At 29.2% G+C, this 58,698-nt stretch overlaps 11 protein-coding genes and 1 long non-coding RNA gene across 16 annotated transcripts; 4 read left to right on the top strand and 8 right to left on the bottom strand.

Moving 5' to 3' along the window:
- Positions 1-3,404: 3,404 nt before the first annotated feature.
- Positions 3,405-8,097, bottom strand: Blos2 (biogenesis of lysosome-related organelles complex 1 subunit 2). The gene is made up of 3 exons (XM_047060737.2): positions 7,768-8,097; positions 7,414-7,638; positions 3,405-4,062 (listed from the first exon to the last, which is right to left on the bottom strand). The coding sequence occupies exons 1-3, from the start codon at positions 7,967-7,969 to the stop codon at positions 4,001-4,003; spliced, it is 489 nt and encodes a 162-aa protein (XP_046916693.2). The 5' UTR covers positions 7,970-8,097; the 3' UTR covers positions 3,405-4,000.
- Positions 8,098-8,250: 153 nt separating this feature from the next.
- LOC124497128 (alpha-(1,6)-fucosyltransferase-like) lies at positions 8,251-10,698 on the bottom strand. Of its 2 annotated transcripts, XM_075732931.1 has the most exons (3): positions 10,510-10,513; positions 8,692-10,452; positions 8,251-8,520 (listed from the first exon to the last, which is right to left on the bottom strand). In XM_075732931.1, the coding sequence occupies exons 2-3, from the start codon at positions 10,171-10,173 to the stop codon at positions 8,251-8,253; spliced, it is 1,752 nt and encodes a 583-aa protein (XP_075589046.1). In that variant the 5' UTR covers positions 10,174-10,452; positions 10,510-10,513. The 2 variants fall into 2 exon arrangements, with proteins under 2 accessions (XP_075589046.1, XP_046916692.2); XM_047060736.2 differs by having other exon boundaries at positions 8,692-10,698.
- Positions 10,699-12,281: 1,583 nt separating this feature from the next.
- LOC142597680 (uncharacterized) lies at positions 12,282-15,309 on the bottom strand. The gene is made up of 2 exons (XM_075732725.1): positions 15,281-15,309; positions 12,282-13,404 (listed from the first exon to the last, which is right to left on the bottom strand). Exons 1-2 carry the CDS (start codon positions 15,307-15,309, stop codon positions 12,282-12,284), a joined length of 1,152 nt encoding a protein of 383 aa, XP_075588840.1.
- Positions 15,272-31,130, top strand: LOC124497303 (uncharacterized). 3 transcript variants are annotated; one of them, XM_075733043.1, is made up of 5 exons: positions 15,272-16,144; positions 25,836-26,942; positions 27,306-29,223; positions 29,308-29,508; positions 29,637-31,130. In XM_075733043.1, exons 2-5 carry the CDS (start codon positions 25,953-25,955, stop codon positions 29,945-29,947), a joined length of 3,420 nt encoding a protein of 1,139 aa, XP_075589158.1. In that variant the 5' UTR covers positions 15,272-16,144; positions 25,836-25,952; the 3' UTR covers positions 29,948-31,130. The 3 variants fall into 3 exon arrangements, with proteins under 3 accessions (XP_075589158.1, XP_075589160.1, XP_075589159.1); XM_075733045.1 differs by lacking the exon at positions 15,272-16,144 and adding an exon at positions 25,209-25,248; XM_075733044.1 differs by lacking the exon at positions 15,272-16,144 and adding an exon at positions 25,503-25,766.
- A 3,739-nt stretch (positions 31,131-34,869) lies between these two features.
- On the bottom strand, positions 34,870-37,683 carry LOC124497319 (RNA-binding protein squid). The gene is made up of 4 exons (XM_047060975.2): positions 37,156-37,683; positions 37,040-37,080; positions 36,689-36,969; positions 34,870-36,625 (listed from the first exon to the last, which is right to left on the bottom strand). Exons 1-4 carry the CDS (start codon positions 37,254-37,256, stop codon positions 36,137-36,139), a joined length of 912 nt encoding a protein of 303 aa, XP_046916931.2. The 5' UTR covers positions 37,257-37,683; the 3' UTR covers positions 34,870-36,136.
- Positions 37,684-38,120: 437 nt separating this feature from the next.
- beta3GalTII (beta-1,3-galactosyltransferase 6) lies at positions 38,121-39,596 on the top strand. The gene is given in 3 exon segments (XM_047060973.2): positions 38,121-38,379; positions 38,451-39,205; positions 39,207-39,596. Coding segments are annotated over 2 exon segments (1,023 nt in total). The 5' UTR covers positions 38,121-38,379; positions 38,451-38,491; the 3' UTR covers positions 39,516-39,596.
- On the bottom strand, positions 39,526-41,695 carry GrlHz (Gustatory receptor-like Holozoa). The gene is made up of 2 exons (XM_047060958.2): positions 40,165-41,695; positions 39,526-40,083 (listed from the first exon to the last, which is right to left on the bottom strand). Exons 1-2 carry the CDS (start codon positions 41,590-41,592, stop codon positions 39,616-39,618), a joined length of 1,896 nt encoding a protein of 631 aa, XP_046916914.2. The 5' UTR covers positions 41,593-41,695; the 3' UTR covers positions 39,526-39,615.
- Positions 41,696-41,779: 84 nt separating this feature from the next.
- Positions 41,780-43,113, bottom strand: LOC124497316 (uncharacterized). The gene is made up of 2 exons (XM_047060970.2): positions 42,154-43,113; positions 41,780-42,074 (listed from the first exon to the last, which is right to left on the bottom strand). The coding sequence occupies exons 1-2, from the start codon at positions 43,010-43,012 to the stop codon at positions 41,926-41,928; spliced, it is 1,008 nt and encodes a 335-aa protein (XP_046916926.2). The 5' UTR covers positions 43,013-43,113; the 3' UTR covers positions 41,780-41,925.
- Positions 43,114-43,437: 324 nt separating this feature from the next.
- Positions 43,438-45,604, top strand: LOC124497315 (acyl-CoA desaturase). The gene is made up of 3 exons (XM_047060969.2): positions 43,438-44,620; positions 44,696-44,917; positions 44,984-45,604. The coding sequence occupies exons 1-3, from the start codon at positions 44,288-44,290 to the stop codon at positions 45,530-45,532; spliced, it is 1,104 nt and encodes a 367-aa protein (XP_046916925.2). The 5' UTR covers positions 43,438-44,287; the 3' UTR covers positions 45,533-45,604.
- Positions 45,605-45,945: 341 nt separating this feature from the next.
- Positions 45,946-55,543, top strand: LOC124497299 (uncharacterized). The gene is made up of 3 exons (XM_047060950.2): positions 45,946-46,000; positions 51,853-54,290; positions 54,348-55,543. Exons 2-3 carry the CDS (start codon positions 52,445-52,447, stop codon positions 55,322-55,324), a joined length of 2,823 nt encoding a protein of 940 aa, XP_046916906.2. The 5' UTR covers positions 45,946-46,000; positions 51,853-52,444; the 3' UTR covers positions 55,325-55,543.
- On the bottom strand, positions 50,690-51,659 carry LOC142597715 (uncharacterized). The gene is made up of 2 exons (XR_012832351.1): positions 51,583-51,659; positions 50,690-51,503 (listed from the first exon to the last, which is right to left on the bottom strand). It is a non-coding gene; the product is annotated as an uncharacterized LOC142597715 (long non-coding RNA).
- Positions 55,325-58,008, bottom strand: LOC124496793 (uncharacterized). Of its 2 annotated transcripts, XM_075733041.1 has the most exons (4): positions 57,842-58,008; positions 56,638-57,745; positions 56,317-56,574; positions 55,325-56,245 (listed from the first exon to the last, which is right to left on the bottom strand). In XM_075733041.1, the coding sequence occupies exons 2-4, from the start codon at positions 57,595-57,597 to the stop codon at positions 55,508-55,510; spliced, it is 1,956 nt and encodes a 651-aa protein (XP_075589156.1). In that variant the 5' UTR covers positions 57,598-57,745; positions 57,842-58,008; the 3' UTR covers positions 55,325-55,507. The 2 variants fall into 2 exon arrangements, with proteins under 2 accessions (XP_075589156.1, XP_075589155.1); XM_075733040.1 differs by lacking the exon at positions 57,842-58,008 and having other exon boundaries at positions 56,638-57,816.
- Between the last annotated feature and the right edge of the window lie 690 nt (positions 58,009-58,698).

Below are 58,698 nucleotides of genomic sequence, written 5' to 3'. Positions count from 1 at the left end.
GACGACGACGACGACGACGACGATAATATCAATGAGCCAAAAAGAAAAGTAATGAGATATACAGTAAAACGCTGTCTAATATTTAATGCGATTTAAAAAAAAAACAATCCTCAACATTCTTGGAATTTAAGAATCGGAATCTTATCGTATATATACGGCACTGTGTAATCAACATGTTTTTTTTGCCAGATTTTATTTACAGGTTGCCCATGCGTCCATAGTGTACAACGAAATTAAAATCCAATAAAAATTTATTCAATTGGATCAATATCGATTTAAATTGAATTTTTAATACGAAAAAAATAAATAGGTATTTTTAGAAAACCTAAAAAATGAATGGAACAAATCATGATATATATATATATATATTAGTTGATGAAAATGAATTTTTGTACCAGATCATTATGATGATAAAGTAATCCAGTAACAAAACAACAACAAAAAAATTATCCAGACCATGTCTTGTAAGTTTGTGTTTGTGGTTTGATTTTTTTTTTTGGTTGGTTGTCTGGTATGTGTGTGTGTGCGTGTATGTGCCATATTGTCGGCAGATTGCCACAAAATCGCTCCCACTCATCACATATAATAACTTGTTGCCTGGCGCTGGTTTATTGATGCTTTCCACTTTATGCTGTTGTTGTTGTTTTATTGCATTTCAAAATGGTAAAAAAAATAATTTTAAAAAGGAAAAAAATTCAAGCATCGTCTGGTTGGTTACAACATGATATGAAAAATTTTTTCCACTCATTAAATGTCGAAAATATGATTTGTAGACCAAGACACACACAAGTAAATCATATAGTTGTCAATCTGATATGAAACTAGACAAAATTCTTTCAATTGAAACAACCTACTACCATCATCATCATCAAAAATTTTGTTTTTTTTTCGTCAAAGAATCAAATGGAATTATTATTTCGAAGAAGACAACAACAACAACATCAGGATCATTAAATTCTACTGGAATTCAATTCAATTTTTTCTTCCATTCAATTTCGTCCATTTTGCCATATGAATGAATGAATGAATGAATGAATGGTACCACAAATGACAATTAAAGATTCAGTTTATAAAGTATAATTATTCATTATTCTTGGTGATGATGAACACCATTTGATGCATGAAGAATTACCAATTAGAATTATGCAAATTTTTTGTTTTGTTGTTTTGTTTTTTTTGGCTAATTCTATTTTCGTTGTTTTTTTTTGTTTGTTTTTTTTTTTGAATGTCTAGAGAGTTTTTTTTTTGTTTTTGTTTTTGTTTTTGCATAAACTTTATTATCATCATCATCATCATCATCATCATAATGATGAATTGACAACAGTAAACATTATTAGTATTATATTATTATAGTGGTACATTTGAAAAAATTTTTTTTAAAGTTTCGAATGAATGATGAAATAACATATAACAATATATATTGAGCTAGAGCAGCAGCTATTAGTTTTAATTAGATCAAATTAATTTAATTAGATTTTATTTTTTTGAATGAAAATGAATTGTTTGTTTTTTGTAGCTGTTGTTGAATTTTATTCTGTTGTTATTGTGTTTTACCCAAACACACACACACACACACACACACACACACATTTACCAGAACCGGAATAAACTAGAAATCAGAATATTTTTCATTATAAATTGGTATATATATTCTATTTTTTCTGGTAAAATGATGAAAAACAAAATGAAAATGAAAATGAAGGAAATTTTATGAAAATGTTTGGTTGATATTGAAATCATGGTCGTCATAGAAGACGACCACCATGATGATGAATATTTATTCAAATGTGTATGAGTGTCTGTGTGTGCGTGTTTGAGAGCAAATTAAGATCATTTTAGCTATATATATGGGTTTTAATGATGATAATGTTCATTCATGGCCAACGATGATGATGATGACCATTATGTTTTTTTTTGTTGTTGTTGTTGTTTTTTTTTTTGAAAATTTTTATTATACTTTTGTTTTTGTTGTTTTTTTTCATTTGTTTTGTTTTGTTTTTTTTTTCTCTGTTTGATATCATTTTTTATGGGCAAAAAAAAAAAGTTCCAGAAGAGGGTATACGACGACCATGATGACAATTAATACATATATGTATCGAGAGAAAGAGCAAGAGAGAAAAGGAATTAAAAGGAACGTCGGCAGTAAAATCATCATCATCATCATCAATAAAATTCAAATTTTTTTTTGCTGTTCACAACAACAAACGGAAATGGAATCGATTTTTTTTTCGTTTTTTTTCGAAGAATTTCCATATTTATTCATGTTCATTTTTTTTTTGATGTGAATGAAAAAATTCTAGATCACGTTCATTCACATTCGAATGATGATGATGATCATGGTGATTATTCATTCAGATCTTTCTGTCTTTCAATATTTTGACATACCACATCGATCAAATTCGGTGCAACCATGATGATGATGATGATGATGGCAATAATATTGAGTCCATTTACCTATTCATCGAGAAAACAAACAGTAATAACAAACATTGGATGGATGAAAAAAAAACAGTATCAAATATTTACGACTATTTCCATTTTTGATTGATTGATTGATTACAATCACCGTTATAAATGATGACGATGGTGGTGATAATAAATTGAATTAGAATAATGACAATCAGAAGCAAAAAAACCACTGAATGAAACGATTGAACAAAGAACCTTGATCCCATCATCATCGTCATCATAAATCCAGAGTAAATAAAAATAACAGCATCAAATATATTTAGTGTGAAATACAAGAATTGAAAAGAAAAATGAATGAGAAAGAAAAAAAAAGAATCATTGAAACATTCACAAATTTTGTGTGTGTGTGTTTACGCGTGTGTGTTTGTACATTTCAATGAATATAAAATGAAAAAAAAATTTTTTTTTTTCGAAATGCAAATAAAAATTCCATTGATGTATGTAAATATTTACCATGATTTTTTTCTGAAAGAAAAAAAAATGATCATCTTGTAACACTAATAGATGATGATGGTGATGGTATAAAAAACACACGCAAACATTTATCGATTGATTGGATTTCCGAACAAAAAAAAATTGATTACCAGAAAAAAAGGTCCATATGCAGTGTATAATGAATGTGAATCAATTTGTGATTGAATTAGTGTGTGGAAATTTTTTTTACTTCATGACAGACATTACGTGGTAAAAGAGAGAGAGAGAGAGAAAAAAATGTAAACATTATTTATTATATTATTCCATGTTTTCTGTCAAGATTTTCTCTTTCTTATTGATGGCCAATTGTGTACCATGAGTAAATGAAAACAAAAATCCAAAATGGAAATTGGATGAACATTCTGATTTGTTTTATATTATGAATTTCCAATGATGATGATGATGATGTAATTAAATCGGCATTTGTGAATATAAACAACAACAACAACAACAAAAATTAATTAGCTAAAATTTTACATCATGATGATGATGCGGCTTTTTTTTAGGCAAGAGAGAGTGGGATTTCATTTAATTTTGAAAAAAAAATTTCAACAGAATAACTAAAATTCACACCATGATATTGACCTGAATGAATTTTCCAGAATCGAATGGAAAACAATTTTCTGATCATCACCATTCAAATTGGAATATATTCATTTAGTTATTATTAACAAGAAGAACATATAATCAAATGAAAATAAAATAAACAAAAAAGAATTTGAAATTTTTTTTTTGTTTTTGTTAATTTTACAATTACCATCAAATAAATATAAATCAAATTGATGGTGGCAAAAAAAAATTCCGGTAACAATGTACTACGATGATGATCCAAACGGGTTGAAATTCTTTTTTTTCTTCTTTTATTTTTGAATATTCTGCAAAAATCCAAATCCAATCATTTTGATGAATCATTTTTGTTTGTTTGTTGTCTACATAATGTGTCTGTATGGGTGTGCGTGTGATTCATCGATGAATTTTATCAACCATATGTCAATCACTTGATGATTGATTTGTTGATTCTTATTGTTGTTGCTGATTTAGCTAATTTTGATTATTGTTATTGTTGTTGATGAGGCTGATGATCGTTTAACCCTTTTTCCAATAATTTATATTGTTTCTCTACAAGAAACAAAAAAAAAATTCATCATTTGTTGTTATTATGTTCCAGACGATTTGTTCCGTCATTTTCATATTGCATTTGAAATGGTGGTGGTGATGGTGATGATGATGATGATGATGATGATGATGGTAAACGAACGAAGAAAGAAAAATGAAAATGTTGCAAAAAAAATGAAATATAAAAATGAAAATTATTATTAGTTATTTGGCCAGAAAACAAACAAACGAATGAATATAGAATGTGTATAGAAATAAATGGTAAACAATTATTTTCATGATAAATGAATGAATGAATAATTCGTATATAAATTGAACATGTATAAACAACACATTTATAATTCATCCAAAAAAAAAAATTCATATTTTCTCTCTCTCGCTCTGCGGTTATTTTATTCTAACAAAAAAAAGTGAATGAATTTGGAAAAAAAACTAAGTGTTAATCATCCGAAAATGTGCGTGTTTGTATATATGGTATATTCAAAAGCTAGAAAAAGAAAAACATTTTTTTTTTTTGGATTCGGCAATTGCAAACACACACACACACACACAGGAAAAAAAAGTAATTAATTATGACAAGACTACGGCAAAATGAGTGAATAAAAGACAAAAAAAAAATGAACAATGATTATTACCATTGAATGTTGCTTGTTTTCGTTATTATTTTTTTGGTTTGTTTTGAATAATGGTAAATTATGAACATCAACCATAAAATGATAATTTTTTTTTGTTTTGTTCACAGGTATAGTACCTATCATCATGCTATTCATTTGATTAATTGAAATTGGTCAGACACAAGTGAAAAAAAATGAATGAAAAAAACAAACAAAACAAACGACACGTACGACCGAAATTCTTGCGCAAGACTAGACAAGCACGAATGTGTAAATAATATTTTACCATCACCAAATTGTTTGTTTGTTTGTTTGTTTTGGAACCAAAATCAAATTCATCACCATTATTATGATTCAACAAATTGTTGAAAAATGGAATTTCCATTTCCGTATTTACCGAGAAAAAAAAAGAGTGACCCAATTTTTTTTTTGGTCATGTTAATTTCTATCTGTTTCGAAAAACCAAATCTGAATAAAAATCTGATTCAACTTAACTTGATTTGTCAAAGAGAAAAATTCAAATTCAAATGAATTTTTAATTTTGTTAAATTGAAAATTTTCTTTTTCACTATCAATCATTCAACCAGAATTATCGAACAGTGAGACGAGACTATGATGTCTTTTCTCAAAGTTTAAGAATCTCAAGTCCATTCGCATTTGAATATGGTGATGGTGATGGGCTAATGACATGCGAGAATAGAATTTTCATGAAAAAAAATAAAAAGAGAAAAAAAGTCAATAATTAAAGTTAAAGGGGGTGTGTGCGTGTGTGTGTGTGTGTATGATAATGTTGTTGTGGATAATGTCATCAATCAATTGGCAATGGCAACGTGAAAACCAAAACGTAATCGGGTTTCGTTTCGTTTTTTTTTTGCTTGTGTTGAAAATAAAAAATTATCCGGCTAATAACTTTGTTTCGTCTTCTTCTATGTGTAAAAGAAAATGTGATGAAGACAAACAACAACAACGACGACGACGACGACTACGATGATGATGACATCGTCTGAAACTCCTCATTTTTGATGGGCGTATCGAATAGATGTTTTTGGCATGCCGTGTAAGGTTTTTCTCTCTTAATTTTTCAAACACACACACACACAGAAGATTACGAAAGCGATGGATATGGATGTGTGTGTGTGTGTGTGTGTGTGTGTGTGAATATAATATCCATCCATCGACGACAATGCCAATAACTATGTCAAATAAGCTATACGATTCCTGTTTTAGTATGGTGTATGTGTGTGTATGTATTAACAATCATTGAAAATCTTTCAAAGATTTTCCTAAGAATATGAATGAAGAAAAAAAATAAATAAATAAATAAAAATAAACTCAGCTATCACCGCCGTTGCCATCACCATCATCATCATCATAATCAACACATAAAGAATCGTCACCTCCATGCCTCTCTCTCTCTATCTCCTAAGAATATTCTCATCACTAACCTCCCAACTATTTCGCCTTCAGCCCTTAAAGCCTCCTTCTCTCTTTTCTCATCATTCATTCAAGATTCAAATTCAAATTTGTTTTTGCTCCCCAATGATTCCCCCCTTTGACGCAATTGTTTTTTTTTATTCTTTTTAGAATAAAAAAAAAACAAAAATAGCTAATGTAGCGCTGCTGTTGTTTCTGGAGAGAGGAGGGGGATTGGGAAGAAAAAAACTTTTTGAATCCATATCACTCATTCGTTCACTCAATCTATCTTATTTACTCGAAAAATTTTGTGGCATCAATTACACACACACACACACACACCATACGCGGTTATGTATGATGATGATGATGATGATGTGAACTTTTATCTGACCTAAGCATTTTCATTTTCATTCACAATTCATTGCTAAGAATTTTCCAAGAATTAAGAAATATATTCATCTATATATATGTTCTATAGCTAAAAAGTCGATTCCATTCGATAATAATTCTTTTACATGTCATCACGTATTAGTATTATAAATGTGTGGCATTAAACATTTTCACACATTTTTTTTCTGTCTTATTTTTTTTTGTCATTTTATTCATTCCAGAAATTTTTTGAAAAATGTCTGATCCAAATGATCCGACTGAACCACCACACTTAATTCAATGCTTGTGCGTGTGTGTATGTGCGCGCGGGTTTTCATGTCAGAATATTCATTCATTATTACTGTTCAGTAGTAAAAATGGATATTTTTAGTTGAAATTTGAATTTTTCCATTTAGCTTTTCTATTCTTATATTACACACACACACACACACACACACACACACATTATTGTAATTGGTTGTAAACTGCTTCTTATCATGCTAATTTTTACCATATTGCCTTTTACCATACATACATGAATTTTCATTTCTGCATACAAAACTTTTCTCTTTAAAACCTTCGAAATCGTATGTTATTATGAATTGAGGATTCTATATGCTTCAAAGATGATCAAGATGAAGGCGACATATCATATATGATGATGATGATATGGACGAATCCAAAGTGAAAGTTTTCCTTGAACGGAATAATTTTCACAGAAATTAAAATGTTAGACGCGCGTGTTTGAATGTGTGTGTGTACATGCAACAAAAAATATGTAAATTTATCAGAAAAAAATTGATTAATTTCTTGTGCTACCAATGTTCTGGTGGTGATGATGATTCATAAAATCGATTGATTGATGATTGCCAACCATGTTGATTGGCAATCATCAATTCACATATGATGATGTTGAAGAAATGTATATGTAACATGGGATTGAAAAAAAACATACCTAATCGTTTTGAATAGGCATCAATTGCATAGGCCATCTTTTCCAATCTGGTAACTTTACGATCTAATTTATCAATTATCTCCAATTTCGGTAATAGTTTCCTATATCGATCATTTAAATCACGATTTTCTTCCTGTATTTGTTGGGCAATCTGGGTCATTCCTTGAAATTTTTCCATTGTAAAATTGTTCATTGTTTCCAATAGTTTATAATCTTCTAATGTCACTATTTAAGAAAGAAAAAAAAATGAAATTTAGATCGTGTATGAAACATCATCATTATTTGTCGTGCAATCACAAACACATAGATTTCGTTTCTTTGAAGAAATCAGAACAACAACCGTAGGATGCTTACATTCAATTTCGGATGTAATATAGTTTTTAATATTTCCAAACAATTCTTCACTACAATTAATTAGCTGACTTTTGGAATCATATAATGGTAATGTTGTAGCTTCAATACCAACATCGATAGGTGGTTGTTGCTGCTGCTGCTGTTGTTCTTGTTCTTGTTGTTGTTGATCATTTACATTTGTTTCTTTTTCGTGTTGATTCATTATGGAAATGATGAAATATACAGAGAACAAAAAAAATGTGAATCATAGAATCTGGGACAAAATTTTGGCACCGAAATTGAAAATAAATAAATTCAATCCAATGTGTGTGTGTGTGTGTGTGTGTGTGTGAGAGAGAGAGAGAGAGTAAACAAACAAGAACACAATATGATGATAATTTAAGAATCCATCAAATTCAGCAAACGCGCCATCTTTTATCGATCATTGGAAACAATTTGGCAAAGAATTTTTCACAACCAAAAAAAAAAAAAAAATTTGATAATTTATTCAAAAGCTTTAAATGATGTTGAATCAATTTTTTCAATCACTTTGAATATTGGATATGCAAGTGAACGATCTAATAGTCGTTGGATTTTTGTTTCATAAAGATCACCTAAATAATAGCCATTATGTAAATTTTTTTCAATACCTAAACTGTCACCAACATTGAATTTATGTTGTTTTTGGCTATTGTTGATCTTATCATTATTGCCATTATGAACGTATGGTGGTGGATGATGATTGGCCATTATCGATTCAAGTCGATGTGAAATCTATAAATGCAAAAACAATAAATAAAGAAAAACAAAAGCTTGGCTATTTTTACAATGTAAATATTGGATAGTGGTGAAGATGATGCTGATAATGATGATATCTTTCGATAAAATCAGAAAATTTCCTTCAAATCTATACACACACGATGATATGATAATAATAATAAATACCTGACCACCAAAATAATAGACATCATCAAGTGAATAAAAATTTGTGGACATATCACGACCATTTGTTCGTTGTACTTGCATCAATTCATATGCTAATCGACAAACTTGTGAACTAAATGTACAGACTAGATAATCAGTATAGCTTAATGATAATACATCCATAATGAAACCATCGAATGATTCGGCTGTATTACGTTGACCTGGTGATGCAGATTTAGTTATCTGTGAATCACCATAAAATCGATAACCCTGTTTTATATATTGTGGTACTTCATTTTGCCAAACGGTAATATCATCAGTGGCTAGATAAATTTTACGTTCACGTTTCTTAATTTTTTTATTTTTTTCCATCATCATCATAGCATCTTGTATATCGATACGGTCATAAATTCTTTGAACAATTTTCATATAATCACTTAATGGATAATATTCACCTTCACCGAATAATTTATCTGTACGACGTACATGTATTCCGATAAATATTTCATCATCATCATTGTCATCATCATTAATACGGAATTTAATTCGTTGACGATATTGAAGGAATTTTCGTTCAAATTCATCATTCAAACGCATTATATAACTTATAATTGAACCTAAAAATACAACAAAAGGCATACGAGTCAATTGTTCCAGATGTTTACGTAATTGTTCTGGTATAGCCATTGGACGAAACTTTGCACGATTGTCTAAATTTTCAATTATGGGTAAATAGATCAATTCAATGTTGTCATCATCATCATCATTATTATTGTTTCTATCAATTGTTTTTAGTTTCTGATTTTGTTTGTGATTGATTACATCATTAATGTTTACTGCATTCGACATCCAATCATTTGATGGTGATTTTTGTTGTTGTGGTCCACCATCACCACCACCACCACCGTCACTACTATTAATATCACAAATTGAATTGATCGATTTGAATGACTTGAATAATCGTTGGTAATAGTGGTTGTTTTTACTTGATGAACTAATTTCATCACTAAAGTCAAAATTTTCTATACTTGGATATAGAATTAGTGTCCTGTTCAATGCCAATGCAGCAATCAAACAATAGGCCATATGGTGCACAAAACAACCAAATCCACAAGATTTATATGCATCACAAACAATCTTGTTTATCGATTTACAATTGTTTGTTGTTGTTGTTTCATGAGGCAATGATTGCTTTTCTCTGTTATTGTTGTTGTTGTTGTTGTCGAAATCGTTGTTATGTTTGATTTCATGATGATGATGATTTATACTATTGTTGTTGTTGTTGTTGCTGCTGCTGCTGCTGGTATTGGCATCCATTTTTATCAAATGTTTCTTTGGATTTTGTAATTGATCAATTTTCGTCCAGATTAAATTTTTCAATTTGTTTTGTCGTTGCCATCGTAAATGTTTTATATCATTTTCATCAACATCATCCAATCGTTCAATCAATGCATACATCAAACGATACCATTCGGTTAGAAAATTTTCATCTATAATCATCATTTTTTTTATTTTGGAACTTTGATCATAATAATTTAGTGATTGCTGTGACTGTTTTTGATGTTGATGTATTCGATTTTCATTGTAATAATCATAAAGAACATCTAGATTTGTTTTCAAATAGCCAGAAATTTGTACATAATTTGATAATAGTGGACGTTGGTCATCGTCATACGATTTATGATGTTGTTGCTGTTGTTGTTGTTGTTGGTGGCCATAAAATGGATGATGATCAAATACAAAATGTTTAAATTTTGATGATCGTTGCTGTAATGATGATGACTGATTATCGATACGACATATTGATGTAATTGTTACATAATATACAATTGTACATACTAATAGATTGGTAAATATTATTGCCATATAAAAACGATGTCCATAACAATATTGATGATGATGGTGATTATTATTATTATGTTGATAATGGTCATTATTATTATTTGACCACAATCTATCCACAATAAATGAACGTGTTTGATTTTGTTTGTTGGATCTGGTTTTCATTTTCATTTTTTTTTTGTTTATTTATCAAATGTGATTTGTTCATATACTCGCTCTGTTCATATAATGAGCACAACAACAACAACAACAACGAATTAATTTTAATCAAAAAAAAAAAATTTTTTTTTTGGAAATTTCGTTCGAATTTTTTTTTTTTTTTTTTTTTGATTCTATTTTTTTCTGTTCTGCTTACACACAAACTGAACAAATGAAAAAAAAATTGGAATTTCCTCACATAGAGGATTCTAAATGAAAATGAAAAACACTTGAAGATTAATATCAATAATATAAATATAAAATGAAAACAAAAAACAAAAACAAAACTGAAACGGGAAATTTCAGGAACAGGAAATTGATTATGCCAAACACACTGGATTGTGTGTGTGTGTGTGAGAGAGAGAGAGAGAGAGAAAGAACCATGAAGAAAAAAAAACATCAATGACAACCGCACACTGAACAAAAGACAAACCAAAATAAATGAATGAATTGAATCCGTATATTTGGAATGAATTGAAATTGGAATTGGATTAGTTAGTTAGCTTTTTTTATTTAGCAACAATTGATGATTGCATAAATGCATCTTTCATTGATTTTCTTTGCATTTCATTTCGTTTCGTTTCTTGTGTTTTTTTTTTTAAACAAACATTATTGTCGAAAGTTTGGAGACGACAACAGCGAAAAAAAAACGACAACGACCATCAACGAGGTAGGATACTGGAAAAAAAACAACACACAAACATATGCAATGAATTTCCTTTCTTTTCTTTTCATTCATTCATTCATTCCGTTGTTTTTGCCCCTTCCGAAAAAAAACAGAAAAATCTCAATATAAAATAAAAAGAGAAAGAAATCCTGCTTTATTTTTTGGTGGTGCTGGTTTTCATGTATGGCTTTCTAAAAATGAAAATGTCTACACACACACACAAATAGATCATTTTCAGTATCGTTTTTGGACATTTCGATTCTTCACTGCACACAAAGATACAGATCCGTATTGTCAAACAACAACAACAGACATGTATCTGTAATGTATAACGTGATGGCCTTTTTTTTCTCATTCGATCATCATTCTGATTTTATATGAATGAAAAACATCAACCTATCGTTTATGCGATTGGTTGATTGTTATTTCGTGTATATGTTTTTGTTGTTGTTGTTGTTGTTCAATATTTGTTTGTTTTGTTTTGATCGTTTTTTTTTGGGGGGAAAATCGTTGACAATATCTCTTTCGTGTGTGTGTGTTGATGCGATTTATTGGACAATGTCAACACATTGTTATTGTTGTTGTTGATGGTGATGGTGATGACAATGATGATGATAATCAAACAATTCTGTCGATTCTGATAGAATTTGATTTTAGTTTTTTTTCCTTTTTTTCCCATCTCTCTATCTCTTTTTTTATTCTGATTGAATGAAATGATGATCAAGTGTATACAAATAAAAGTTTTTCAAAACACTGAATTATATTCATTTCCATCATCAGAATTGATGGAATTTTTTTTTATTTTTTTTATTTCAAACTCATACAAATTATAATATTTTGAAATCAAGCGAAAATGTGAAAAAAAATGTTGAATATAGAATAAAATGGATCAAAACGATTCAATTCAAGGCAAGGTCTCTTCATGTAAAGATAAACCACACCGGTTCTCAATCTGGAAACGAGGACTCGCAAATCGTTGACAATAGCAAATTAAATGTATAGAATTTTGAGTATCTATTCCACACCAGCACGATGAGTCAGTAGAATACCCAATATTATATAAATAATGACGAAATTTACCATGTCCGGATAAAAATTGAACTAAAGTAAAATTTAGATCAATATAGTATGATAAACGATCATAAATAGACGGGAAGAAGCGTCTTGTAACACTTCCATCTCTACTTGTTTTCCAGCGATTATCCCAATAATAAAACATTATATTTTTCAAAAAATATTTTGCCAAGGAAACTGGACAAAAATCATACGAAATATAAGAGAGATTTGTAGCATCTTTTGCATGTTGATCAGCCAGTTCATTACCAAGATAGCCAGAATGTGAAGGTATCCATTGAAGACAAAAATGTATTCCAACCAAATTTAATTGAATACCATGAACCAATAAATCATTACTTTTACTTGAACAACAAGCAAGAAGAGCAGAATATGAATCAATAAAGATTTTCGCGGATTGATTATTCCTTTTTAACCATTCAGATGCTTGATAGATTGCAAATAATTCAGCTTGAAAAATGGAACATGAATCAGCCAAACGAAATTTTAAAATATCAATAGATTGATTAGAATTAGCAGGAAAAATCACAACTGCACACCCAACATGACCGGCCAATTTTGAACCATCAGTATAAATATGATAATTGTGATTAAAATTACAAACATTATTTAAAAAATTAAAAGATACAGATGGATGGTGAAAATCCTCAACAGGCAACGTTAATTGAAATTTTAAATTTGATAAGTGATCCACTGGTAAACAATGTTTAATGCGATACATATTGGCAAGATAAATTATTCTTAAATCAATAGGTACGATATTTGCCAACACTAAAGAAGCTTCTAAAGAGATAGTTCGATATCCTCTTATTATTGACAGAGCAAAAATACGCTGAATTGATAATAAGCGAGATTTGACATTCGTTTTTGATAAAGAATAAAACCAGACAGGTGATGCATAAGTAATTAATGGTTCAATTGCATGTAAATAAATCAATCGTAGAACATCAAAACTTAGACCCCAAGATTGGTTGATTGTTATTTCGTGTATATGTTTTTGTTGTTGTTGTTGTTCAATATTTGTTTGTTTTGTTTTGATCGTTTTTTTTGGGGGGGGGGAAATCGTTGACAATATCTCTTTCGTGTGTGTGTGTTGATGCGATTTATTGGACAATGTCAACACATTGTTATTGTTGTTGTTGATGGTGATGGTGATGACAATGATGATGATAATCAAACAATTCTGTCGATTCTGATAGAATTTGATTTTAGTTTTTTTTTTTTTTCCTTTTTTTCCCATCTCTCTATCTCTCTTTTTTATTCTGATTGAATGAAATGATGATCAAGTGTATACAAATAAAAGTTTTTCAAAACACTGAATTATATTCATTTCCATCATCAGAATTGATGGAATTTTTTTATTTTTTTTTTTTATTTCAAACTCATACAAATTATAATATTTTGAAATCAAGCGAAAATGTGAAAAAAAATGTTGAATATAGAATAAAATGGATCAAAACGATTCAATTCAATTTAATTCAATTCAATTTTAAATCAAAATGAATAAATTTTCTAGTGATCATAGTAAATTAAATTCCATTCAATGTTTGTGTGTGTGTGTGTGTGTGTGTCTGATATCCACATGGATAAATATATTCTATTCATTGAGAATTCATTCACATCGTTGATTCCAAAAAAAAGAAGAAAAAATCTTCAGGATTGAGACCACTTTGTTTTGAGAGAGAGAGAGAGAAAAAAAACTTTATCGTTATTATTATTAGTATGGTCGATCGTTTTAAATGGATGATGATCAAGAAAATGGTGGAGAAAAACAAAATATATAACCATAACATTCATCATCAAATAGTTACTTCTGGTTATTGGGTTCACCGTATAGTTTAATGATTACTTTGTTGATTATTTGTTTCTTGGAAACTTTTTTTTTGCTCGTCTTTTTTTTTATTATTATTATTATCGAGGCATTTCTATGGATTTTTAGTTGCTCAGATTGGTTGTTGTTGTTGTTGTTATTCGATTCTGATCGATCTGTATTTATGTGAATATAACACAAAGCTTTGAAGTTTTAGCAAAAACGATGAGAAAAAAAACAAGTGAAAGAAAAGTGAAAATGGAAAACTTGATAAAAAAAACCTAATCTCCTGGGTCAGATGAAGAAAAAAAAAGAAATGAATGTTCAAACCGAAAAGCAAAAGAAAAAAAAAGAAAAAGAATTTGAAAGGTGCAAAATAACGAGAAAACCATTACAAAAATTGAAGATTCCAAGATCAAATCAGTGATTCTTGTATTTATCATCTATATAGATGGATAGATGAAAATGTTTTGATACTTTTCTCTCTGTCATTCTTGAATAAGATTCCTATGAAGAATTTGAATATCGTCGTCGTTTATTCATATGGTCTTGTTTTACTTTTTCCCGCTTAAATGAATATAAAGGCTTGGATCGGCTTTTTTTCATTTATTCACTGTATTATTTTAAACGAATATATGGAAATAAACGAAAGTGAACCAAACGAATCAACCAGAATATAAGATGCCATATATAACGTTAGTTCGTCTTGGTTGTTTTTGTGTTCCATAATTCTGGAACGGCGTTCTTCCAATATACCAAAAAAAAAAAAAAATATTGGCTCGTTCTGTAGCAAGTATTTTTTTTCTGTTCCCGATGGATTCTGAGTCGATACCATTTTTTTCCATTTGATCTATTTTAGAAGCTTTTCTACTATATATAAACGATTACTACACGCACACACACACTATTTCTAACCGACACATATGTAGAATTTCAACAACAACAATTCATAGGTTCCAGAAACATACACACACACACACATATAAAACATTGGAACAAAAATTCATTATGGAACAAACGTTGTCTTGTGTTGTGTTGGTGAAAACATTCTGGTATTCTTGATTTTGAATTTTTTTTTCTATTTCATTTTCATTACCAGCCACAGACTGACACACACACACACATTGAAATCCAGTGTCAGTTTGATCATGTGAAATGTGTTTTGTTTGTTTGTTTTTTTTTCACTATCATCATGCTATAATTTTGCATCCCAAATCTCGTATTGAGAATTCAAATCTGAGAAAGAAAAAAAAATGTTAGTCTGTTGGTGATAAAGAAACGAAAAATTTATTATTATTGCTTATCGTGTGTGTGTGTGTGTTGTCCATTCGACCCATTATTATTATTGTCATTTACAAAAATTCATTACTTTTTGCGTGCGTGTGTGTGTGTATGTGAGTGAATACTGAATTAAATGCATCACACACACACACACACACATAAAACTTTACAAATTGTAATACATTGTTTGAATAACCGATCCAAAATACCAGAAAAAAAATCAAACTCGACATTCGGACATTGTGGTGTGTGTGTGTGTATGTATAAAATAATCTTTTTCATATCATCAATTTTCCAAACGCCAAAGAAAGAAACCAAACGATGATGACAATTTGTTCATGACCACTCGATCATTTCAATAGCAACAACAACAACAATAATCTATCTATTCTGTCGATAGATTGAATTTTTTTTTCTTTACTTTACTTTTTACAGTGTTTGAGCTTTTTTTCCATCATCATCAGAATCATCATAAAATTTATTCCATGAAAAAAATTCCAATTCTTAAAGAATTTCTTCTCGACTTTTCTCAAAATGTCTCAAATGATTTCCAATTGATTCATTAGATTCAGCAACAGCAACAACAAAAAAAACCAACACAGGTAAGTCACCATTACACACACACACACACACACTGGACAAATATTTATCAATTTCAAAATTCATTAAAAAAACACAAAAATTTCATAACCCAGTAAAGAAAATGGAAGAAAAAAAAATTTTTTCTACCGAAATTTTTTTTTCTGTTCTCTGGTTTGGTTCACTCAATTTCCTGTTTGTGTTTTTTTTTCTTTGGTTATTATTTTAATAACTTGCTTTTACTTTCATTTTTTTTTTGTTCACTGAGAAATCATTATCATCATCATCATCATCAACTACCTTGGGTATATACCAAACTACCCATTAACCATTGTATAAATAAATGGATTTCGGACATGTTAACAGGGAAAAAGAGTGGGAGAGAGAGAAAATTTTTTTCAATTATCACCTGACATTTTTCATTCGCGTGTGTGTGTGTGTGTCTGTGTGTGTTTCAACACATGAAAACATTATATTATGAAACTAAATCACATGTTATATCATCATCATCATGATAATAAAAAAAAAAAAATAAACCAGCTTGAATATACAAGTCACATACATTTATACACCGCCCACACATTTATATCCGGGCAAATGATGAAAACTTTCATCACACGGAAACAAAACAAAACAAAAAACAAGTGAAAAAAAGTGGCCGCCGTATATGGTGGATATATAAGCTCATTTGTTATCTTGGTTTCTTTTTTTTTCTTGCATTTCACTTTTATTTTCGTTTATTTTTTTTTCTTTTGGATCCTGTGGCTTGCCCATAGCAGTCCTAGGTTGTTGTTGTCGTTGTCGTTGTCGTTGTCGTTGTCGCCGTCGTAGTCGTCGTCGTTTTTTTATTCCCTGCTGTCATTTGTCCACTTGTCGTCAGTTTTCATTTTTCCAGTATTTAGCGTTTGGTTTTCTCAATGTCGTTCAATATTCTTCATCATTGTTGCTGTTGTTGTTGGCTAGAATTTTATGTCATTGTGGACATCCCTATGGGATATAAACAAGCGGAAAAAAACAACAACAACAATGAATATATGTGTTGTTGTTTTTTTTTTTTTGGTTTGGACTGGACGGTTGTCTAATAGAACAGAAAAAAAAATTGAAAACAAAATTGCCAGAAGCATTCGAATCGATTTGTCTATGTCGTCGTTTATGTGTGAAATTCTCACCATGGCCCGAATTTACAATGTACAACAACAACAACAACAAACAAGGCCAGACAATTAAAATTAATGAAATCTAATTAAAAAACAAAAAATAGACTATATCAACATTGAGTGTGTGTGTGTGGGTGTGGGTGTGTGAATAGTATTATTTTCGAATCAATGACTATGATATGGAGGGTGAAAAAAAAATTCTATATATCAGAGTGTGTGTTGGTTGCGTGATTGTTGTGAATTAAATTTAAAATAAAATCGGTTCCTGGAATCGAAAAAAAGAGATTCTGATCTATATATCTGTTTTAAAATTATTACTGCGAATTTTTTTTGTTTTGTTTTGTTTAGTTAGTGATAACCAACAACAACAAAAACAACAACAACAGAGTGCGAAAAAAAACGATCAAAGCTGCTTCTTCATATATCTATCGTATCTATCGGGTGAAAATGAATGAAATAAAAAAAAAATTCTTTTAAGAATAATTTCTTTTTTTTCCTCTTCTTCCTAGTTTTTTTTCTGTTTTGTTTGTTAAGAATAAGGAAAAAAAATTCACTACATGATCATAGATCTTTGCTATTTTTTTTTTGTTGCTAAACACAAACACAGGCCAAAAAAAATGAATTCTTCGTTCCAAATGATTCGATGATTTATTATTATATTTTGATTACAAAATGTGTATGTATGTGTGTGTGTGTGCGTGAATATCCGTGAAAAGTGAAAAGAGAGAAAAATGTGAAAATGAAATCAGAATCAAAATATGACTGCTGGTGGAAACATTTACCATGCAAAAGCAAATATTAACAACAACAACAACAACAAAACACCTCCTAAAAAATTGGGGGCAAAAAAGAAAAAAAAATTATAAATGATTTTAAAATGATTATTTTTCTTTCCTGTTTTTTTTTCTTTTTTGGTTCCTACGATCACAAATCATAATTTTCATTTTTGATTCCGAACATACAGACAGACAGATATATTGTTCCATATCGAGAATTTCATTAAAAAAAACAACAAAACAAAAACAACGTCAATGACTAGCCACATGAGAGATTTTTTTTATAGATTCTTGAAATTGATTTGTATACAACAAGAATGTTGTTGTTGTTGTTGTTGTTGTTGTTTTTCGGTCATTTGTTCCAAATGGGAAATGATTGTTGATTTCGAACATGACAATAATAATAATAATAATATAGAGAGACGAATGAGTGAGAATTTGGTCAAGCAAAAAATATTTTTTTTTCTGGTTTCGGTTGATAAAACTAAAATGACTAGCCAAAAGATAATGGACCATTTTTGTTCAAAGATTTCTTTTTCTTTTCTTTTGCTATTGTCATGTACTGTTGTTCGATCTTTATCGATTGATTTGATTGTGAGAAAAAAAAATCGACATAAGAAAAGGGCATTGGTTTTTTTTTGTCTGATTCTTATCATCGTTATACATTCGACGTTTGTCCAACACGATTGAATCAATGATAATTTTCGATGATGATGATGATGATGATGATGATAGGAATCGATTCAATTCTTTTTTTTCACTTTTACAATACTTTCAATGTGTTCATCATCATAATCATTATCATTGAAAATGATGATTACGATTACGATTGAAAAAAAGATGTTGATCATAATAAATGGATGGCCATTCGAATTGAATCAAATTGAATGAATGAATGAATGAATGAAAATGTTTGAAAAACAGTCACATCAGCGATCCGTAAAGATAATCATTCGAATCGAAATCATTGAATCAAAACAAAAACAAACAAACAAACAAATAGAAAAGTTTTTTTTTTGGAAGAAAACATTATTGTCCAAGAGAAAGAAAAAAAGAGAATTCTGATTTAACTTGAAGAGAAACGGGGAAAAAAATTCTGAAAGAATTTCATCTGTACGTCGACCATTTGGTTGCTGTTGGAAAAGAAAAAGCAAAAAAAAAATCATCATCATGATTTATTCCATTATTATTATTATGAACATTGAAATACCATTGAAATGGTCACTTTTATTTCCATTATCGTTATTATAATCGATGATGATGATTATTTTCTCAAAGTTTTTTCATCAAATCCAAATTGATTCTATTCGAATAATAATAATGTTGATGATGATGATAACTAATCGGTTTGTTTATTGTTTGCTCGAAATCGATAGTATCGATATGTGTATGTATGTATGTAAAAGTTCGAACGACAAACAAATTGAAATAGAAGAAGAAGAAAAAAAAATTAATCTCAAGACCCTGTTGTTGTTGTCATTATCAATTTTTAATTCATCTTCATGTTTTAATGATATATTAAATCATCAAATAATGATTGATTTTGGATATATATTGTATTCTACAAATTCTTCTTGTTAACAATTAAATGTACGTTCGTTGTTGATTAATTGTACACATTTCATTGGATCTAAACATTTATCTCTCTCTCTTTAACTAAACTTTTTCTAGATAAAGCTGATCAAATTTCAGTGGTTGTTGTTGTTGTTGTTGTTCGTCTTTCATGTTTATTCTTTTTAATTATTTATATTATATTGCCATATAATATGAACCGCCCGCAAAAACAATATATCGATGATAATAATGATGTTGTTGTTGTTGTTGTTGTTGTTAATGATGATTAGATTTCGGATATAGAAAAAAAAACGAAATATTCATTTTCATCATAGACAAAAAAAAAATTCAACACACCGAAAGCAACAACTACATTTCATAATCTCAATTTCAACCCATCATCATCAACAACAACAACAACAAAAAAAGAATCCATTTAATAAAAGGCCAAAGAGCTAAATAAAATGCAATCATTTATTCTGTATCGATTTCTCGTTATCTCATGATGTAGATGATATGAATCGATTCCATTGAATCCATCATCATCAACAAAATAGCCATCATTCGCAAACATACCGATATATTATAATGGAACAAATACGAAACAATAATAATTTCATTATTCTACAATTCAAACGATACAAATCACGCATAACAACAACAACAACAACAACAAAAAATGTGGACAAAACAAAAATCTGATGTAATCATCATCATCATCATCATCATCATCATGATCAAAAATCAACGAACGAAAAAGAATGTCACAAACTAAACAAAAAAAAAATCACGCACACACACAGAACAAAAGAGAAATATGATTATATTGATTATCATCATCATCATCAAGATGATGATTGTAATTGTAATCTCTTTGTCGATATGAATTCCATTCCGTTTTTCTTTTGTCTTTTGTCATGTGTGTTTTGTTTGCACCAAAAAAAAAAAAAAAATGTTACTGGCCACCCAAATGTATATAGATTGTTAGACATATATATGAAAAATGGGAAAAAAATGTCCGAGTCGATTCTTGAATTCCATATTCATATATATATAATATAATATAATTAAACCATTATATTTTCATCATCAGAATCTGTGTATGTAACTTTTCACCATTCACAAAGTATCGATAAAGAATCCTTACAAAAATAAAGAAAACATCACATTCAAATCCATTTTCCATTCATCATTTTTTTTTCATTGGTTGGTTATGTGATATCATGTGATATCAAGCATATATAGCTATATAGAATACGATTCTTTTGAATGAATTACACAATCCATCCATTATTAGTGTTTAGTGATTGTTATTATTCGATTTGAAGCCAGATCAATCTTTGGAAAACAAAAAAAAAGTTTTCTGGATTCAATCTATTTTTGGTTTTGTTTCACCAACACAAACAGACGCTGCACTTGTAATCAGAATGAATTTTTGCAACAAATTATCGGTTTTATATATATATAATATAAAAAAACATCAAACAAGAATCAAGAGGGAAAAACATTGATTAGATTGAATAAATTGGATTGATGACAAATAATGTCGAGGGAAAAAAAATTCCTCCCCAGAATCGATCAGTGGTTATGGTGGGAATTTGATTCAAATAATATTACAAATAGTGTAAAAAAAATTGAATTATTTTTTTTCCTCTTATTTTCGCTTCGGTCAAAATTGAATTCATTAGTCATGTTTTTTTTTTGCATTCTCTTTTCACAATATTTGGATCATTTCATATATGATGATGTTTGCCATTTCGTTTGTTTTCGTGGTTGGTTCGAATTTGAATGGTGGTGGTTGGTTCGAATTTGAATCTGTTTCTGGATTCATATGATGGTTGGTTGGTGTGTGTGTGTGTGTGTGTGAATGGTATATTCGTTCGTGTGCATGTCATTGACATTTTCATATTTTTTCAGGCTAAAATTCTGGTACATAACTTTTTTTATTCTCTTTCTCTTTCACACACACAAACACAGAATCTACTTATTACCAAAAAAAAAAAAAAAAAAAAAAAATGTTCTGTACATTTTTTTTCATCTCATTTCATCATAATATTCCACAATTCATTTCTTTTTGTGACTTTCTCTCATAGATGATGATGATGATGATGATCATGATCATTGTTAGGCCATTCGTTTCACTTTAACTTTTTCTCTTTATCCAAACACACACACACACACATTTGGCATTCGTGGAATTGAGGAATCATTGTCGATTGTCTTGAAATGAATGAGAAAAGAGAAGAGAAAAAAAAACCACAATCAAAATAATAACTAAAAGAATAAATTGATGATGATGATGATAGAGTCATGTGTGTAGATATTCATTTCATTTCATTTTCACAGCTTTCATTATATATCATTATAATCATTGTTGTAGGAATTGAAAATGGGGAAAAAAAAGAATGAAAATCGGGTATGCAGAAAAAAAAACGAAAAAAAACTTAAGACGATTTGTATTGTAAAGGTAATCTAAAAGAAAAAAAAATGAATTGAAATGAAATCAAAAACATGAAATGATCATTCTGTACATGTTATAGAACGAGAGAGAGAAAAACATTAATCGGATGAAAAGAAAAAAAAATAGAAGAATCGAATGCCCTCAAGTGATTCCGCCAGGTGTCGCCATTTGATTAATGAATGTTTTTTAGTTATAAAAAAAATGAATAATTTATTAAGAAAAAAAAATAAAAGAAAAATCAACATTTTTTTATGGAACGGTAGAAAAAAAGTCAAGGATCATCATCATCATCATCATCAATCTGTGTGTATGATCAAAGATGAATCAACCAGAGAATTTTTTCTGAAGAAAAATATCGAAAAAAAATCTTTTTTTATAAAATTCTGGGTGTGTATTGTGTGTGATAACACACAATCTTCGATGATGATGATGATGAAAAAAAACATGATGACGACCAAACCATTTTCTCTTCACGATTCGAATGATTCATTCAAGCGTTTAACATTCAATTCATTCGTGTGTATTATTAAATTTCATATATTTTTTTTCTAGGATTCCCGTTATATATTTTTTTTCTTTTTGCCTGGAAAAAAATTTATTCCACATTTTATGATGATGATGATGAAATGGAATGAATGGGGGTTGGCAGTAAGAAAAAAAAACTATGGTAGTACACGGTTTATCAGTTATGTTTGGGATTTATTTAGTGTTTATGTTGAATAGAATACCACACCAAAAACAACCAAAACAACAACAACACCGAAAAAAAATGAGTCAAACCAAAAGGGAAAAAGAAATTTTTCTTATTTCTCTTTCTTCACATTCGATTCTTTGCCTTTTCTTTCTTCCTTTTTTTGTTTTGTTTACATATTAATGTTCACATGAAAAAAATGATGATGATGAAAAGGCCCAACCACACACATATAACGTGCTCATGTGGATACCAACGATGATGATGATGATGATGATGATGATGCATTTTTTTGATTCATATATGAAAACATCAGCATCAAAAAACAGCAACAATATCAATTTACATAGAAGCTAGAAAGAGAGAAAAATGAAAAATTTAAGATTTTGAAAAAAAAACGTCGATAACTTGTTATGATGGACCATTTATTTATTCATTCATTCATTCATTTAATGTTTTCTAATGTAATGGGATATTTTTTTTTTTTTTACTTTTGGTCGTTAAATATCGACGATCGTCGTTGTTGTCGGCTCATTCATTTTCATTTGCGACCCTAAATTTGTGTTCCATCATCCTTTTCACATCATCAGCAACATGAACATTCTTTGTGGGTACCATTTTTGAATATTTTTTGTTAACGCAAATTTAAATTCTGTAAACATCAAACATTTCAACGAGCAAAAAAAAAAAAGAATTCTGATGATGAATATCAAATTGAATAAAGAGATGAGGGGCGAATAAAAAAAACGAATCGCTGGCAATAAGTATCGATAGTGATGAGGGTAGGAATTTTTTTTTATTTTCATTCTCAAAATTCGAAAGAATTTTTCATTTTCAATCAAGAATAAAAGAAGAAAACTTTCAAAACAACAACAACAACAACAATGAAAAAAATGAGCAAGAATCAGAAAACAAATCAGACAAGCCTGGGTAACAAACAAACAGAAAACAATCAAAATCAAACAAATAAATAAACAACCAGAGAGAGAGAGACAGAAATATAGGAATATTTCGGACGACAAAATTGCAATTTTAACACTATATATTTTCACACTCACTCATTCATTCATTCACAGACTTACTTATAGAATTCTCATTCATCCGGGAAGATTCTTCGGTTCAAGCATCGACACACACACACACAAACACACATAGAAAAAAAAATTGGTTCAAATTGGTATTTCTGTTCATTCTGGAACAATAGCCTCAGCGAATGTAATAATAATGTTGATGATGGTGATGATCATCATCATCATCAACATTAACAACAATGGCAATAATAATATTGAGAGAGAGAGAGAAAAAAAAACGGGAATTAGTTCTCAAAGACTCTATGGATGATGATGAAGCTTTCATTCTCTTTTTTTTTGTTCTATAATTCGAGAATATATGAATCGCGAGCAAATAATAGCAAAAGAATAACAAAAAAAAAATCACTGAGAGAGAGAGAGAAAAAAAATATAAATCTTGACATAAACAAACTTCAAAAAAAAAAAAAATTCGGCTGTTTCATCGGATCTTTTGGACGACAAAATCTGTGAATCCGTCGAGTGTGTTTGTGTGTGTGTGCACAATGGATGTATGTAATACTCTTTTTTTTTCTTATTATCATTATTTGGTTCAACGATTTTTTTCATCATCATCATCGTTTTCATTTACTTGTTCCATTTTTTTTTAAATAGTTTTATGTATGTGCCATGTTTTTTTTTGTGTATGGCGTTAAAGATGATGATGATGATGATGACTGGCTGACTTTTGAATTCAAAAGAACAAAAAAAAAATGATTCGAATATTGAAACATTTCGGGAACACACATTATATATACACACACAGGTTTTTTTTTCGATTCTTTTGCTCGTCAAAGGATCAAGAATTTCCATCATATGACGATGGTCCGATGATTTGAAAGAATCATTTTTTTTTTAAATAAACAAACAAACAAACAAACATTGATGACGAATTTGTTATTCTTTGTTATTTTTATCGATTATTATTCGAAACAATAAGGTTTTGTTTGTCTACCCACACACATACACACAGACCATTCAATCATCATACTAATAAGTGAAGATTCCATTAAATTTCAACAACAACAAAAACAAAAGCTTCTTTTTTTCATTCTTCTTACTTGATATTATTCCATTTAACAAATAATGATAATAATAATGAAAACAACAACGATTATTAACGACATCTTAACAAAAACAAAAAAAACAAAAACAAAAACAATGCCATTTTAACATAAATAACATGAATCTGTAGAATTAGAAAGGTTTTTTCTCTTGTTGTTCGAATTTTTATTTTGTCCAATCTCTGAAATTCTTGTCTATTGTTATGATGATATTACTTTTGTTGTTGTTGTTGTTGTTGTTGTCGATTTTAATGTTAGACATTAATTACAACGAATAACAACTTGGCAACAACATGATTTCTATTATTATTATATTATATATTATATATATTGGACTAACAGAGACAAACAGAAATGGTATTGTTGATGGCAGTTTATCGTTTATAATAAATAATAATGATGATGATCAACCATTCTATGGGCCCTGGGCGCTAACAACATCTTGCAGTAGCGACTGTGGGCCCCCACACATTGAATGAAAATAGAGTGAAAAAAATTTCATTGGACCTGCCACTGATGATGATTATGGTGCTATAATCTTTCAACTTGAATGGTAAAGTTGACAACTTGAGAAAATGGAACAATAACAACAACAACAACAACATCAACAAGCAAAAAGTTAATTTATTTGCATTATTGTCATCGAGTTTTATTTACAAAGATCAATTGTCATTAATTTTTTCTCTGCTATTTGTTGTTGTTGTTGATTATTATCATCATTATTGTTGTTATTGTAATTTGTTCTTGTTTGATTCCGATTCCACAATCGATTTCTTCAAAATGAAAATTAACGAATTTCATTCTAAAAAAAAATTTTTAACACATTATAAAATCATTCAACAACCCTGATTATTATCATCGATTTTTTTTGCACAGTAATTTCTCATTTTGATTTTTTGTTGTATCTAATTTTATTTTTTTTTCTTTCTAATTTTTACATTTAGAAACCATATATCTAATTATATCGTTATGATGATATGAATGTGGATAAATTCTTGAAAACAAACGAAACAAAAAGTTTTTTCAGTCATCGTCACACATAGCAACGAAAAATAGCAAAAATGAAAATGAAAATTTCATTATCCTATTCCTATCTATTTCATTATTATTGTTTTGTAATTTTATTCATATTATTTCAACAATCATTATTATTATCATCACATTCACCATTGACCACAACCACCACCACCACCAACGCTTCTGTTAACAATTTAACAAGTTCAATATCATTATCATCAACAATATCCACTGTTATTGGGGGTAACAAAAATCACGAATTATCATCATTACCCATCGATAATCACATAATCACCACTGATGATGATGACGATGATGATGATGATGATGATGATGATGACGAAGACGATGGCGACGATGATGATGACGGTTACATCATCAATAATAACCATTATAATATCGAATCATTGAATGTTGATGATGACGATCATAATGATAATGATGATTATAATAATAATAATAATGGAAAATTCCATACAAAAGCCTTAAGTTGTGATGATTATGATGATGATGATGATGATCATAGTGGCTTTGGAGGGATTTCACGGAATTCTAGATGTTCGAAACCACAACGTCATACAATTCAACCACAGCAGCAGCAACAACAACAACAACAACGACGATCAACGAAATCAAAAATACATATCGAAAAAAATAATCAGGGGATCAAGTCAAAAAATAAAAATAATAATAGTATTAAAGTTAGATCGAACAACTCTTTTCATGAACAAAAACAACAACATCAACAACCGTTCAACATCGTATCAAAATCATCATCATTAGCGAGTATAGAAAAATCAACAAAAAAATTACCATCAAAATTCTATTCAAAACAACAACAAAAACAACCACAGAATGAACATCAAAAACGAATCGAGTTGCAGAATTCTGAAATGATTATGAATAAGAATCGTGTTGATGATGATCATCATCATCATCATAATAATAATATTAAAGAAAAATACAAACCAAACATCATCAACAACAACAAAAACAATAATAATGATCGAAAGAAAATGAAAATCCTATCTCAAGTAAGTGGAATAAAAATTATTGAAAAAAAAATAATAATAATTTTCAAAACACCCACACTTGTATAAATGAATAGCGTATGCTATTTCTAATCAGAATGCAACCAACATACAACCACAACTTCTATTATATTTAGATACTAGATCTATTTGATTGTGAATAGTTTTTTTTTCTCATTCCACTATTAATATAATATTATTATTATTGTCCCGATATTATTAATGACTTTGACAATCTTCTCACCATGAATGAATTGAATGCATTGAATAAATGAATGTTTTTTTTTATTCTTTCTCTATTTTTTCTTTCTGTTTGTTTTTTGTTTATGTGTTTTTCCTGTTCCTGACTTTGGATCATTCATTTAGAATCAACAACAACTACAACAACAAGAAAGACAAAAAACAACAAGAAAAATGATCAAACAAGAGCTACGAATGAAATTGGAACAACGACGACGACGACGACAACAACAAAATGTTAATCTTCCGTCAACAACAGCAACGACATCATCATCATTGTTCATCAATGAACAATCAAAACCGAAACGATGGTCAACGAATAGCGAAAAATCCACATCATCATCATCAACAACAACAACAACTAAAATGGTGACAAAAAATGGTCGAATAAATAATAATAATCGAATTCTATGCAATGAAATCCTATGTGATTGGGATGAATATTGTTTCATTATTAATGATGATGAACAATATGGTGGCCAAGCTGAATGTGTTAAAAAACCAAATGTATTGAATAATAATGTTGTTTATAAACAACAAAACAATAATCATTTCAATATTTACAATGAAGAAAATGATAATGATGATGACATCAATGATGACGGCGGCGACGACGACGGCGATGATGATGATGATGATGATGATAAAGATGACTACGACGCCGATGAAGATGATAATGAAACCAAGACAGATAAAATCAATGATAATGATGTTAAATATTTTCCGGAAGTTTACAAAACTACTACTACTACCAATGTAAAATATTACCATCAAGCACAACATCCGTCTACAACTAAACAACAGCAGCATTTATTTTCATCATCATCTTATTTACAGAAAAAATTGAATGAAACAAACAGCAGCAGCAGCAGCAGTGACAACGGCAACAACAACAAAATTAAGCAAAAAAACAACAAGAATAAGACTACTTTAACAGGAACCAAGAACAACAATAGCAGCAATAGTAGCAAAAAAAATAATCGAAATAATAATCCAAATAATGATGATGATTCTGCTGCTACTGCTATATGGAAAACGATTTCATCTAATCAAATTAAGGCCATACATCACTATGAACATTATGATGGCAATCAACTAAAACCAGAACAACAACCTAAACAACACCAACAACAGCAGCAGCAGCAGCAGCGAACAAATATTCGAAATGAATTTGAACACCAACAACAACAGCAAAGAAATAATAGTTATAACAAATCGAATAACAACATCAACATAATTCAATGTCCATCCTGTCCATTTAGTCATGGTTCACAAGTAATTTGTGGTACAGATAATTCAACATATTCATCAATGTGTAGGATTGAATTCCATAATTGTATCCATGGTACGGATGTACGTTTCGCTTGTTTTGGATTCTGTCCATGTTCAAAATTGATTCAAACAAAAATGAGAGCCTCGACAACAGCAACAACAACAAAAACAGTACCAAAAACGTCAACGACAACGGCTGCTAAGTCATCAAAATTAAAAAGAAAAAATTCCATCAATAAAATGGAAGAAACACAAATCGCACTAATGAAACAATCTAAAAATTCATCCAATCTATTGAACAAAGATTCATTGAAACAATATCATTATTTTATTGGTGATTCAATGACATCAATGATGAAAAACAATTCTAATAATATTGAAAAAGTGAATCGAATGAATGAATGTTCATCCGATGAATTACGTTCGATGGGATTTCGATTACTTGATTGGTTTTCTGTTGTTATGCAAGAGGAATTAACACGAATCAAATCCAATATGACAAACACATTGATTCCAAAACAACAGCAACAACAACATGCAAATACAAATAATAATGATAATAATAAAAATCTACCGGATTGTGAAGAATCCGTGTCATTCATGTTTTATCATTTTGATATTGATAATAATTATAAATTAACACCCGAAGAGCTATATTATCTTGAACATGATGAAAATGAACATTGCCTCGAACCATATCTAATACAATGCGATGAAAATGGTAATCATCTATTGAGCGCCTATGAATGGTGTTCATGTTTTAGTTTACGTTGTAAGTATCAGTATTTGTTTTTTTTTTCATGTGTAAATTTTTAATCGATTTTTTCTCATTACTGATCATCATCAACCAAACTAGCCAAACCTTGTCTATATCATCAGAAACATCTTATACAACAAAATAATGGTAAAATGGCTGGACAATATTTACCACAATGCGATGAAAAAGGCCATTATCGTAATATACAATGTCAACATTCAACAAAACATTGTTGGTGTTCAGATAAGAATGGTAATGAAATTGCTGGAACAAGAGTTCGTGGTCGCCTTCCTGTCTGTGGTATGTTATGAAATTCTTTTCTCTTTTTATTGATTCTTTTTATTAGTTGTTTTTTTTCCTGCTGAAATGAAAAATTTATATGATCAATTGAACTTTTTTTTCGTTTTTTTTTCTTTCTTTGAAAACAGACAAAAGTTACCCTCTGAATAGATATTATATGATGAATAAACAGAAAACGATTAGCAATAACAATGATAGAAATAATATGAATAGAAAAACAATAAATCAACAACAACAAAAACGGCCATCATTTTCATCATACGTTGAAAATCTTGATCATATCAAATATTCTGTTCATAAAAATGACAATGGAAATGGTGATTACAATGTTAATAATAATAATAATAATAATGATGACGAAGACGACGACGACGATGAAGATGATGATGATGATTCATTTCAAACCAATGATGGTTCCGGACATTACGAATCATTCTGATATATGACTACATATTCTATATTGAGAAATTTTTTTTTTGTTTGTTTGTTTTCTTTTTATTTTGTCCTTTTCGATACATTTTTACCAATATTCATCCAAATAACAATACAACATTCATACATTCAGCACTTAAATTTTTACAACGCCATACCATCAGACACACCTATACTATACTAATATTCTGTATCGAATACGATTGGAGATATGTTCATCGGAAAAAAATTCACTAACAATACACAAGAGAATATTGCTGAAGAAGAACAAAAATAGCCATCATTTCTTTGCATACAACTTTTCAGGTTGATTACATCATTTTTCACTATTCTTCATTCACGGTTTTTATTGGTTCATGTTCATGTATCAGTATCATGAAAAAAAAAATGAAAACCTTTGAACATGAACAACAAAATTTAATTCAAGTCTTCCATATCGATGAATATGAAAAAAAACAAAAACAAAAACAACCGAATTGAACATACGACCGAAAAAAATAAGCAATAATGGTCAAAAAAAAAATATCAATAGAATAGCCGAAATAGACATTGGAATTTTGAACATCAACAAAAAAAAACGTCGTATTGTATTTGAATTGTACATACATCGATCAGATATTTGAACATTTTTTGTATGTATGAGTACTGGTCATTTGTTATTTGTTTTACGTATTTTGAATATTTCATGATACTTAAAATACTGGACAACAACAACAACAACAACAAAAACTATCAAATATAAATGGGTGGATGGTGATAAAATGTACACATCCAGATGCGAAATAAGAAATCCTCAAAATCAAAAAAAAAAAAAAAAATTCATCAATATCAAACGCATACACAAAGCAGAAACAAAACCCATTTACATTATCTATCCATCTATCTATTATATAAATGGAATGAATGAATTATATAAATTTTATCAAAATGGAACAAAAAAGAATATATAACCCGCCCATATCATCATCATCATCATTTGCCATCATCTATCTCCATCATCATACACACACACACACACACTTCTCACTATATATCAATATTCATTTCAAAATTGACAACATTTTTTTTGTTTTGTTTCCAATCATCATCCATACCTCATTGTTCATCAATTGGATTATTATTATAACTACATTAATAATAATATAATATTAAAATTTCTATATAAATTGAAATAAAATCAATAAGGGAGATAGAGAGAGAGAGGAAAAAAGAATTGTCTCTTTCGATGATGATGATGATGAAAATTTTTTTTCATTTAAAAAAAACAAGAATGGTAGAAAAAAAAAATTCAATTTGAATCGAATGTGAATTTTCGGGAACATTCTGTATTCTTGTTCATTTATTCATTTTTTTTTTGCAATGAGTAAAAAGAAAACGGAATTTTAAATCAGAAAAAAAATCCAAAAATTATGATCACATTATATCAATATCAACCAACGAACAACTGGTATGATTATCATTCCCTGATGATGATGATGATGATGATAAAAGATTTTTTTTCATTATTTGACGATTCAATTTTCATTTTGAATATTCGTATCAAGAATAAGAAAATAGAAAAAGATAGATTTCACAATACAAACACGTAGGTGTGTATTTGGCTATTTCAAGTAAATATATTATACAATAACAAGGAAATAAGAATTTTTTTTACACACACACACACACACACACACCATAAAATGTAGGAATCGATATGATGGAATTCTTTCTTTTCGTTTTCATTTCTTATCTTTTTTTTCATCATCTTCATCAGCATCGTTCGATATTTTTTTTTCGTTTTTTTTTTCATTCTCATTCTTTTGTTGGTATTTTGAATTCCAGAATCAGCATGAAAACAAATGGGAGAAAAAAAAATTCCAACCATTCTCCTCATGTAAGAATGGAAAAAGAAATGTTCAGCATTTTTTTTTCTTTACTTTATCTTTACAAACATTCGATGAGAAAAAAAAGACAAGCCAAAAAGTAAACGAAAAAAAAAATCTAAAATTTCCATCACCTTACAGCCAGAATTTTTTTTAAAGAAGAAATGAAAATTCTCTTTACAAATTGAAAACTTTTTTCTTCTGGTCAGTTGAAAAAAAAGATTTTTTTTTCTTTTCATTCATTCAAGTTGAACTTTTTGTCATTGCTTTTGCTATTATCGAATGGTGAACTATGGTTTTTTTTTTGTTTGTTTGTTTGAAAATGGATCCACACACACACACACACATACACTTGAAAAACAACAATCTCCAAAGGCTTTCATTTCAGGAGTAAGAATTTCTTGTCATTCTTTCCATTCATTCATTCATTCATTCATTCAAAATTTGATTTCGATCGCCCATTTTTATACACTATATGAATCGAATCGAATCTAACACCGTTATGGTTGAAAAAAAAGGACAATATAATAATACATAGTTGACATTCAACAAAAAATGTTTGACATCGACAACAGAACATATACATAGGTCTTTTTTTTCACTTTTTTTTATCTTTGTGAAAAGAAATAAAGAAAAAAAACTTTTTTTTTTGACATTTTTTTTCAAGTTTGCAAATTTTTTTCATTCTCATCTCTTTGCTGTTTTCACATATTCATTCATTCATTAAAAAAGGAACAGGCAACAAAAAACCATCATCACCAAAGATCGGTACTATCCATGTAAAACGGGGATCAAACAAGAATAAGAATGGAAACAAATTTCACAAAATAACAACAACAACAACAACAACAACATTTCCAAAAAAAAAAAAAATTGTTTGACAAACTCATTTGAATATTCAAATGATGTGTATCTGGGTATATGGTATTCAAACACACACACACACACACACTTTTTTGATAAATTTTTTTTTATTATCCTTCATCGAGTTCATTCTTCATGTTGTAAAGCTTTCAATCACTTTTATTTTCATTAGTTAAAGAGTTTTTTTTTTATTATTCGGTACTTTTCGATGCTAAATATTTGATAAAATGATTGAGCCTTTGTGAAAATGAATGAATGAATATTGAATCCTTTATCCATTGCAAGTTGTTGTTGTTGTTGTCGTCGTCGTTGTTGTTGTTGTTATTCAATATTATCACCATTTTCCCATGAAAGATTAAATTGGAAAAAAATTATCGTAGACCAGACACACACACACACACACACACACACACTAAACACAGAAAAAAACCATTAGTTTAACAACATGCTGGATTCTCTTTTCAGATTATTGATTACACACACACACACATATCGTTAAATATAGATTGATTCATTTTCGGTCTACATTCTAAATTCATTCATTTGAAATTCCAGACATTTTATTAATTGTCAATTGATTTAGATTGATGATAATGATCGGTTTTTTTTCTCTTTCGTTCCATTCTCTCTTCTTTTTTTTTGGTCATTAGGAACTTTTGATTATATTTTTTTTTGTTTTGTTTTGTTTCTAATGGTTTCAAATGCAAAACAACAACAACAACGAAAAAAAAACAATCAAAATTCATTGATACTCGGTAATAATAATTCAAAAACTGATCGAATAAATTGAATGAATGAATAAATTAAATCTGTGTATGTGTGTGTGTGTGTGTGTGTGTGTGATCCAAAATGGAATTTTCTCGGTACGGGCGTTAATGCGTGTAGAAAAAAATATATGCGGGACAATCTAATCTGTTTTTTTGTTCCTACTACTACCATAGTGGCCACAAATGTTGACGTAATTATCCGAAGATGGATGAATTTTTTTTTTCATGTGGGAAAAAAAATTCCATAGAAAAAGGTTTTCCAATCTAATAATATTTTTTTTTCATCATATATGATTACCAAAAAAAAAAAAAAAAAATCTCCGGTTAACTTTTTCTTTTTCAAATCATTGACAATTATGAAATTGTTTCATTAATAAATAAAAAAAAAACAAAAATGTCACATATGATTTCAACCTACATGATTTCAAAGGAATTTCTAAATTAAAAATAACTCAACCAAATACAAAATAAAACCATAGTTTCAAGAACCAAGTTTCAAGAATTTTGAAATTGAATACTTTTTTTCTGGCCTATATTTTCACTTTTTCTCTCCAGTTTTTTTTCCAAATCAATATAATCAGTTTTTGTTTTTGTTTTCTCTTTTTTGTTGTTGTTGTTGTTGTTGTTATTCGGATTCTTGTTTTGTTTTTTTTTTGTCGTCACATTTCAAATATATTCACATTCTGTGGTTCTTCATTGTTCCATAAATAACAAATCATTCATATTAAAAAAAAAATTCAAAAGAGAGAAAATAAAATATGTTGTTACGACCAAAATAGAAACATTAGAAGCAAATGTGAAAAAAAGTGAAAAAAAATTGTCAGCAAATTTGAGTAGAAATAAAGGATTATCATCATCATCATCATCATCATATAATCATCAAAGTGAATCTGTTTTTGTGTGGGTTTTGTTTGAAAATACAAAGAAAGAAAGAAAGAATGATAATTTCAACAGGAACGAATATGATCTATTTTCTTTTCAAATGAAATAAAAATAAAATTAATCCGGATCCGGTTCACACACACACACACGTGAATGACATGACATTTTGTGATAGTGTCGAAAAAAAAGAATATTTGTCCAAATTTGTTTTTGTTGGTTTTCCCTTTGAAAATTATCATGAATTGGAAATTTCCATAAGATTTCAATATATGTACAAATTCGTATGTAATTATCCATTCTTTTATGCATGCATTCTGTGTGTGTGTGTGTGTGTGTGTGTGTGTGTGTTTGTTTCCATAAACAGGTAGGTGGATGTTTGTGAATAGCGACCAAATACAATTCGTTGACAGATGAGAAAAAAACCGAATATAAATTCTGTCAATAATGATAATAATAAATATAAAAAAAAATCTTCTTTTCTTTACCAAAAGATAAGCAAAAAGATTCTGTTGTTTTTTTCACTTGTATGTAGGATGAAAGATTGGTTCGGATTTAGTTCTGCTATTATTATTATTATTATTGTTTTTTTTTCATTATAATTAGATTCCAGGAAAAAGATTTGATGCTGTTGCAATCATCGATTTGTCTGTGTGTAAGTGTGTTTGTTTGCATATAAATTTAAGTAATAATGGGGATAATCTTTGGGAACAATGAAAAAAAAAGAAAAGAATAATTCTTTGTCCGTATGAAATTTGAGAATCATGATGAAAAAAATATGAGATTATTAATAGAGTTCTGTTAGGTTTTATTTTTGCGATGTAGAATTTCAAAAAAAATGACGCATACGACGAGCGACAACAATTATTGAGGTCAGATGGAACAGAAAAAGAGCAGCTAATAGAAAAAAAAAGAAAAGAATCAATCGGAAGTGTGTGTGTGTGTGAAAAAAAAATAGTTGATACGAAAAAGAAAAATCTTTGAGATCTTTTACATTCGAAACGGTTTTTATGTTAAAAAGCGGATTGTTACACATCAATATATAGTGTATTATCATTCGAAAAATAAAAGAAAAAAATGATGATATTGTTGGCATAGTCAAAATCCAAATATTCATTCTGTTGTATGTAGGGTATAGAGGATAATACAAACAACAAACAACAAACAAACAACAACAACAAGCAACACCGGATTTATCTTATATCGTGTCAATTATGATTTGTAATAACAGATTAATGATAATTTGATGGAAGCGGATTGGTGGTGGAGATGATGATAATGATGATGATGACAATGATGGATAATCTTTTTGCTGGGTGATTATTATTGAAAGAATTGATTGAATATATAATTAATGATGTCAAATTTTCATTTTGTCATATAATATGAAAGGATTAGTATAGTTGAATCTGTTTTTTGAGAAAAAAAAACATTGTTAAATCAATGTTTTATATATGATGAAAGAATAATTGTAAGTGCGCAAGAATTCGTAGGTGTGTGTGTGTGTGTAGGATTCAAAAATCACGTGTTTCCGGTTACAAATGTTCTGCATATAAGATATATAATATAGAAATATAATTTTTTTTGAAGCAAAAGCAAAAAAAAAACGAAGAAATTATAAAGAAAAGTGTAATTTGAAGTGAAAAATTGAAGAAAATTATATGATGAATGTTCACGTGATTATTCGTCGTTATTAATTTAATCATCATTCTAAGTAAATAAATTGATTTGGCGCATTCGTTTTTTCGAGATGATAAGTTTTTTTTGTTATCGATGTGATATATATGATTGGCAACATCGACCGTAACATTCATGCATCATTTAATGCCAATATGGATAAAAATTTGAATTATTATACGGTTTATAGTTTGAATAATTATTATTCGGCATAGTATCAATGTTGGTAAGAAAATGTGTATCAGAATAATCATCATTGTTGCCACGAAAATTTCCATTCTGATGATCTGAATTACGCCAATTTGAATTAATGCTTTGATTATGATTCTTGAAAAATTGATTTCCTGGTCCACCACCATTTCCAAGACCATTACCGCTGCTGCCACTACCACCACCACCACCACCACGACGATTCATCATGCCACCAGAACTACCCATACCGCCCATTCCGTTTTGATGTGAATTTTGGTTACGATTTTGATGAGCGATTTTAATGTCACATTCTTTACCACCAATTACTTGTTTCGGAACTGAAATGGCCGATTCAGCTGCTTCACCGCTTTCAAAAATGACGAAACAAAATTCTCGACTTCGATTACGTTGACGATCAAATGGTCGTTCAATGTTTTCAATCTAAAATCAATGTTAAAGATAACAAATTGAAAAAATAGATGTAAATATAAATACAAGACATACTGCTCCAAATTGTTCAAAGTAGGTACGAATCTCATCATTCGACATATCGCCATCAATACCACCGACAAAAATTTTCTTCAAACCATTCTTTCCTTTCGGTCGTTTTGGATCAACCGTACGATTCTTTATAACATGTGGTCCAGTTTTCAATACAGCATCAACAGTTTCATCGTTGATAAATGTAACAAAACCAAAACCACGTGATCGTCCCGTACTTGAATTGTATTTTATTGTTACTTTATCCACTTGTCCAAATTGATTAAAATAATCGAAAAGATCCTCTGTGAAATAAAAACAAACACACAAGAATTAAATTGCAAAAATATTAATAATATAAAAACAAACACATACTTTCTTCAGTTTCCCAGCTAAGTCCACCGAGGAAAAGTTTTCTACAAATAAAATTAAAAAATGACAAATATTAATGCAACTTGATTTGAAAAGTTCATCAATTATCCACTACACACCTATTTTCATCATTGTTGGCCGAACTATTACCGCCATTAGTACCACTACCGAAACGATTTTGGCTTGAAGAAAATTGATTCGATACTAAACAATCAGCCATCGTGTTGTTGTTTATTTTTAAATCTTAAAATTAAGCAAAATAAAATCGTAATAATCAAATCAAATTGATTAGAATATAATGATGGAACACACACACATACACACGTCAATCGGAAACACTAATTAAAACTTTTAAAAGTTGAAAAAAAATTAAAAGCACAAAATTATTTTTGTTTACGTTGTTGTTGTTGATGATGATGACAATGGTGAAATAGTAGTAATCTATCGGAATCAAATTGTGTGAAAAAAAATAAAGTAAAAAAAAATCGAACTCAAATCAAAATGGTAAAAAAATTGAAAACAAAAAAATCCAACACAAAAGATATCATCAACATCATCATCAAAAACAACAACGAAAACAAGAAAAAAAACCAACACACAACACATAACACAAACACACACACCAGAAGAGAAAAACAAGAAACTCAAATCTTACTTTGAACTATAGAATTTGTTGTTTTCCATTATCTTCTCACATTATGCCATACCACCATTTTATAACATATCAAAATCATCATCATCATCATCATGAGCATATATAAATGGAATCCGCACTTTGAAGAAGAAGCAAAGCCATTCGTGATCGGTAAATTTGTTGTGGCCACCATTTATATTTATAGTAACACAACATTGAAACATATAAACATGGCCAGAAAGAAAAAAAAATGAAATCCTATACAATACGCTATATATATCTATCGGTGAATGTGGTAAGCCAAGCCTATCTTTTATTGGCTCTTTTTTCATAACATGGAAAATATATCTTGAATAACATGGATCCAGACATATTGCCACCACCACCACCACCACCACTGCCACCACAACCGCCTTCACAATCCAAATCGACAATCATCATTTAGCGGCAATGATAATTATTGATGTTGTTTGTTTTGTTTTTTTTTGGAAAAATAAATCCATTGAACCTAAACAATCATTTGATTGATTGAACGGATTAATTTGCGTATATTTGATCTATCTATCGTGATAATTATGTCGATGACTTTTAATTATTAAGATTAGATTATATCGACATCGATGTGAAAATGAATTTAATAGAAACTATATCCAAACAAATATCATTCTTTGGTCACATGCACTCGGTTGATCAATCAGTCTGTTGACAGGTAATAATAAATTCATTATTTAATTAATTTTTAAATATTTAAATTAAAATTTAGTTTTTTTTCTATTTCAGATTCAAAATGCTCGAATTGATCACCAGATGGTGAACAATATATGTTAATTTTTTTTTTTGTAAAGATGAAAATCATCGGATCACGTCGTATCTATTTGATTGTTGCATTTTTTGCCGGTTTTATCCTCTGCTTTATTCTTATGAATATCATTTTTGGGTCATCATCAAAATTAAATGATAATCATTCAGATCAGATATTTTATCCATTTGTAGATAATTCTGATCACCATTTTCTCATTTGTATTGTGTTCACATCGGTTAAAAATCTTGCCCGCCGTAATTGTATACGTGATACGTGGATAAATCTGGGCAATAATCTTCAATTTAAACATTATTTTGTTATCGGTACGAATAAGTTATCATCGGAAACAAAAACGGCACTTTTGAAAGAACAACATCAACATCATGATCTTATGTTATTATCAAATCTTAGTGATACATATCAGAATTTATCATTGAAATTAATTCAATCATTTCATTGGATCTCGGATCATCATCGTGGAAAATTTGAATATCTTATCAAAGTTGATGATGATTCATTTGCTCGTATCGATGCCATTTATAGATGGTTGGAACAAAGAAATCTCAAGAATTCAAATAAACTTCCAATCTATTGGGGTTTTTTCGATGGTCGTGCTCATGTTAAACAAAAAGGTGTTTGGAAAGAAAAAAATTGGTTTCTATGTGATCGATATTTACCATATGCATTAGGTGGTGGTTACGTACTTTCACATGAATTAATTGAATTCATTGCTTTCAAATTCACATTGGTTACAGCTATATCAAAGTGAAGATGTATCACTTGGAACATGGCTATCACCATTACATATTGAACGATTGCATGATATTAATTTCGATACCGAATATCGATCACGTGGATGTATCAATACATTTCTTGTTCAACATAAACAAACTGTTGTTGATATGACGAACAAATATAATTCATTGATAAATTTTGGCTATTTATGTTACAGAAATCAACAGCTGGAACAACGACTTGTATATGAATATAATTGGCATGAACTTCCTACCAAATGTTGTATAAGAAATAAAACAATGCTGTGATATTTGCATATTTTTTTTTATTTCATAATGATGGATTTTATTTTAATTTGTTTATCAATAATATAGAGAGTATAACAACAAAATTTTTTTTTCTCAAATCTCATAAATCAATCAAATGAAATTGACTTAGAATCAATATAATAAAAATGAGAACAAGAAATATTGATATAATAAAGGATGGGCGCACCGGAATCATTAATAAACGTGCCTTTAGATTTAAACTACTTGTATATGTCAACAATGAATCGAGATCATCTCTTGCTGTTTGTTGATAACAGAATGGTCTAGCACACAACTCATGGCCAATGTCGATGATCGATTGACAGGCGTTGGTCAATCTTGCTGCCTGTAATAATGGTATGGATAATAACAATGACCAATAAATCATTGATGAAATAGCCAACATTAGTAAATGCCATCCAACATATGAATATTTGGCAAACATATCCAACATGGTAACCGATGCTTTGGCCGTTATATAAATCATTAACAATGATACGCTCAATGAATAACGATTATTAAGGAAGTTGATGTTCATTTTGAATATTTCGGTATTTTTGGCAAATTCCTATGAATAATTATCAAAAAAAAAAATTTTTTTTTGTTAAATTAAATGTTTACCCCACATCATAATATAGTAAAAACTTACCTGAAAATTAATTCGTTTTTCTCTTATGGCTGTAACATTCATCTGAATGAATAGAATGTTCATTTGACAATAAAGTGCATATATGATTATGATTGAAATATGTATCAATTCAATGAATGAAAATAAAATGAAACAAAAAGATTTTAGCCACAATAATGGTTTTGGTAGCCATTGTAAATGTTCAGCACCGATAAAACCAAATGATACATCATCAAATATGAATAAACGTATAGCGAATTGAATTATGATCAATAATAGACATAGAAAAATGGCTACAATCCAATTTCGTACAATTTTTTTAATCTGAATACTAGCCTTTTTATGTCCAATAATTTTTGTGGCTAATAATAAATTCAATAGGCATAGATTTTGAAAACGATCCACTTCACAGAAACGTAAATGTTTCAATATAATGGCAAATGATACCAGATGAATGATACCGGGTAGAAAATAATGTGCCATTGCTGATCCTTTACAATGTAGAAATATTTGTACACGATTCATAAAAATTTGTTCATCAATTTCACTAGCAAGTTCATGATTAATTTCTTTGAAAATTTTTGTCAAATTAAAAAATTGATAACTTTGATTTGTTTCTAAATGAAAATGTTGATGAAATAAATCTATAATAGCAGCATTATCGTTATCGTTGAGAATTTTTGCATCGAAAATATCCATAGTACCGAGACTATCCTGTCGAAAACATGATGCATATTGAAGTAGATGGCCAATACAAATGATCAGAAACAAAAACATTATATGCAACGAATTGATTAAAATTTTACAACAATCAAAACCCGAACAATCAAATTGAAATGGTTGCCAACCCAATAATTTAAGTAATCGTCTATACGGTGGTAAAACTTCATTATGACAATATTCTAAAGCACGTGATATTGATGGTCGAAATTCTTGATGAACAAATGAACCGGATAGATTTGTTTCATCCATTGCGGTATCTTCAAGAAAACATGTCGATTCAGCAGCCGTATCATTATGATGTTGATGACGATATGAATGTTTATGACGATGATGATGACGTCGAATATTTGAATATTGCTCATCGTCATCAGTCATCCACAATTTTGTTAATGATTCAGGAATATTTTTCTTTATCAAATGATTGGAAAATTTATTAATTCTTTGGCTATTATCACAATAATTTGTCGATGAAATTGACAATAATGGATAATATGATGATGATCTAATTTGATTAGAATTGTCAAGAATTGTTTTCGTTGTAGATGTGGTGGTGGTTGCTGTTGTTGTTGTTGTTGTTGTTGATGTTGATGTCGATGTGGTTATGGATAATGAACCATAATAATGATAATGGTGATAATGTTGACAATTATTATGATTAGCTGTTGAAGTCAATGTTGAATTTATGGTGGATGTTGATGGCCAATTGTGTCGATTATTATTATCCATGATGATTATTATTTTTTTTACATTTATGATTTGTCTATTGTTTTCATTTTCAAGTCATCTTTGTGATTTTTGTTTTTTGAAAAAGTTTCTTTTTTTGTAGAGAGACAATTTGTTTCGCTCTCTCACACACACACACACAAACATTATTAATGAAAGGTTGAAATGATGCAAATTCAAGTGCAAATTAAGACAAATAAACAAACAAAACAATAAAGTAGCCACTTTTATGGGTCAATTATTTTTTTGTTTTCATTTACTTTATTTTTGTTTATAATCAGACGGGAAAAAAATTCATATCAACAGAATATTTTTTCCCATTGTGTCAAGATCAGATCAGACAAAATGTCGTCTGGATAATATTTGTGTTAAAAGATTACCATCTGGATCATATTGAACGATTAATGCGGCTGGAACAATACCATCTCTGTGATTACGAAATATTACGAATGCAAGAATAATGCCAATTAAACTATCGATAAATGCTGTAAACAAAAACACAAATTGAATGAAAAAGTTTAGTAATGAAAAATCAAATTATGAATAATAATGGTAATAACTTACCTAAACTTGTTCCAATTGCATGATTGCTAGTAACGTAAGCAACAATGGACATAATTAATAGAATGATTGAATAACAACCCAATAGAATCGATTCGGAAAGATACCATGGAAAATTATAAAAATGAATAATCAATTGACATGTATATATTATGAATATTAATCCATATATTAATAATCCAACGATCAATGATATAATGTAAGCGAATTTAAATTCACAATATTCAATTTTTTGTCCTTTTTGAAGCAATGATATAGAATCGGATTCTGTATATTCATCTACAGTATGATTGTCATTGATTTGTGTCACCAATATTGGTATAGTATCATTACCATCACCAACACCAGTGGTTAAAGATGTTTCAGGCATTAGTAAAAAATAAACACATGGATCACTGAAATAAACACACATGGCCAAAAATAATGTGATTACAATGTACAATTTCATACAATAACAATAACCAAAATTTGGTTGACAAGAATCTGCTGGATCCGGTATCGGTTGATCAGATGATTTATCCTGTGCTTTTCTTGGATCTGAATCATAATCTTCGGGTAAAAATCTTCTTACCAATTTTTTTAGACCAGTTTTACAATATTCATCTTCATCATTGATTGATATCAATGATGATTGATTTGTTATCGTTGATTTTGGTTTTATTTCGATTTTTTTCATCATTCCTATCAAAGATTCGGTTTTTGTTTTTGTACTTTGTACAGATGGTGATTGTGATCGTTTTGATGGTGTTAATTTGTTTTGCTGCATAGTTTTCAATTTAGTTTTTTCAACATTAAGAATCATATCATCATTATTTTTAATCGATGTGATTTTCATCGATTTCTCATTAAAAGATTTTTCCATTCCAGGTGAACGTAATTTTTTTTCCTATATTCAAAGAAACAAAATTTCCACCATTTATCGACTCGTTTATTTATGTAAAATCATAAACATTTTTGTTGTTTGTTTACTAAATTTATTCACACATTTTTTTTTGTTGTTGTTGTTGTTGTTGGAATCTGGAAAAACCATCGATTGTTGTTATCGGTTGTGAATATACCATAATAATAAATTCGATTATGATGCTTACGAGTAATTATGAGAAACATGATTCAATTATATGCAATATTGACATTCGATTTTTCTTTTTCTTTTTTTGTTGTTGTTGTCACTTCCTGATTTACAAACAATTTCAAATTGTCGCCATCATTTTATGAATGAAAATTTTGATTCAAAAATATTTTTTCCTTCATTTTATTGTTGATTGGATTCAAATTTTGAGGTCGAATTTTTTTTTTATGTTATCGTTTATGTTTTTTTTTTCTGGCCACATTCATGTACGAACAATCAAAATCTATTAAAAATGGATTCAACTTTATTGCCTTTCTTTAAAAATGATTTTGAATAATCACAATACACATGCATACATCTATGTGTGTGTCTTTAACTTTTCCAACTGACCAATGATGATGATGATGATCATCAATTTTATTTCTTATGACCGCAATTGTACATACAAATAAAGACAAATATCGAAAAAGTTATGTTTGACACAAATGATTCCATTGTTTGTGTGTGTGTGTCGTAAAACTTGTTCCAAAACCATAATTTCATACACACACACACACAATTGCAAAGTGATCAATTGTGTTTTTCCCATTTCAATCTTTACAATAGAAAAAAATGATGATGATGAAAAAAAAAGTAAAAGTGAGAAAAATGATAAAAGGTGGAACCAAATTGCAAACGGCAAAAGAAAATTCATTCTTCACATTGGTGAATGTATATCATCATCATCATCATCGTCATCATACAATCCATTTATTTGTCCTCTTATCGTATTTCAAGTGATTTGTCAAATCAAAAATTTTTTTTTCTCCATTTTTCTCAAACATCGCCGTTATGATGAAAATATGAAATTCAAATCATCATCCAAGAGTCATTTTTCTCTTTGAATGAATCTTTTGATTTTTTTTTGTGCAAAGAAAAATCCAATCCGATTTTTTTTTTTTGCTTGTGGTGATGATGTTTTCATGGTGATGATTGTTCATCGTGATGTGATCGACAAATTTTTGTTCAACAACAAACAATGATCAATTGGTATAATCAACAATTGTAGTGGTGGAAAATACAAAATACATGACAAGAATTCTATGCCATCAACAATTGATTATGATGAATAATAATAAAGTGATTAAAACTTATAGTGAAGAATCTGTTAAACCATATCGATGGAAATGGAACTGGTGGTTTGTCATATCGTTGACTATTGGTCATATTGGTGCATTGATTGGCATCTATTTAGCTATTATGTATGCTCAAATTAAAACCCTTGTTTTTTATTTTATTCTCATACAATTTGGCGCCACTGGTATTATTTGTGGTGCCCATCGACTTTGGACACATCGTGCATATCGAGCACATTTTTTGTTACGAATTTTTCTTATGATTTGTCAAACATTAGCATTACAGGTATGATTTGTGATTGTTTCGAGAATTTTTTTTATCTAATCTATTTTTTTTTTTTGTTCATTCTTTCACCTGTAGCTTAGTATTCTTCAATGGTGTTTATTTCATCGTGTTCATCATAAATATTCTGATACTGATGCTGATCCACATAATGCTAAACGTGGATTTTTCTATTCACATATGGGATGGATATTTACCGATCGTCATCCAGAATATTTGGAGAAAAGTCAAAAAATTGATATTACTGATTTAGAAAATGACGCAGTTGTTTGGTTTCAACATCGATTCTATGTTCCATTGGTTAGTTTTTGTTGACTTTGTGATTTTTCCCCATTATAACAATTTGATTTTTTTTACAACCAATAGGTTTTGCTTATAACATTTATGATTCCAACATTTGTGCCATGTTTTTTATGGAATGAATCATTTATAAATGCAACATGCCTGAATCTGTTTCGAATAGCATTATCATTACATCAAACTGCATTGGTCAATTCAGCTGCACATATTTGGGGTAGTAAACCATATGATGAACGTATCAAACCAACTGAAAATCGATTCACTACATATGTTACAATGGGTGAAGCATATCATAATTATCATCATACATTTCCTTGGGATTATTCTGCATCAGAATTTCGTTGGGATGTTAATTATAATCCAATGACAGCATTTATTGATCTATGTGCATGGTTAAATTTAGCATGGGATCGTAAAAAAGTTGATAGAAAAATGATTGAAGAACGATTACGTAAATACGGAAATCAACAATTAATGAATGTGTTTGATCGTCAACCAAAAAATTTACTACTCGATACAGTATTTGGTTTGTTGACATTATTCTGGGCCTTATGGGTGTTATTGGCATTACGATTTTTAATTCATTCATCTTTTATGATTCAAATAATCAATTGATCATCATTTAATAACTACAACATTTTCTTATGCGATGGGGGGAAGGGGGAAGATAAATATTTTATTGCTTAATATTTGTTGATCCATTTGTTTTTTTTTTTTTTTTTTGATTATTGCATGTGTGTATTTTTTTTTTCTTTCATTTTATGGTTACTAATAACAATGTCAAAAAATTATGTGGATAAATTTCAAGATCATCATCATCATTTTTATTATTATGACTTTGACTATAGTAGTGTTAGCTTAATAAAATAAATGCCAAGAATCTGATAATAATGATATCCAGGATATTTTGATGAGAATTTTAGAAATTTTTTTGTCGCCATGTAATCAACATCAGAGACATTTATACTAACTTGTTGCATACTACGATAATTTTTGTACTTTGTGTATATGGATGATAGTTTTGTTGAATTGTTTGATCATAATCATGTAAATCATCTTTGGATAAATGAATCCAACCTATGGGTAAGTGTTCATATTAATTAACTTTATCATAATTTATCTGTAATTTTTTAGTGATTAAAATTCAATAATTTGTTATGGAAGAATAATTTTCACTTGGGTGTCATATGTGACTTTCAATTAAAATTTTGTCATAAATCACGACAATAACAACAACAATTGTTAACCATCATGGATTGTGTGTTGAAAAATTCTAGTTCAATCTGTATAATAACAACAACAACAACAACAACAACAACAAAAAACCTATCATTATCATTACCATCATTAGGACCACTATTTAGTCAAAATACGATAATTGTTTCCATTCAAAAAAAAAGTATCAAAAACAGAAAAAATATGATGATGATCATCATCATCATCATATGTGTAGTGAACCGGTAGGATTTAAAATGCAGACAAAAAGATGATCAGAAAGAAAAAGAAGAAGAAGAAAAAATTTACAATTTATGAATACCTAATAAACAAAACAAAAAAAAAAAACGAACGACTGCTTATAAACGGTTGGATAATTTTGAGGCCAAATCATTTACATTTATATATCCGAAACAGCAATTGTCGACAACACAAACACCTATTTTAAAAAAAAATATATATAAAAAGAGAGTGAGAGAAAGAAAGAAAAATCTCATGCGAAAAGAAAAAACAAAAATTTCATTATTATATTGTGTGCCACAAAATGGACGAACGAACTGACGAATGAACGAATCTGAATGGTGGTTCCGATTGAGAGAGAGAGAGAGAGAGAGAGAGAGAGAGAGAGAGAGAGAGAAAAAAAAGAATTCCGTTTAGGCGTGTGTATGTGATAAATGGCCACAATAATGACACACACACACACACACAACGACGACAATGTCAAAATGTTTTCAATTTATTCATTCCGCAAATTGTTTTTATGTGTGTGTGTGTGTGTGTATGATTTCTCGAATGAAAAAAAAAAAAAAAATTTAAAACGTAGTTTTTAAGTGACAAAAAAAATTTTGTGAGAGAAAAAAAACTGAAAATTTTATTTTTCATGATTATGATGAAATGTTGACAAAAAACAAAAAAAAAATTTGCATGAATTCATTCATACGAATAACAACAACAACAACAACAGGTGTGTGTGTGCATGTGTAACAACAACAGGTTCAACATATATGTGTCCGGTGATGGTGTGTGTTGCTGTATGCCATGATTCATCATCATCATCATCATCGTCGTCATCGTTGTCGTTGTCAAATACAATTTTTTTTCCATTGTTGATTACGAATTTTCATGTCAAAAAAAAAATGATTTTTTTCTGATCACAATTTTTTTTTAGATACTGTCAATTGTTTATTATGTTACTACTTGTTTGATGATCCAATGGAATCCAATTATTGTGGTATGCTTGCGTGCATGTGTATTTTGTGTGACAATTCTTTTTCTTTTTATCCTTTGTCATAATTTTTTTTTATCTATGTTCATATACCCGATTTATTTATAAAATTCGCCCAAAAATTTTTTTGTTGTTGTTGTTGTCATGGTTCGTAGTAACAGTGTGTGTGTGTGTGTGTGCAGTAATCAAACTAACAATTTCCACCACTCATATACATTGACCAGATATAGATGAATAAATAGACCGAATGACAGGTGGTCATCATTATCATTTGCTTTTGGATTTAATTCAAAATCATTCTAGTGCAAAAAAAACTAGATTAACAATCTAATAGATAAAATTTACATTTTTTTTCACTGTTTTAAATTCAATGTTGCCGTTGTTTGATGGAAATGATACATCAAAAAAAATAAAAATAATAATATCGATTAGATTAGATCCAATTCTCAGGGTGAATGCGAAAAAAAAAAATTGAATTTCAAATATATCGATCGATCGATCGATTAACATGAATAAAAAAAATTATTTCATTTTCGGTTAATCCTTCCCCAAACAACAAGAATCGATTAATATTTGAATTTAACAATGATGAATAAAACATTAATTTTAGTTGTTGCTGCTACGTCTGTTTGTCATTAGTTTTGACATTATCGATCACGGATAGATTGATTGAAAATGAACACACACACACACACATGCACACACACACACATAGACATTGCTACTGACACCGATCGACCCGATTAATAAACTGGATTGATGATTATCAATCGAATCAGAAAAGAAATCAAATTGAATCGTTGTTGTTGTAGAGAAAATTAATTTTTTATTATTATTATTATTATTATTTGTTTGATATATTGGGTTAGAGAAATGAATAAATGAACCGAAACCGATACCCGAAATATGTCAAAATCAATAATTTAGCCAACAACAACAATCAATAATCGACTACATATCTATAGATATGGATCAATTACCGTCACATGTACATATAATAACGATAACATTTATTATTGTCGAAAATTTTCGAGATTTTTTTTCTCTCATTTTCATTCGATCAACTTTTCCGTTTTGTTGTTTTTTTTTAAATTGGAGAAAAAAAACGAAATCATGATGCTATTATCGTAATCACCGTCATCAACATTAATTGATGGCGTTGTTTAAAGGTTGAAAAATTCATTACATTAGAATCCCAAAAGGAATGTAATAATGCTCTTTTTTTTCTACGTATATATTTTGGTTCACCTCATTCGTATCCAAAAAAAAAAAAAAAAAAAACGTGCATTGCATGTTTATTTGTGTGTATCTGTGTATCTGTGTGTGTGTGCATCAAAAACGGGATTTCCTTCACCTGAATAAATGAATGAAAAAAAAACATGAATGAAATTAAAAAAATAAATCAACAAAACAGAAAAACAACACACACACACACACACGCCACGCAAGCCAGGGCGCCATAATGTATTTTTTTTTGTTTTGTCTTGTTTTGTTTTGTTTCTCAATTCAATCTTTTGGTTACTCCCAAAGAGTTTTCTTTTTCTTTTTTCTTTTGCATCCAAATGGAAAAAAAACATTGTTATATGACGACGACGAAGATGATGATGATGATATTCATTTCAACGAGAAAAAAACCATTAGACTGTGAAACACACACACACACACACACCGCACAACAACAACAAGTGTCTCTTTTTCTTTTGCGAATCTATTGTAGTTTATCTTTTGGCCAGGTGAACCTGTGTGTGTGTGTACACAAGCAATCTACAATGATGATGGCTATAGCTTGCGTCTATCTCAACTATAGATATATCTACCATTGTTCTACATTCACGTTGGATTCAAATGTATACCTAGAACGAGTGAGAGAGAAAGACAACAATTTTTTCGACAACAACAATAATAATTTCTGAATTTCAACAACGATAATATTATATGGTGAAAGAGTTGATATTTCTAAATCCATCATCATCATCATCGTTGCCGTCGTCGTTCTTTGGACCATGGCGCCCTATAGTGTTTATTAACAAACAATAAGACTATATATTCGACGTAAAAATTTTTTCGTTTGTTTATTTTCTTTTTTTCTTTTTCTTGTTTACCCGTTTATAAAACGATAATGATAGATCAAGTGTGTGTGTGGTAATTTTTGTGGCCCCAAAAAAGAAAAATACACAAACATCAACAACAATAAAACGATAATGATGATGACCGATCAAACCTTACCATCACCATCATCATCTGAAATGGATTTACATCATCACATCTCTCAATGATTTGGATGATCTAGTTCTTTTTTTTCTATTTATTTTCGGTCACATTTCATCATCAATTTTTTTTTTCACCGTTACCATATGCGTCAGATATTTTCGATTATTTGAATACCAAAAAAAAAAAACGACAACAGCAACAACTTTCATTGTATTCGCAGCGCCAATTTGCCCGACCCCTAAAAAAACCACCACCATCATCATCATTTATTTATCGATTGTTGTAGGTGTTCATAGTTATAGAAAGTGGAAAAAAAAGACTAACCAATCATTGATTTCATTTTTTTCATTCATTCATGGCAGGTACTATGAATTTAAATAGAAAGTTGTTTCATAGATAAATATATAATTGATTGATTGATTCGTTCTACGATTGATGTTTGTTTGTGTTTTTAAGGTTTCCATGATGATGATGATGATGTTTAAGCCAATAACTTGTTGAATGTTATACCAAACAAACAAACAAAAAAAAACCGAACATTTCGTTCCAGTTGTCAAACGTGTCAATGTTTGATTATCATCATCATCAATGTAATAATTTTTTTTTGCTTTTACCAAATTATCATCAACACAAAGATGTTAACAAATGTTGTTGTTGTTTTTTTTTTGTTGCGGAAACAAAAACTTTTTTGTTGTTGAATTGTGAGTGAAACAATAAAATGAAATACAAAGATAAATCCATCCATTTTCATTGTTCAAGTGTGTGTGTGTGTGTGTTGTTTACATCTTTTATTAGTGTTAACTTTCTGCTTCCTATCTCTGTGTGTGTGTGTTTGAGATGATAATGTAGTTATATATTATGCAATAAAATATTCTGACAATTTTTCTTTCATTTTTTTTCAACAATTCGGAAATCAATATATATCTTCTTCATCACCAGGTGTTTATTATTATCATCATCGTTTTAGGTTCATCATCATCATCATAGCATTGACATCTTCATTACAATGACTTCGTGATCAGCATAAATTTTTATTTTTTTTTTTCATTTGTACTTCGTCATCATCATCAATGGGGTATAGAATTATTTTGTTCTATTACGATGCACTATAGAAAGAATTGATTGATCATATATATATTTATTTATACGATGTTCATCATCATCATCATAATAATCATGTTTTTTTATGGTTTGTTTCAGGCCGGAACCGAATGATGATGATAATAATGTGTTCAAAAAAAAAATGTAGACAGCAACAACAAGTGCGAATAACATCGGATCATTGGATTTATTCGCTTTTTTTATGAATGAAAACCTGAGTCATTTTTATTTTCATCTTCATCACCACCATCATCATCATCATCATTGATCGGTCTATCGGTTGATAGGTCTTTTATATGTATTCGCGTGTATGTGTGTGTGTTGTTAAGTTCGTTCGGGTTCGCCAACCACCACCACCACCATTTCAATTCAATCCATTACATTTTTCTTGAAACACATACATTTTCATTTGATCGTAACGAATTGAATCAAATCAAATCAGTAGAAAGTAGTTATTTTCATTTCTTTTTTCTTGACCAAAGCGGTATGAAAAAAAACTGGCCAAACCAAAACCAAAATATAAAAAAAAATCGGCAAAACAAATCAAAAATAAAAATCGGCGGAAAGATAAGAAAAAAGAAAATCGAAAATCGTGAAAGATAACAAAATGAAAGTTTTCATCATTCGTTCATCATCATCGTAAGTGCTGAATCTTTTTTTTGCAACAACAACAACAACAATCTACCACTACGATTTATTATCATCTCCATTGGTCTCTTTCATGAAAAAAAAGTAGACAAAAAAAATCAAGTCTTCAAATTGTGTTATGACAACGATGACGATGGTCAATTGCAACAAAAACAAAACAAAAAAATTTGCCAACTTTGAATTTTGCTATATATATTATACATACAAAAAAAAACATTTAAATTAATTATAATTTGAAAAAAAACTTCCACTTTCAACAACTTACTTTTTTTTGTTATAAATTATTTAATTGTTTATGTGCCGACAATTATTATTATCATAAATATCGACCTTATTTTCAATAATCCAATGACATTATCAACAACTACGTCGACAACGACAAAACACACGTTATTGACCTGTTTGATTACGACGCAATTTTTTTTTTCGTTTGTTTGTTTGAAATTTTCAACATTTTGACATTCATTCATTCATTCATTTATATCGCAACAAGAGATTTCTCAAGAATAATTATCATTACCATTTTTTTTTATAGATTTAATCAGAAAAAAAATTTGTGTTGATCCAACATTTGTTGTTGTTGTGGTGGTCTTGAACAACGTGTGTTGGTTTTTGGTATGATCATCAGTGTACGTTATATTTGAACAACAAAATTGACTGTGAACTATAATTTTTTATTTTTGTTTTTTTGTTTTTTTTTGTGTCATACCCCATGCGTGTTTTTCTTTGTGTGTGTGTGTGCTCGATAACGCAAGATAACTTTGATATCTTTGATGAATTTGGATCGTCTTTTGAATTTGCTTCATGTGAAATAAGGCAAAACCTATACGAACACGACAGTGAAAAAAAAAAAAAAAATATCGACAAGCGTCATAATTGAATTTTTCTCTCCAATTTTTTTTTCGGGCGTGTGTGTGTTTTACATTGAATTTTTATTATTTTTTTTTTGTTGTTGTTGTTGTGATCAACCTATTTCTTTTCCCCTTCAAATCAATCGATTGTTGTTTAGGTCAATGGATCTATCGATCGTAAGATCAATTTTGATCAATACTTTAAATCAATCAATATCAACATTGATGTGAATGTGAAATGACCGATCAAGAATCGATATATTATTATTGATATATATGATCGACAAAATGTCAGTGGTCGATCACCAAAGTTATTTTCGTTGTGATGATCATCATCATCATCATCATCAGAGACGAACAATAATGACAACGACAACAATTGGAACATCTACATCGATGCCAATCATTACCACAGCCATAAAACCATCACAACAATCATCAAATAAATATCATAGCCATAATAATAAACAACAATTATCGACCATCACCTCATCATCATTAATATTACCATCAACGCCTACTAATTCCCTTCCCATATCATCAAAAACACCAATATCAACGGCTAAATCATTATCATTATCATCATCGACACCGCCATCATCATTATCATCATCGACTTTAATAATAAATTCATTGAATTTCATAATGAATACATTTCAATGTAATATCAATCAAGAACAGGCATGGGCTTTAATCTATCAATCAACCAAAACATTGAATGAATTGTTGATGCAATTCGAACGACGAAATGGAACTAAAATAAACGGCTGTGAACTTTTATTACGAAAGTTGACTTCATTTTCACAAATTTTATTCGATCATCATGGAAATGTATGCAATTCAACATGGACAGTGTCGATTGATAATAGGGCAAAAGTTATGTCTACTACTAATAATAATAATAATAATAATAAAAATAATAATGCCGAAACTGACGAAGACGATGATAATGATATACTTTTGTTCACTAAAAATGATGATAAACGTTTGATGAATGAATCAATTAATGGTTTGATTGCTTCGCTAGCAACAATTATCTATTCAGCATTAGAATGGAATTGGAAACGTTGCCAGCTGTCATCCAATCAACAAAAAAACAATAATGATGATGACGAAGAAGAAGAAGAAGAAGAATTAGACCTTGAAGAAAGTCTTGAACTATTAATGCTTTCGATGATCCGTGGATCCGAACATAAAGATCTCGTCGATGAAGGTTATATTGATGCAATGGAAGAAAGTTGTTTAAATTGGGTCCTAGTCAAATGTGAACAACATTATCAAACATTGATACAATCTTCGGAAAAGAATGCAACAATCGAAATGTTATTGACCAAAAATCAATTGGGTGCTGATTATTATTATCGTACTGTCTGTAAAATGATGATTGATGAGGCAGTTAAATTAAGTAAATTAGTCAATCAATTTTATGATCATAATGGACCTGATGATCAACGGCAACAACATTTGAATAAATTATTCGCTTCATCTGATCTATCACCATCATCTTATCAACAACTAGATACTGAAAGTCTAAAAATATGGGCACAAACCTGGATAAAAGTAATGTCTGAACTTCGATTCGGTGTTCGTCTTCGACCGGTTCCTTTACATGACGATCATGTTCACAATGATGATGAATCGAAATCTAAGGAACAAAAATTGACTCCCAAAAATGATGAATTACTTCGACATATCGAAAATATACGTGAAAATCTACGAAAAGCAGCTAATCATAATGATGATGAATCTGAACCATCATCGTTACGATCATTACCTGTAATGTTTACTCAAGAATCGATTGCAGAAAAATTGAAGAATTTAAAACCTCCTTCTGAAAGACGTAATTTGCCAAAGTCATCGAAATTTGTTCAAAATTATGAACCTTGTCTTCATGATCGTTTGATGACTGCTATTCACAATTATGATCAAAGTCAATTACGTCCGACAAGAACAGAAATAAAACCTGATGTACGTAAGCTATATCTTTTGGAACGTCAACAACGACATACGTGGCAACGACAAAAACATTGTAAATCTTTATGGAATATTTACGGTGTTGACAATGCTGATGATAATCTAATTGAAAAGACATCTACAATAAAAAGAAAAATGTATTCACCAGGTAAGTTTTTAATTTTCGAAATCTTTAAATTTTATTCGTCAAATTCTTCTTTAAAAGATACCTGTAAACCAATATCTAGGACATCAAATTATTCATCTAAAGCAGTATCCAGATCTCTTACTAGTTCTATCCGTCCTGCATTATCGCTTAGTCATTTGATCATGAATGATTCGACAATGGCCTTTCATAAACCGAAAATTAATCAATATCAACAACAGCAACCACTGCAGCAGGTGACAAACAAAAAGAAACGTTTATCATTGAAAGAGAACAATATTCATCATCAAATTTTAATACGAACTTCGACACCGAAATTCCATAATAACAATGTCGATACGAAACAATCATCATCATTCGATATGAATAATTGTTCAACGAATTTCGAAATGAACAATTATCGTAATTCTATTCATTCAAATGGTATTTTACAATCGTCTGTGTTATGTAATAGCTACGAAAATTTACTAGTCACTAATAATACTAGTTCCAATTGGAACGATGATAACAATGACAATGATGATGATTTTTTTTGCAAAAGTATCTGTCATCATTATCCTTGTAAAAATCGATCCTCATTGCATATCAAACAAACAGAGCAATTATCATACATCGATGACGATGATCAACAACAACCACCACCAACACCATTGTTAGATCGTAATCCATTATTACGACGAAGTTTCATAAGAAAACCATTACCTGCAACTTATGCAATGTCTAAATCATTTCATAATCATCATCATCATCATCAACATCCACAGCAACAACAACAACTGCAAAGATCACGTTGTAGTTCATTTTCTGTTTTACCAAAACCATCGGATAGGTTAACAACAAATATTGATTGTTCAAATTATGTTGGTGATCCATTATCAACAACTACAACAAATAGCGATTTTCTTGGATTTCGTTCATTCATGAGAAAATCACCATTCCGTTCATCATTAAGTCTTGTATGGACAAAAATATTTGGATCACCAAAAGAAAATTTACAACCAGAAGAATCATCATCTGATAAATTAAAACAAGATTGATTTTTCATTGTTCTAATAACTTTAATTTGATAATTCATTTTTTATTATTATTTGTTTGTACAGAGAAAAATATTTGTCGATTCATTTTTTTTAATTTTTGATTTTCATAAAAGTGAGAATATTAATTAAAAATAAAACTTTTTAAATAAATAATAATAATTTGCATATGAAAAAAGTTATAATCTATAGTTTGGTAATAAAATCTCTTGAATCACTTGAATGTATTGAAATGGATGATAAATTCTTTTTATGATTTGATGTTTTGTTTTGTGTTGGTTGATGATGATGATGATTATTATGATCGAGCATTAAATTTTCATCATCTTCATAAGCTTCATTCGTTAAACAATCCAATGAATTATGAACAGATTGTGGTAATGATATTGATTGTTTACAATCATTACTATCATTTTGTACAATGATTTGATCACTATTATTATTATTACCATTACGTTTATCATCATCATCAGCATCATTATTGTTTGAGGTTCTATTATCATCGTCATCATCTATGAGTATTTCATTTTCTTCTTCATCTTTACCGATTCGAATGTTTGTCTGATTATTATTGTTATTGTTGTTACTATTATTGACATAGATTATGTGTGATGATTTTCTTGGAAATGTTGATGTTGAATAATCATTTGGTGGACGAATTCTATCATCAACTAGAATGTCATCATCATCATCATCATCGTCATCATCAATATCATAACGACAATCATCTAAATCATTTAAACTAACATTTAAAGATTTGCTTGCAAATTTTTTCTTCATTTGTAATTGACCAACAAAATTTTCATTAGTATTGTTATTATTATTTTCGTTTGATGTACAATTTCGTAAGGCAGCATTAAGTAGAATCTGATCTTCTCGTTGATTCAGAATTTCCAATTGTGTTAGCTTTTGTTGTAAAGATTTCTGTTGAAGAATAATAAAAATAATTTATAATGATGATGATAATGAGATGAATCTAGAATTTCATTACAAACCTGTAATTTGATAAATTCAAGATGAAGCTCAATTTTACGTACACAATCTTCAAACAATACAACTAAACGCATTGTTTTTTCACAAGAATTAATATAATTGACTAGCGTCTGATGATCGGCTCGTTCAACATCACGTCCATTGATCGATAAAATAACATCACCAGGACGCATACCACCACGAAATGCTGGTCCACCATAGCTTACTTCATCTACATAAGTGATTAATTCAATCTCTTGTCCAATTTTGATGCCATATGTCTGTTGTTGGTTATAAAAAAAATGAATTAAAATCAAGAAATTAATAACAATAAGATGACAAACCTGTAATGTAAAACCGAATGTATTTTTTTGTTTTTCAATGATAATTGTACGTCTTCTACGATCCTCGTCCGGTTGTGTCAATATCATTCTATCGGAACGTAGTGATCGAACTAATTCTTGACTAGTTGTTGAGTATAATGATGATGATGTACCACTCTCAGAACTGGTACGTTTTTTCATTTGATTTTTTTGTGTTTTATTCGTGAACAATATATTACTTGCTTTAGAATGTTTAACAAAACGATTTGATTTCAAAATCGGTAATATTGGATTAGTACGAATATGATGATGACGTTTAGCGCCAGATTTTTGTAATTGTTGTTGTTTTTGTTGTTGTTGTTGTTGGTGTTGTTGATTATTATTACCACCAGAAGTAGTAATGAATGTTGAACTTGATATGCTACCAGTTTCAGTTTGTTGTTCATACAATTCTGATGATATGAATGATTGATTGGTGTCAATCGAATGAATAGCAAAAGAATCATGTGAATGATCAGATGATGATCGATTTTGTGATTGATCGTGGACTAGATCAGAATTATCATTTGATGAAGAATTAACAATAACATTGGTTTTTGTTGTTGTTGAAAATTCAGGATGTCGATCATCCGTATCATCAGCCGTATTTGGTGTTGAACAACATTCATTTGATAATTTTGAACATTCACTATCGCATAATTTTTCCACTTCTTCATCATCATCATCTGAATGATCTTTACGTATCATAATACCAGTACTTTTTGTTTTAATAAACGAACGAAATGCTGTTGCCGTTGTATTCGGTAATAACATTGTTGCAGGATTGGAATCATGAAAATGGTTATGGTTATAATGATTTTGTTGTTGTTGTTGTTGTTGATGATGATGATGAATATTCGATGATTGTGATGACGACGATTCCTTTTCACTGCATAACGAAGTCGTACTCACCGAACTGATTTTCGTTTTATTTAGCTTCATTCAAACGAATTTCTTTTTCAATGTTTTGATCTTTCGTTTTTTTTTTTGAAATTCTGATCTTATTCATATATACAGATCATCAGCAAATGGATTACAATCGTTCAATGACATGATCATATATATATATAAATTGACGATTTAATTTTTTCTAAATTCAAAAAAAAAAAATTAAAAAAAAAACATTAGTTTAAAATAGAATTCAAAATTAAAAATAGAAACATCTGATCTGGATTGATAACGGTACTTTTAATCGTTATGTTGTAAATACAATCATTTAGTCAACAACAACAACAAAAAAAAATACTGTTGAATAATCATAAACAACAACAACAAAGTTTTGAGCAGCTAAATTTTGAAATTGCAACAACAACAACAACAACAACAACAAAAATATCGTCGTCATATGGAAAAAGAATGAAGAGAGAGAGAAAACGAGTGGCATAATTGAAAACATTGAAATATGACAGTTGTATTCAAACACAGGCACACACAGACACACGCAAGATACACATGAATGCATGAACGGTGAACAAAAAAAAAGAACAGGATCACATTCATATATTATGCTGAATAAATGAATGGATCCATGGCCAAAATTGTAAAAATATAGAACGGGACGCTTGCGCAACTGATTTATTTTTCTAATTTTTTTCAAACAAAAAATCAAGAAATAGGAAAAAAAATCATAGCGGTATATATCTAGAGATATATAGATTGAATGAATGGATGGATGGATATTTTTTCATAGATGGTAATGATAATAATGGTGTTTGTATGTTACACATAACGATGATAATATTGTGAAAGAGAAACTAAACTAAAAAAAAAAGATATCGAATGTTTGGGGTTATATAATCACTGAGAGGTGTCAATGGACTGGTTATGATGATGTTCGATACTCTCTATCTAATATTTCTCTTCCATATAGATTGACATAAAAAAAATGAAACAGCAAACGAAAATGAATAATTCCAGGCTTGTTTGTTTGTTTTTTTTCTGGCTGTTCAGTTTCATAAACTACCGGAAATAGTGATAAAAATTTGCCTTTACAATGTTACAGTAATATTTTTGTTTCCTGATAATGAGAAAAAATCTCAAACA

Source organism: Dermatophagoides farinae, chromosome 7 (genome assembly GCF_024713945.1).
Source record: "Dermatophagoides farinae isolate YC_2012a chromosome 7, ASM2471394v1, whole genome shotgun sequence".
Classification (NCBI taxonomy): Eukaryota; Metazoa; Arthropoda; class Arachnida; order Sarcoptiformes; family Pyroglyphidae; genus Dermatophagoides; species Dermatophagoides farinae.
This window is presented reverse-complemented; position numbering and strand designations above follow the sequence as displayed.

Excerpts from the sequence above, each read along its gene's own strand:
- LOC124497303 (XM_075733043.1), top strand. The coding sequence starts at position 25,953 with ATGAAAATGAAAATTTCATTATCCTATTCCTATCTATTTCATTATTAT. Across the intron at positions 26,943-27,305 it reads AAATGAAAATCCTATCTCAA|AATCAACAACAACTACAACA; the intron begins GTAAGTGGAATA and ends TCATTCATTTAG. Across the intron at positions 29,224-29,307 it reads TTCATGTTTTAGTTTACGTT|CCAAACCTTGTCTATATCAT; the intron begins GTAAGTATCAGT and ends CAACCAAACTAG.
- Blos2 (XM_047060737.2), bottom strand. The coding sequence starts at position 7,969 with ATGAATCAACACGAAAAAGAAACAAATGTAAATGATCAACAACAACAA. Across the intron at positions 7,639-7,767 it reads TATTACATCCGAAATTGAAT|TGACATTAGAAGATTATAAA; the intron begins GTAAGCATCCTA and ends TTTCTTAAATAG. Across the intron at positions 4,063-7,413 it reads TGCCTATTCAAAACGATTAG|AGAAACAATATAAATTATTG; the intron begins GTATGTTTTTTT and ends TGTTTCTTGTAG.
- LOC142597680 (XM_075732725.1), bottom strand. The coding sequence starts at position 15,309 with ATGTTTTCACCAACACAACACAAGACAAC. Across the intron at positions 13,405-15,280 it reads CCAACACAACACAAGACAAC|TTTTGATGTTCTACGATTGA; the intron begins GTTTGTTCCATA and ends TTGGGGTCTAAG.
- LOC124497315 (XM_047060969.2), top strand. The coding sequence starts at position 44,288 with ATGACAAGAATTCTATGCCATCAACAATTGATTATGATGAATAATAAT. Across the intron at positions 44,621-44,695 it reads GTCAAACATTAGCATTACAG|CTTAGTATTCTTCAATGGTG; the intron begins GTATGATTTGTG and ends TTTCACCTGTAG. Across the intron at positions 44,918-44,983 it reads ATCGATTCTATGTTCCATTG|GTTTTGCTTATAACATTTAT; the intron begins GTTAGTTTTTGT and ends TACAACCAATAG.
- LOC124497319 (XM_047060975.2), bottom strand. The coding sequence starts at position 37,256 with ATGGCTGATTGTTTAGTATCGAATCAATTTTCTTCAAGCCAAAATCGT. Across the intron at positions 36,970-37,039 it reads TAGCTGGGAAACTGAAGAAA|AGGATCTTTTCGATTATTTT; the intron begins GTATGTGTTTGT and ends TTTATTTCACAG. Across the intron at positions 36,626-36,688 it reads ACTTTGAACAATTTGGAGCA|ATTGAAAACATTGAACGACC; the intron begins GTATGTCTTGTA and ends CATTGATTTTAG.
- LOC124497316 (XM_047060970.2), bottom strand. The coding sequence starts at position 43,012 with ATGGAAAAATCTTTTAATGAGAAATCGATGAAAATCACATCGATTAAA. Across the intron at positions 42,075-42,153 it reads TGCAATTGGAACAAGTTTAG|CATTTATCGATAGTTTAATT; the intron begins GTAAGTTATTAC and ends TTTTGTTTACAG.
- LOC124496793 (XM_075733041.1), bottom strand. The coding sequence starts at position 57,597 with ATGAAGCTAAATAAAACGAAAATCAGTTCGGTGAGTACGACTTCGTTA. Across the intron at positions 56,575-56,637 it reads CATTCGGTTTTACATTACAG|ACATATGGCATCAAAATTGG; the intron begins GTTTGTCATCTT and ends AACCAACAACAG. Across the intron at positions 56,246-56,316 it reads TTGAATTTATCAAATTACAG|AAATCTTTACAACAAAAGCT; the intron begins GTTTGTAATGAA and ends ATTCTTCAACAG.
- LOC124497128 (XM_047060736.2), bottom strand. The coding sequence starts at position 10,683 with ATGAAAATGAAAACCAGATCCAACAAACAAAATCAAACACGTTCATTT. Across the intron at positions 8,521-8,691 it reads TCTATTATTTTGGTGGTCAG|ATTTCACATCGACTTGAATC; the intron begins GTATTTATTATT and ends TTGCATTTATAG.
- GrlHz (XM_047060958.2), bottom strand. The coding sequence starts at position 41,592 with ATGGATAATAATAATCGACACAATTGGCCATCAACATCCACCATAAAT. Across the intron at positions 40,084-40,164 it reads AAAAACGAATTAATTTTCAG|GAATTTGCCAAAAATACCGA; the intron begins GTAAGTTTTTAC and ends AATTATTCATAG.
- LOC124497299 (XM_047060950.2), top strand. The coding sequence starts at position 52,445 with ATGATCGACAAAATGTCAGTGGTCGATCACCAAAGTTATTTTCGTTGT. Across the intron at positions 54,291-54,347 it reads AAGAAAAATGTATTCACCAG|ATACCTGTAAACCAATATCT; the intron begins GTAAGTTTTTAA and ends CTTCTTTAAAAG.